This window comes from Triticum urartu, chromosome 3, assembly GCF_003073215.2.
Source record: "Triticum urartu cultivar G1812 chromosome 3, Tu2.1, whole genome shotgun sequence".
Taxonomy (NCBI): Eukaryota; Viridiplantae; Streptophyta; class Magnoliopsida; order Poales; family Poaceae; genus Triticum; species Triticum urartu.
In genome coordinates, this window is record NC_053024.1 from 706,232,325 (window position 1) to 706,304,413 (window position 72,089).

Below are 72,089 nucleotides of genomic sequence, written 5' to 3' on the forward strand. Positions count from 1 at the left end.
CATACCTGGCAGGCGTCCTGGTTGGGACCTCAGGTCTTAGATGTTAGGTTTGGCTGTGAGGTCCGTTTGTTATTAGGCCCAGACTATCAGCATCCCTACATCAACTAGATAGGAGTAGCGACAGATGTTGCCTAGACGGTGACTTTAGTCTTACTGTTGTATGATTCTGTAAGGTCTTATGTGAATAATTAATAAACTGGATGCATGCATCGTCCAGATGCAGAGGTCGGGGGTCCTCCTCCATTTCTAAAAAAAATAAAAAAATTCAAGTGGTGGTAGTCTTATCTAGCTCTAGGACGTACGTCTTTCTACACGACTCTTCCGTCTCAACATACCACAAAGGCTATGTATTACCTTTCTCCAGTTGGCTTGTCCCACTCCAAACATTACCAGTATTCAGAGTAAGTAGGGCACAAGGGCACGAGGCAAGGCAGTTGAGATACCTAAACTGGCTTTAAGGGAAACTGAGTATATATGATGTCATAAATGTTAAAAGCAGAGAGGAAGATCTTGAATTCAATTCAGGTTTTGGGTTTCTATGTTACGACTTGTGGTTGGGTTGACAAATAGTTCAATTTTATAGATAGATTTTAGATTTATTATGATGAAGTAGTGACTTGATGGTAAGTTTTTTTATGAATTTCAAGAAGTTTGACATAAAGTTCTACTGTTGACCTTTGGGGGGAGGGCGTTTGGGCTTCCAAATTGAATTGAAAATAAAATTTTGCTCCTAAATCGGGAAATGCATGTGATGATTCTAACAAATTAAACATACAAATTTGACACAATGGCCTGTTTTGTGGACTAGGCTCAAATCGTAGCTACATGGAACATGTTGAAATGTTTGGTTGTCAAAGGAGATTTTGAATTTGAATTGTTTCATTTTTTATTCAAAAAATAGCAGACATAAAAAAGTGAAACTTTAGTGTATATCATCCTCGAAGAACAAAGTCTACAAAGTCAACGCTCTCTGCAGTACGAATAGAAAATATCAAATTTATGTGTCTAATAGGAGATATGTTTCTCACATAAGGACTTTGTACCTGCCCAAACCCTCTCATTAGAAACACGTCCATCATCGTAAGTATGAGAATTTCATTTGCGAGGACAAACCCAAGCAATTATCCATGATCAACTAAAATATTAGAGTGTGTCCCTCAAATTTTGTATTCATGTTATTTTTTTCATATGCTCATTGCCTTGATGGGATTGATGAACTACTCACCACATTAAAAACTTGAATGTATGTGAACCCCCAATAATTATGTAAATGTCCAACTCGAGAAGTATATTGAAAATTTATTGTAGTTTGTAGAGTACATGCTCAGACTAAATTACCGGGTCCACCATAGTACATATGTATACCATGATTATCAACTACATAACCATCAATACTATATTTCGTTTTATCACTAGTTCCAAGAAGGTCTTTGTGTCTATTTGGAGTGACAAGCTTGTTGTTGATGTCAACAATCTGGATGTTTCTCATAAAAGCTGCTTTTCCATACCCTTCAGAGGCAAAATGCCCACTACCCATTTGTGGGGAGTCGGATGAGGCTGTTGGGCCCTGAACAAAACCGCCCCAGTATGAGAAAGTTCCTTTATCTTTAATGTGAGAGAAGAGTGAACTTGGCCAATATCCAATCGGTGTCTTTTCTTCACCATACATCAGCCACCAATTCGCCGTTTTGGGGTCCTAAGGAAAATCAAAATGCATGAAAGATTACTGAACACATACAACGACATAGAATCCTCAATGCTATTGAGCTAAATATCTAGTGTGCTTGCAATTGTTTTTGTTCCTCTGAAGATATATAGGATGCATTCTTCTCGTAATATTTTCCCTTACTTGGTGATGTACATCAAGACAATGTGTATGGGAACCATTGAAGATCAAATGGTCTCCATGTTTGGAAGTGCTTGTTGAATATCTGTTATTTTAATGGTAAGGTGACTGGTAATTTTATTTTAGCCCCTGTCCTTGATAATTTGTCAAATGACAGTATGTGGGTATTGGAACTCTACAAATAAAACAAATGTAGGCATTCCAAAATTACGTAGTTGATATCATATCAACTAATTCATGTAAGTACAAATTTCCACATGCACCCCCCTGTAAATTATATGTAGAAAACCATAAATTGCATTGAGAAAGAGAGTACCTTGAAAATGAAAATGTCTATCACATATTGTGGTCCATTGTAGACTGAAACCGGGAGTAATCTTCCTCCAAGACCAACACGGTCACTAACTTGCACAAAACCAGGACATACGTGATCGTAGCAGGGCTTGTGTAGTTTGCCATCATGCTATTATCCAAGTTCGTTCAAAGATAGAAACAAAGTATATCAATTTATATTTACAACTTCATGTTATAAATTTTTTGTACTTGATAATATAATGTGTATGATAGTAAATATTATTAATTACCCAAACAACATGAAACCTCACAAAGCTATCACCAGTGAAGCTTGGAGCTACCGAATAACAAGCACCTACACCTTCTTCTTGGCCCTTTGGTCCATTATCAATTAGTACCGCTGATTGACTAATATCCTTGCTATCTTTCTTCACCTTTGGCTCATACACATTTATTGTAGCTCGTACCCTATACAGATCATCTGAATATCTAATTCCTGCCATCTACAAAAACATGTTCATCAATGTCATAACTATATTAACCAGATCATTATAAGTCCAATACCATATAACATCAACCTTATCTTATATTTACTAATTGGAGGCACCATTAGAGGCTCTACAGTAATCCACATCATTAAAATTAAATTAGCCATTGGATATTAAATTTGATGGTCAAGATCTATTAATAGAACACGCTGCCTAAAAATTAACAAAAGAAACACCACGTACGTACGTACTTGAATAGGATTCATCCACAGGTACAAAAAGAAGTTCTGGACCCTCCACGTTAAAGTTAGTTGCAAGGAAAAAAAACCACGTCTAGGTTCTGAAATTATAATATAAAAAACTTATCTTCTTTCTTTTAAATTTGGTGGTTAAGATCAATTAGAAGATGCTGACTCATTAAAAAAAGAAATACAACGTACTGTACATGAATAGATTAATCCAACATGTATAAAAAAATCTCCAAGGCCACGTCTAAGTTTATCTCAAAAAGAGGCCACCTTTAAATTATTTCCAAAGTAAAAACGGCAACACTACGTTCTAAAAAAATACTAAAACAACATGGCTTCTTTTCTTAAAAAAAGACATGCAAAGAAGTCTTCAAACCCCACGTCCCAACAGTGTCCACATCTGAGACCGAAAAAACAAAATCAAGGCACGTACATAAAAAGAGACCTCAAGCCTCACGTCCAAGAAAAGGGAGTCTGTGAGTGATTTTTTTAAGATCTATATCTCGGTAGCTTTGTTTAGAGTCATGAAATATTACGATCTATTTCAAGCAAAAGAAGAAGAAAATCTGCAGCCTCCTCACGGCAGCTTCTCCCTTGCCCTTAATCTGTCCCTGCCTCCCAGTGTCATACTCCATGCGCTTCCAATGGTGAAGAGGATGGGAGATCGGTTCCAATGACCAGGAAGACATTGGCACCTCCCAAACCCTCCTTCTGTTCTTATATCTGGCAAAGCAAAATTCAGGCGGATGGCTTGCAGCAGCAATGCGATGGATGGATCGGCTACAGTGGAAGTGCGGGCATCACATGATCGCATACCAGAGCCCTTGGTTCTATCACGTGCCTCACTTCTCCTCTCCTCAGCATATTTCATGCCTTCGTGGACGACCTAAATTAGAACTGTTCCTTAATATATTTGCAAACTCTCGCCAGGTTCTTTCTCGCCCTGCTGTACAGTCCTTAGAAGTACTGCATGAGATTTCCGGACAAAGCATGTGCGAACCAGATTAGTGATTGGAGCATTGGTTGTTTTTCTACAGTGATTGCAGCCGGAATGAAAATTCTAGACGGAGCTGAGAGGCGAGTCAGCAACATGGAGGAGCATGGATTGTACGTGATACTGAGGGTGACCCGTCGTTAGAGCACCCTGCAGCACAACAAGTCCCCATGCGAATCAAGGAGGATGTAGGGGCCAAGAGGTACAGGATACGAAGCAAAGAAGGTGCCCATGTGAGAGAAGGAGATGTTGTGGCAAGCGCATTTATCCAACGGTCATACAGATCATCTAGCAAATCAGACAAAAAATTATACTACTTTTTTAATGAATTTTGCTTTATTTTCTATGATTACTGTGGAGGCATGCAATCGTGATCCAGTGCCGGAGAGTTTCTCCAAGGCCTTTGACGCAAGGGTCAGGCTACATACGATGTCTCCTGATGTTGTGCACCAGCTATCGTCCAATGTCTAACATAGTTTGGTCTAAATTAGTATGAAAACAGATAGAATAACCTACTGTTATCATGCAATCGCACGTATATGGTACACAATTTCTCCTAAATTTACTACCTTTTTTTGCATGATTCTCGCCGGTATGAGATATAGAGTTCATACTTACCTACACATATAGTTTATATACATGTCTAGATTTCTTTATTAACATCAGGTTTAGAAGTTATTTTGTGTGTAAGTGCGAAATAATAATATCCACGACAGCCTTCCCTACTGCATCGGTTAGCTTGCCGTCGGATTCCAATGCAATCGTTTAGATTCCAGTATGGCTAGCCCCAGCCACAAACCTAATGTATTATATGTAATTTCCTTTTTTCTCTGTTTTTATAATAAAAAATAATTGAAAAATATACTATACTTCAATGGAAGAAATCAGAATATGTGCATGGAACAAAATTTTCAAATATCATGCCCGTTTTCTTATTTCGGAGGGATGGAATAATGATCCAACAAGCTGTATGAACATAAACCCCAAATATATGTTTCTATACTGTTCATAGAATTTTGGTTCTTTAATTCGAAACTAAATTGCATGTCTTAACTTCTTATCTTCTTTTCAGAGAGTGGTTCCGTACTTTCCCTTTCAGGTTATACTATGGTTTGTTGACGGCGCACATATTGTGTCTCCTCTAAGCTTTGCGTTCAATGCATCCAATATTAATTAATGTATCTTCCTCTACAGGTTTGCCAGTGTGGCTCCCCTGGCAATGGTTTCATGATACAATGTTGCACCTGGGATCATGTTCTAAATAGCTTCGTGTTGGGTAAAATTAATATGTAAACATCTACTTCCACATGAGATGGCAGTCTTTTTCTGTTGCGATGTCGATTGCAGGTTAGAATGGTCTTCATTCATACCAACCCTGAAATTTCCAATGGTAACATCATGAAGATCAGGTACGTCCATGTGCCATTATATTGATGCTGAAGCAGCACTTTTCTTATTAAGTGTATCCATTTAGCACTTTTTGCAAGCTCAGTTCAGCGTTGGCTCATTATAACAAACAGCAAATTTGGAAACTTCAAAGCTCAGGTGGGTCAATAGTAGAGTATTTGTTTTCACTAAATACACTAATCCGAGAGACATTAATAATATCAGTGTGTAACATTTATCCTATGGGCTACCGTTCGGTTTTGCAGGTTGACCATACTTATTCATCACCTGACAAACATGAGAATTTCAAGATAGTAATACTATAAAAATTATATTGGAAATTCTCTTTATTTTAGTGTCATTTGTGCTTTTCCAGTTATTATATTCAGTGTGATTCGTACCTTCTAATACATTGTTGAAATTACTGAGGTTTTGTATGTATATGATATTGCTACCTGAAGATATTGGTACTTCTGCATTCCTCACTTTCGGTGTAATATCTGTTGGGATTAATTAGCTAATTATTATCGAGGTATATCTATTGCATTTGACATAGATTGTATCATATCGCTTTTATAACCCCAAGTACCATAAATATCGCTTCAAATGTAAAAATATATACTAATTTAAAAAATAAATGTTTGAAAAAAAGGAATCATTTTCAAATAAAGTTGAACTCATATTTTGAAGCATATATACATGTTTGTTTCATTTCACAACAATGGTAAAAGAAAAAATATCCCTAGCCCGTGCAGGTGCACGGGTTGATGACTAGTAACATAAAAGGCAAATGTGGTTGCACTGGTCAGCTCGATATGGTGGAATGCATATCAGCCAACAGTTAAGAAAGTCTTGGACTAACATGGTGAAATTGAATGCAATTACTACACATACAATTGAAAGAACATTGATGCAACTACAATGCATGAGCATGATATCAACATATCATGGAGGTGCAAATTAATCATCGAGCATAACCACAATGAAACATTAACCAAATGAGCATGTCAAACTGACGAGCATAACATTACACATGAGCATATCATGAACACTAGCATCATAATTTATTTTATTTATTGTTTTTTCGCCAAGTTCAACATGAACTCAATTGCTAATTTGCAAAATAGATTTCATTCATATATAAGAGGGTGGAAAATGAGTCACACGACGACTTCATACATATAGGATATTAATAACTAATTAAGGGGCACTTTTTCGTATTAGGGCACACTGATGTACCATTGGCATGGGAGCAGAAGAGAGAGGAACAAGTAACTGAACCCCCCCCCTCGCAATGGCTGGGTTTGGAGTGACGCATATGGCAACTTTCCTACTCTCCATTTGAATTATCTTTGAGAAATATATTTGGTTATTTTCCATGACTGTATTCAACTATATTGTACATTTTCTAGGCAAACAACAAGTTGTTGTTAGTTGTGCCATTACTATGTTAACTATATCATTATGACAAGCAAAAAAAATGAACACTCACCTCTAGCTGTTCATCCTTGTTAATCACTTGCTCGGTAATATATGATGCTATATGTCCCATTCTATTATTACGTAGAATTGGAACCATCCCCGTTGGGCAATCAACAATAGGCAGTTGTGCTAGTAAAACGCCATTTGGGGAGGGAGATTTTATACTTTCTTCAACCGGTACCAAACTTGGTTCCATCTGTTTCATAGTAACACTTTATTACCAACACAAAATCACATATACAAAACAACTTGTACTTTAATTCACTTCTAATGGGGCACGCATATCATAAATTTTATTCATTTCACTCTAATGTCCATTGTTTGAAGAAATATACATAAATAATAGATAAACATTATTATTTGAATCTAAAGGGAGTAAAATAAACTATGCTATGAAATTCATGAATATGTGGGAACTAACTATTCATTATTTATTTAGTCATGAATCGACGTCCATTTTAGCCACATAATGTTTGTAACTCATGTCTTGATGAATGTAATTTACCTGAATTTCGTGATGTTTCAACAATGGGTGGTCCAAAGTCGGTTGGACACTCACATTGATGCAATCATATACATCTCCACCTTCCATCTAGTTTTATGTTCATCTGCTTGTTAGCCACTGAAACTGATGCTATATATATATATAATATAATATGATGAGGAATTGTTCTTACCATGATGGTTTTGTTAACCTTTCGATGGGCAAGGATCTCTCTGTTGGTCTCCCTTTGCATTATAGCTACATCTATTCCTCTGGTTACTAGAACAAGATATGAGAGTAGAAGAAGCACTCTAATAGCTTGCCTTTCTTCCATTTTAGAAACCTGGAATGGTCAATTTTCATACCGCATATCAACTATATTTATAGGCTTTCTGGCACTAGTTTAATGGGTGTCATTCATTGAATTAATGCCCCAAAGATCAGATTTTTTGTATATGTATGTACAACCATATTATTAATGTCATGGGATAAAGATATGTATCTCAGTATATCATTCACATTTATTTCATAAATCTCAAATTGTTAATGCCATACAAACAATATGAAGTATTTAATGTAGATAAATATCCATAACTATCCATTGTATTTAATACAATATGAAAATGTGATCCATCTAGCTCTCAAACCCTCAACACTTCTTTGATGCAATCAAGCGTGACGTAGGGATGGCAAAGTGGCGAGTTTGGAAGATATGGCCATATGTCCGTGAGCCTATCCATTACCCACCCTTGAAAGTATCCATGGGCCAAAGCCGATGTTCACACCTACACCACTAGATATCCAGATGTACATGGATAATCATATCCGTGTAAAAGCAATAACAATTGTACATGTAACAAATAATGATGGTAATAAAAAGGTCACGTGGCATCATAGACTATAGAAATAAACACCTTTGCACACCAGCACAACTACTAATGTCGGACCAAAATACGGTTAATATACATAGTGGTCGATACGGAGTTAGCACATGTTATATGACCCATGTCAATCTGTGTCCCACTATTCAGATTGGCATCCATCGGGTACCCATGGATGAAGATATGAATTCATGACCAACCCATCATTCACACCTATCCACCCTTGAAGATCATGTTTAGAAGAGGTCCTCCAAATTTGGATATGTATCCATGGATAATATTTCCATCCCTAAATGTCATGCATGATTCTCGTTGTAGGATTTCTCTACATTTCTAAAATTTCTTGTGACTGGGCCTGATGTCCTATATGCAACATTGTCGATGGAAAACCGGCCTACTCTAGTCGACTAGGCCATGTGCACCCGCGAGTGTACAGTCTATTGTTGAAACAAGGTGACCCATTGCGCCAATTAGCGCAGAGAGCAACTCCAACCTGCAAGTTAAGTGAGCTATATGAAACTTAAAAGGAAGTCAAGTGAATTATTTGAAGAGATCAGGAAGAGAAGTAACTTATACAACCAAAAATTTAGGTGAAATTATTTATTGATGTTTGTATCTACATTGCCCATGCTTTCCTCTTATGTAAAATTAGATGACTCGTTGTGCAATCGGCACATAGACCTACTGTAACATGCAAGTGATACGTATCCAACGTATCTATAATTTTTTATTGTTCCATGCTATATTATATTATGTTTTGGACGTTTATTGGGCTTTATTATACACTTTTATATTATTTTTGGGACTAACCTATTAACCGGAGGCCCAGCGCAAATTGCTGTTTTTTGGCTATTTCAGTGTTTCGAAGGAAAAGGATATCAAACGGAGTCCAAACGGAATGAAACCTTTGGGAACATGATTTTCAGAACAAACGTGATCCAAAGGACTTGGAGTCTACGTAAAGCAATCAACGAGGAGAGCACGAGGCAGGGGGGCGTGCCTACCCCCCTGGGCGCGCCCTCCACCCTCGTGGGCCCCTTGTTGCTCCACCGACGTACTTCTTCCTCCTATATATACCCATATACCCTGGAAACATCATATACGGAGCCAAAACCCTATTTCCACCGCTGAAACTCTCTGTACCCATGAGATCCCATCTTGGGGCCTTTTCCGGCGCTCCGCCGGAGGGGGCATTGATCATGGAGGGCTTCTACATCAACACCATAGCCTCTCCGATGATGTGTGAGTAGTTTACCTCAGACCTTCGGGTCCATAGTTGTTAGCTAGATGGCTTCTTCTCCCTGTTTGGATCTCAATATAGTTATTAGCTAGATGGCTTCTTCTCTCTGTTTGGATCTCAATACAAGGTTCTCCTCGATCTTCTTGGAGATCTATTCGATGTAGTCTTATTTTGCGGTGTGTTTGTCGAGATCCGATGAATTGTGGGTTTATGATCAAGTTTATATATGAACAATATTTGAATCTCCTCTGAATTCTTTTATGTATGATTGGTTATCTTTGCAAGTCTCTTCGAATTATCAGTTTGGTTTGGCCTACTAGATTGATCTTTCTTGCAATGGGAGAAGTTCTTAGCTTTGGGTTCAATCTTGCGGTGCTCGATCCCAGTGACAGTAGGGGAAACGACACGTATTGTATTGTTGCCATCGAGGATAAAAAGATGGGGTTATATCATATTGCATGAGTTTATACCTCTACATCATGTCATCTTGCTTAAAGCATTACTCTGTTCTTATGAACTTAATACTCTAGATGCATGCTGGATAGAGGTCGATGTGTGGAGTAATAGTAGTAGATGTAGAATCGTTTCGGTCTACTTGTCGCAGACGTGATGCCTATATACATGATCATACCTAGATATTCTCATAACTATGCTCAATTCTATCAATTGCTCGACATTAATTCGTTTACCCACCGTAATACTTATGCTCTTGAGAGAAGCCACTAGTGAAACCTATGGCCCCCAGTCTATTTTCCATCATATTAATCTTCCAACACTTAGTTATTTCTATTACCGTTTATTTTACTTTGCATCTTTATTTCTCTTTATTATAAAAATACCAAAAATATTATCCTATCATATCTATCAGATCTCAGTCTCGTAAGTGACCGTGAAGGGATTGACAACCCCTTTATCGCGTTGGTTGCGAGGTTCTTATTTGTTTGTGTAAGTGCGTGGGACTGGCGCGTGGTCTCCTACTGGATTGATACCTTGGTTCTCAAAAACTGAGGGAAATACTTACGCTACTTTACTACATCACCCTTTTCTCTTCAAGGGAAAACCAACGTAGTGCTCAGGAGGTAGCAAGAAGGATTTCTGGCGCCGTTGCCGGGGAGGCTCACACCAAGTCAAGTCAAGATTTGATTTCCCGTCAACGAGCCATTTCTGGCGCCGTTGCTGGGGACTCTACGCACAAGTCAAGATGTACCAAGTACCCATCACAAACTTTTATCCCTCACATTATATTATTTGCCATTTGCCTCTCGTTTTCCTCTCCCCCACTTCACCCTTGCCTTGTTATTTGCCCTTCTTCTGTTTGTATTTTTCATTTGCTTTGATGTCTTACTTGGCTCGTTTGCTTGTTTGGTTGGAATAGTTGTTTATTTATTGCTAAACAGAGAACCTAAGACCTATGGATCCTTATCCGCTTGCTAATCTTTTTAAGAGATCCAATTATGATGAACCAATTTCTAGGGAGTTTTGTGCGCTAGATTATCTTTATGAAGTTTTGCTTGAAATTCGTGAATATGAAAATTATGATGAAGAAATTTATGAAGAGATTCATGATAGCTCCTTGAATAAAAAGCATGATTGCAATGATTTTACTATAAATTCTCTTGATGTCAATTGTGCTAATAATATGCAAAACCCTAAGCTTGGGGATGCTATTTTTGCTATGTCTACTACTTGTTGCAATGATCATGATTGGGATGATTCTTCTTATGATCTTGAAAATTTATTTAAGTCCCATGATGAATATGAGATTGATAATAGTGTTTGCAATAATATTGAAAGTGGGTTTGGAAGAGTGTCAACTTTAGATCCCACATATTTGGAGAATGTTCAATCTTATGGTATTTTTGGTAAAAGTGGGTTTGGAGAGGTCATGACTTTAGTTAATGATAATCCCACTATTTTGGAAGAGTGTCAACTTTGCATGCATGTGGATCATGTTGAGAATATATTATGTGATAGCTATTTTGTTGAATTTTCCTATGATCCTACATGTAATTATTATGAGAGAGGAAAATATGGTTGTAGAAATTTTTATCTTACTAAATTACCTCTCGTCATGTTGAGATTGCTATCGTCTCTTTCTTCTTCCTTGCATATGCTAATTTTTGCTTGCTATGATAATTTGTTTGTTTATAAAATGCATATGCATAGGAAGTATGTTAGACTTAGATGTGTTTGTCACGTGTTTTACGATGCTCTTTTTGCACTTCAATTCTTATCTTTTATGTGAGCATCATTGAATTCTCAATGCCTAGCTAGGGGCGTTAAACGATAGCGCTTGTTGGGAGACAACCCAATATTTTTACGTTCTGTTATTCAATAAATAATTAATATAGCCTCTGGTTAGATTTGTTTTTATATTTTAATTAGTGTTTGTGCCAAGTGAAACCTATAGGATCTTCTTGAATGATAGTTATTTGATCTTGCTGAAAATTCCAGAAACTTTCTATTCACGAAAATAATTGTTAAAAATCACCAGAACGTGATAAAATACTGATTACAATTGCAGTAGATCAATAAACAAATTTTCTAGGTCTTCCTATTTTGGTAGAATTATTTGAGTTCCAGAAGTTTGCGTTAGTTACATATTACTACAGACTGTTCTTTTTTGACAGATTCTGTTTTTCGCGTGTTGTTTGCTTATTTTGATGAATCTATGGCTAGTAAAATAGTTTATAAACCATAGAGAAGTTGTAATACAGTAGTTTTAACACCAATATAAATAAATAATGAGTTCATTACAGTACCTGGAAGTGGTGTTTTGTTTTCTTTCGCTAACGGAGCTCATGATATTTTCTGTTAAGTTTTGTGTTGTGAAGTTTTCAAGTTTTGGGTAAAGATTAGATGGATTATGGAACAAGGAGTGCCAAGATCCTAAGCTTGGGTATGCCCATGGCACCCCAAGATAATCTAAGGACACCAAAAAGCGAAAGCTTGGGGATGCCCCAGAACGCATCCCCTCTTTCGTCTTCGTCCATCGATAACTTTACTTGGAGCTATATTTTTATTCACCACATGATATGTGTTTTGCTTGGAGCGTCTTGTATGATTTGAGTCTTTGCTTTTTAGTTTACCACAATTATCCTCGCTGAATACACCTTTGAGAGAGACACACATGATTCGGAATTTATTAGAATACTCTATGTGCTTCACTTATATCTTTTGAGCTATATAGTTTTTGCTCTAGTGCTTCACTTATATCTTTCAGAGCACGGTGGTGGATTTATTTTATAGAAATTATTGGTCTCTCATGCTTCACTTATATTATTTTGAGAGTCCTACAAAACAGCATGGTAATTTTCTTTAATTGTGAAATTAGTCCTAATGTGATAGTTATTTAAGATTAGTAAAAATTTCTTATGAGTGTGTTGAATACTAAGAGAAGTTTGATGCTTGATGATTGTTTTGAGATATGGAGGTAGTGATATTTAAGTTGTGCTAGTTGAGTAGTTGTGAATTTGGGAAATACTTTTGTTGCAGTTTGCAAATCCCGTAGCATGCACGTATGGTAAATGTTATGTAACAAATTTGAAACATGAGGTGTTCTTTGATTGTCCTCCTTATGAGTGGTGGTCGGGGATGAGCGATGGTCTTTTCCTACCAATCTATCCCCCTAGGAGCATGCGCGTAGTGCTTGGTTTTTGATGACTTGTAGATTTTTGCAATAAGTATGTGAGTTCTTTATTACTAATGTTGAGTCCATGGATTATACACACTCTTTACCTTCCATCATTGCTAGCCTCTTCGGTACCGTGTATTGCCCTTTCTCACCTTGAGAGTTGGTGCAAACTTCGCCGGTGCATCCAAACCCCGTGATACGATACACTCTATCACACATAAGCCTCCTTATATCTTCCTCAAAACAGCCACCATACCTACCTATTATGGCATTTCCATAGCCATTCCGAGATATATTGCCATGCAACTTCCCACCATTCCGTTTATCATGACACGTTCATCATTGTCATATTGCCTTGCATGATCATGTAGTTGACATCGTATTTGTGGAAAAGCCACCATGCATATTATTTAGTACATGTCACTCTTGATTCATTGCCCATCCCGATACACTGCCGGAGGCATTCATATGGAGTCATACTTTGTTCTAGTATCGAGTTGTAATCATTGAGTTGTAAATGAATAGAAGTGTGATGATCATCATTCATAGAGCATTGTCCCAAAAAAATAGAAAGGTCAAAAAGAAAAAAAAGGGCCCAAGAAAAGAAAAGAAAATAAAAGGGGCAATGCTACTATCTTTTTTTTTTCATACTTGTGCTTCAAAGTAGCACCATGATCTTTATGATAGATAGTCTCTTGTTTTGTCACTTTCATATACTAGTGGGAATTTTTCTTATAGAACTTGGCTAGTATATTCCAACAATGGGCTTCCTCAACTGCCCTAGGTCTTCGTGAGCAAGCAAGTTGGATGCACACCCACTTAGTTTCTTTTGTTGAGCTTTCATACATTTATAGCTCTAGTGCATCTGTTGCATGGCAATCCCTACTCCTCACATTAACATGAATTGATGGGCATCTCCATAGCCCGTTGATTAGCCGCGTTGATGTGAGAATTTCTCCTTTTTTGTCTTCTCCACATAACCCCCAACATTATATTCTATTCCACCTATAGTGCTATATCCATGGCTCACGCTCATGTATTGCGTGAAAGTTGAAAAAAGTTTGAGATTACTAAAGTATGAAACAATTGCTTGGCTTGTCATCGGGGTTGTGCATGATGAGAGCATTATTGTGTGACGAAAATGGAGCATGACCAAACTATATGATTTTGTAGGGATGAACTTTCTTTGGCCATGTTATTTGAGAAGACATAATTGCTTAGTTAGTATGCTTGAAGTATTATTACTTTTATGTCAATATTAAAATTTTATCTTGAATCTTTCGGATCTGAATATTCATACCACAATTAAGAGGGTTACATTGAAAATTATGCCAAGTAGCATTCCACATCAAAAATTCAGTTTTTTATCATTTACCTACTCGAGGACGAGCAGGAATTAAGCTTGGGGATGCTTGATACGTCTCCAACGTATCTATAATTTTTTATTGTTCCATGCTATATTATATTCTATTTTGGATGTTTATTGGGCTTTATTATACACTTTTATATTATTTTTGGGACTGACCTATTAACCGGAGGCCCAGCCAAAATTGCTGTTTTTTTTGCCTATTTCAGTGTTTTGAAGGAAAAGGGTATCAAACGGAGTCCAAACGGGATGAAACGTTCGGGAACGTGATTTTCGGAACAAACGTGATCCATAGGACTTGGAGTCTACGTAAATCAATCAACAAGGAGAGCACGAGGCAGGGGGGCGCGCCTACCCCCCTGGGCGCACCCTCCACCCTCGTGGGCCCCTCGTTGCTCCACCGACGTACTTCTTGCTCCTATATATACCCATATAGCCTGGAAATATCATATACGGAGTCAAAACCCTATTTCCACCGCCGCAACTCTCTGTACCCGTGAGATCCCATCTTGGGGCCTTTTCCGGCGCTCCGCCGGAGGGGGCATCGATCACGGAGGGCTTCTACATCAACACCATAGCCTCTCCGATGATGTGTGAGTAGTTTACCTCAGACCTTCGGGTCCATAGTTATTAGCAAGATGGCTTCTTCTCTCTCTTTGGATCTCAATACAAAGTTCTCCTCGATCTTCTTGGAGATCTATTCGATGTAATCTTCTTTTGCGGTGTGTTTGTCGAGATCCGATGAATTGTGGGTTTATGATCAAGTTTATCTATGAACAATATTTGAATCTCCTCTGAATTCTTTTTATGTATGATTGGTTATCTTTGCGAGTCTCTTCGAATTATCAGTTTGGTTTGGCCTACTAGATTGATCTTTCTTGCAATGGGAGAAGTGCTTAGCTTTGGGTTCAATCTTGCGGTGCTCGATCCCAGTGACAGTAGGGGAAATGACACGTATTGTATTGTTGCCATCGAGGATAAAAAGATGGGGTTTATATCATATTGCATGAGTTTATCCCTCTACATCATGTCATCTTGCTTAAAGCGTTACTCTGTTCTTATGAACTTAATACTCTAGATGCATGCTGGATAGCGGTCGATGAGTGGAGTAATAGTAGTAGATGCAGAATTGTTTCGGTCTACTTGTCACGGACGTGATGCCTATATACATGATCATACCTAGATATTCTCATAACTATGCTCAATTCTATCAATTGCTCGACAGTAATTTGTTTACCCACCGTAATACTTATGCTCTTGAGAGAAGCCACTAGTGAAACCTATGGCCCCCGGGTCTATTTTCCATCATATTAATCTTCCAACACTTACTTATTTCTATTACCATTTATTTTACTATCATATCTATCAGATCTCACTCTCGTAAGTGACCGTGAAGGGATTGACAACCCCTTTATCGCGTTGGTTGTGAGGTTCTTATTTGTTTGTGTAGGTGTGTGGGACTCGCGCGTGGTCTCCTACTGGATTGATACCTTGGTTCTCAAAAACTGAAGGAAATACTTACGCTACTTTACTGCATCACCCTTTCCTCTTCAAGGGAAAACCAATGCAGTGCTCAAGAGGTAGCAGCAAGTTATGCGACCTATATGAAATATAAATGGAATTCAATTGAACTATTTGAAAAGACCAATGTCGGTGTCAAAACCGGCGGATCTCGGGTATGGTGTCCCGAACTGTGCGTCTAGGGAGACGGGGGACACGATGTTTTCACCCAGGTTCGGGCCCTCTCGATGGAGGTAAAACCCTACTCCTGCTTGATTGATCTTGATCATATGAGTATTACAAGAGTTGATCTACCACGAGATCGAAGAGGCTAAATCCTAGAAGCTAGCCTATGGTATGCTTGTTGTTGTTCCTACGGACTAAACCCTCCGGTTTATATAGACACCGGAGGGGGCTAGGGTTACACAGAGTCGGTTACAAGGAAGGAGATCTACATATCCGTGTTGCCAAGCTTGCCTTCCACGCTAAGGAGAGTCCCATCCGGACACGGGATGATGTCTTCAATCTTGTATCTTCATAGTCCAACAGTCCAGCTGTCCGGATACCCCCTAATCCAAGACTCCCTCAGTAGCCCCTGAACTAGGCTTCAATGACGATGAGTCCGACGCGTAGATTGTCTTCGGCATTGCAAGGCGGGTTCCTCCTCTGAATACTTCATAGAAGATTTTGAACACAAGGATCGTGTCCGGCTCTGCAAAACAAGTTCCACATATAACCGTAGAGAGAATAATATTTCCACAAATCTAATCTGCTAACGTATTTCGCAGTGTGACATTACACCATAGCCAGGTCACCATTCGAATCGTTTTTCACAACCAATCCCAGCGTGTTTCGCGAGGCAGTTTCCTTGGCACGTCTTGTCGAAGCAGAGATCGTGTCCCCTTTATTACGGGATTCTCATCAACACAGACGTGGGTAACCCAACCGCGCCCGTTGGTATGACCCCTCGATTGAAGGCAAGTCCCAAACGGTCACGAGGAGGGCACTTGGTATCCAACCTCTTTATAAAGAGACCAAGGCCTAGTCTTTTTCCTTTCGATCTTAATCGAATCCACCTCCCGCCTCGAGTTCCAACACCCAAAGCTCAGGGTTAGGCCCTTTGGACCTCCGATTATGTCCGGATCCAACCTTCAAGGTCGGTGGATGCCTTCCTCCGTCATGGAGTAAGACGTAAAAAAGCTAAGGGAGGCCAGATACTTGACCGGCGAAATCCCGCATAGGCTGCCTGCCCAAGGGCAGGTTATTCCCACTCCCAAGCCCAATGAGAGCGTCGTGTTCGTATCTCACTTCCTCCGAGGGCTAGGCTTCGCGCCAGATCCCTTCGTGAGGGGGCTGATGTTATATTATGGGCTGGATTTTCACGATTTGGCCCCGGAGTCTATCCTCCACATCTCATCGTTCATCGTCGTGTGCGAAGCTTTCCTCCGTATTACCTGTCGGTGTACTAGAGTAGGGGTACCCTAGTATCCCGAACTTGTGCACGGGCAGTCGCAGCATCCCGCGGCAAGGCTTGCCGGGTGACCGCCAAGGTCCTCCATGGTTCCTTTGGAGCCATTCAAGAACAAAGTATCCAAGCCAAGGAGACAAGACCCCGGCAAGAGGAGCTTGCCGGGAAGGCCAACCAAGGCATCTCAAGACCCCGGCAAGAGGAGCTTGCCGGGAAGGCCAACCAAGGCATCTCAAGACCCCGGCAAGAGGAGCTTGCCGGGAAGGCCACCCAAGGCATCTCAAGGAACTTGCCGCGACGCGCCGCGCGTCCCGGCAAGGCCCGGTGAGCGACAAGATCCCGGACGTGACAAGACAACGACCGCGGCAAGGCGCTTGTCGCGACAAGCCACCATTCTGTGCCCGCGCTCCAGCACATCCACCAACGTGTCGCTCTGGGACCCTTCCAGGCGTGCGTGGCGGGAGGCTGTGCAGCCAGCGGTGCGCGGTGGCAAGTGGCGCTGACAAGTTTGCCATTGTGGCGAGCGGTGGCGTCCCTGACGGTCCCTTTTGCACTGTTTAGGCGACACAGACGGGCATTTAATGCCCTTGTCCCCTGCCGTCAGGGTTAGGTATGATACACTGTAGCAGGTAGCTGTACCTACCGCAGCACCTTTCCATTTTTACCCTTGTCTACGTTGCCACCTGTCAGTGACCCCTTGAGCATATAAAAGGAGGCCCATGCGCAACGTAGAGGGGGTTAGCTAGTTCAGAGAACACTCACGCTCGGTCTTGTTAGCTGCTGGTGTGTACTCTAGCACTCCGCGCTCCCGAGCAAGAACTCAATACAAACCACAAAGCAGGAGTAGGCTTTTACGCATCCGTGCGGCCCGAACCTGGGTAAATCGCTCGTGTGCTTCGCCTCGATCCGCTCTTCGTGCGACCTCCGCCCCCACCGAACCGAAAGGGACCCGGTCCGCCGGTCCCATAGGTGCTCGTGGATCAGTACCCCGGCATCTTTGGCGCGCCAGGTAGGGGGCGTCGAGGTTGTGTGAACCAGATCTGGCGTTCACGCGAGCTAGATCTTCATCATCTTCATCGACATGCCACCGAAGAAGAAGGCTTCGGAGGCGGCTGCCCCGTCCGCCCCGCTACCACCGGAGCAAACGGCTGATGGGGCGGACGCCGATGGAAGAACGGGCGTCGACGAGGGAGCTCACGGTGCTGCCAGGTCCAAGGACAAGGCTGCACTGCCCATCAGAGGCGTAGCCGGCTCCCACAACGACCGGGCGCACTCCAAGACCTCGGCGTCCGTACATGCACCGCGCCCATCTCAGGAGGCGCGGGACCGGCAGCGTCATGGTACTCACGGTACCATGCGTTTGCTGGACCAAGATGGAGCTGGTGGATCTCGGATTGCTCAAGACCAGCATGCACGCCAACATGCTGGCACGAGCGAGGCACGGTCGCTTGGACGGGATACTGCTCCTTCTAACATAGTTAGAAGTCCGAGCATATCCCGCTCCTCGCATCGTTCTCCACCACCACCCGCCACTGCAGAAGAAGCTTTGGCGCGAGCTCAACTGCTCCTGGACTACCCTCCAACGGCAGACAAGATCGACGACTGGAGGGCCACCATTCAGAGTCTCATCGGCTTCGCCAACGGCGACACTCAACGGCAGCCGAGCACGTCGCAGCCGCGGCAAGTCAGCCAGGCACAAGCCGGTGGCGACAAGACCGGTGGGGGTGCAACTTCTGTGCACTCTCCACCCCGAAGGCCAAGATCGCCGACTCACCGGATCCACCTCGACAGCGACTCCACCGCGTCATCAGATCCACGAGCTCGCCGCAATCAGCGCCAAGTTCTTCACGAACGACAGCAAGAAGACACTCGTACTCGCATCGAGCGCCGAAGAGAAGCGCGACGTCAATCAGACCAGCGCGCTGGGCCCTCTGTCGACATGCATGCGCCAGGGGAACCAGGCGACTTTCCGTACATGGTAGGTTGCCCTGCGTTTACCCATGATCTGCAGCAAGTCCAGTGGCCCAGCATGAAGAATTTCAAGCCAGACGTACCAGAGAAGTACGACGGCAAGTCGCATCCGTCGGAGTTCCTCAGCATCTACACCATCGCGGTGCAGGCTGCCGGGGGGCGGGACGACAAGATCCTTGCCAACTACTTCTCGCTGGTGCTCAAGCCCAACGTCAAGTCCTGGCTCATGCACTTGCTGGACAACTCCATATCCTCCTGGGCAGACCTATGCCATCAGTTTGTCGGTGCCTTTACAGGTGGCCACAAACCTCATGGCCAAGAGAGTGACCTTCATCTGCTCGCCCAGAAGGAAGGAGAGCCCCTGCGCAAGTACATTCAGAGATTCAGCCGTGTACAGCACAACATCCCAGATGTCCACCCCGACGCGGTCATCAGCACGTTCCATCAGAACATGCGTAACCGCAGGATGAGGGAGGAGATGGCGATGTGCAAGATCAGAGACGTCAGTGAGCTGTATGCCCTGGCCGACAAATGTGCACGTGCTGAGGAAGGGAGGAAACTCCCTGGAGAGAATACGGGAGCAGAAGGATCTGACAGTGAGGATGCTGCCCCGGCAAAGAAAAACCGGTGGCGGAACAGGAAGAAGAAAGGCAAAGATGTGCTAGTCGTTGAGCAGTCCGGCAACGAGGGTGGCGCCAAGAAAGCCAAGGCTGGTAGCTCCGGCAAGGAGATTGCCGCATGCACCAACTGCCAGGCTGTGGCGGTGGCCGACAAGCAGGACGGCACCGACAAGCAGTACTGCAAGATCCACCGCACCAAGGGCCATGACCTCCAGAGCTGCAAGAAGGTCGAGCAGCTTGTCCAGCAACAAAAAGCTGAGTACGAGCGACGCGACAAGGAGAGGGCCCAAGGAGGCACTGGAGAATCTGGCAAGAAGCGCGCCGGCCGGGGAGGACGCCGCGGCAAGGCCAAGCAGCGGCAAGGCGACAGACCTCCCCGCGGCCGCGACAAGGATGAAGATGACGATGACGACGAAGACATGGATGATGTCGAGACCAGTGAGCAGGAGTTCCAGAAAGCCACAGAGGTCTTGTGCGTTGACGGCGGTGCTTCTCTGCATACTTCGCACCGCCAACTCAAGCAGTGGGTGCGGGAAGTCAATGCGGCGGAACCACCTATCGAGTCACGCAAGCTTCTAAAATGGTCCAGCACGCCTATCATCTTTGATATTGAGGACCACCCTGATCGCACAACTGCGGTTGGGTGCTTGCCGATGTTGGTTTCACCAACTATCCGCAACCTCAAGGTCACTAAGATGCTAGTTGACGGCGGGGCCGGCTTGAACCTGATCTCCTCCGCTGTACTCTAGAAACTCCAGATCCCTGACAGCGAGCTTGAAGAGACTGGCACATTCCAAGGAATCAACCCGAGAAGGAGCAAGCCGAAGGGGAAGGTCACGTTGCCAGTAACATTTGGCAGCGAGTTGAACTTCAGGACTGAGAGGGTCACTTTTGACGTTGCCGATATTCCATTGCCTTACAATGGGATACTTGGCCGTCCAGCACTCGCCAAGTTCATGTCAGCCTCTCACTACGCATACAACATGCTGAAGATGCCAGGCCTGATAAGTGTCATCTCTGTCCCTGGCGACAAGAAGGATGCTCTTATCTGCGCCGACAAGATCTACCGGGAAGCGGCAGCCGCAGCAGATCGCAAGTCACTTGCCATTGAAGCTCCCGGGGGGAAGAAGACCAAGACCGGCAAGAGCTCTGATGCCCACTCCGGCAAGCGCACCTCTTCGAAGTGCTGCGCTGCCATCGAGGACGCACCATCGAACTCCACCGGCAAGTGTAAGAAGACAATGGCAGCTCCGCCAGAGACGAAGAAGGTGTCCGCCAAGGAGGACGGCACTGGTGGTACCTTCACCATCAGTGCCACTCTCGACCCTAAATAGGAAAGCGCGCTCATTGCTTTCCTGCGGGCGAATGTTGACGTGTTTGTGTGGCAACCGTCTGACATCCCCGGTGTTCCCAGGAAAGTAATTGAGCACCACCTTGCCGTTTGTCCTCATGCGCGGCCCGTCAAGCAGAAGGTCAGGAAGCAAGCAGTAGAGCGCCAAGAATTCATTGCAGAAGAGATCAAGAAGTTGGAAGCAGCAGGCCTTGTCAGAGGAGTGCTCCATCCTACGTGGTTGGCCAATCCTGTAGTCGTGCGCAAGGTGAACGGGAAATGGAGACTTTGTATCGACTTTACCGATGTTAACAAAGCTTGTCCCAAAGACCCATTTCCTTTGCCGCGCATTGACCAGATTGTTGACTCCACAGCTGGATGTGATTTGCTTTCATTTCTTGACGCATACTCAGGATACCATCAGATCTTCATGGCAGAAGAGGATGAGGAGAAGACCGCATTTATTACTCCATGTGGCACATACTGTTTCATACGGATGCCTTTCGGGTTAAAAAATGCTAGTTCAACATTTGCAAGAGTAGTCCATGTCGCTCTCGAGCCACAAATACACAGAAATGTGGAAGCCTACATGGATGACATAGTGGTCAAGAGCAAGGACAAGGCAACTCTGATTCAAGATTTAGACGAGACCTTTGCAAATCTGCACAAAAAATCAGCCTCAAGCTCAACCCAGAGAAGTGTGTGTTTGGAGTCCCCTCCGGCAAGCTTCTCAGGTTCTTCGTGTCTCAGCGGGGAATTGAAGCCAATCCCGACAAGATCAAGGCCATTGAGCAGATTGAAGCACCAAAGCGCGTCAAGGATGTACAAAGACTTGCCGGTTGCGTGGCTGCTCTCAGCAGGTTTATCTCTAGGTCTGCTGAGCACGCCCTGCCGTTTTTCAAATTATTGAAGAAGGCAGGTCCAATGAAATGGACTCCGGAAGCGGAGGCTGCGCTGCAAGACTTGAAGAGATACCTGTCCTCCCCTCCAATACTTGTCGCACCTAACCCACAAGAGAAGTTGCTGCTGTATATAGCAGCAACGAATCAAGTGGTTAGTGTTGCGTTAGTGGCAGAGAGGGAGGCAGATGACGAGCCAGCAACCACGGTAGGCGCATCCAGCGACAAGCAGGGGGCTTCCCCGGCAAGCTCTGGTCCCGACAAAGATGGATCTGCGCAGACGCGCGAAGAGATACAGAAGAAAATGGTGCAACGCCCAGTTTACTTTGTCAGTTCCCTTCTGCAGGGGGCTAGGTCAAGGTACTCTGGCGTGCAGAAATTGCTTTTCGGCCTTCTCATAGCCTCAAGAAAGCTGCGCCATTACTTCCAAGCACATGAGATCACAGTTGTCACTCGCTTTCCGCTGAAGAGGATACTACAAAATCCAGAAGCGACAGGCAGGATTGTTGAGTGGGCACTGGAACTGTCAAGCTTTGGCCTCATGTTTGAGAGTACTTCAACTATCCAGAGCAGAGCATTGGCAGAATTTATAGTAGAATGGACGCCAACACCAGATGAAGAAATTCCAGAAACGAGCATCCCCGTCGAGGAAGCAAGCAAAGAGTGGCTGATGTACTTTCATGGTGCCTTTTCGCTGCAAGGCGCCGGCGCTGGTGTGCTGCTTGTTGCACCCACCGGAGAGCACCTCAAGTACGTAGTCCAGATGCACTTTCCCAAGGAGCAAGCAACAAACAATACTGCAGAGTACGAAGGCTTGCTTGCCGGTCTCAGGATCGCGGCAGACCTTGGGATCAAGAAGCTCATCGTCAGGGGTGACTCGCAGCTTGTCATCCGCCAAGTAAACAAGAGCTACCAGAGTCCGTTGATGGAAGCTTATGTCGACGAAGTGATTAAGCTAGAAGAGCACTTTGACGGCCTACAAATGGAGCATGTTCCAAGAGCTCAGAACGCCATTGCCGATGGCCTGTCAAAGTGCGCCGCACTTAAGTTACGTGTGGAACCAGGGATCTTTGTGCTCAAGCTGACTCAACCGTCTCTAACGCCATCAACTGGACAGAGCAAGAAGAGGAAGTTGATTTCTGGTGACTATTTGCTGGCAGAGCTTCCCGAAGCCGCCGCCAAGAAGGTCCCCAAGATCAACGCCAAGAGCGCTGAGGAGCAATATGCTCCGGCAAGCCCCAGGGTTTGTTCCGTTGAAGCAGAAGCTCCCGACAAGTTTTGCTCCAGCAAGCTTGTCGGGGAATGTCAAGCTCCGGCAGAGCCGCAGGTTCTTGCCGTAGAAGCGGATGTTCCCGCAGCAGCAGATTTTCCTTTAGTCCTTGTTGTCGAGCCACAAGCTCCAGCGTGGGCACAGCAGATTGTCTATTTCCTTTAGACAGGAGAACTTCCCGAAGAGCAAGAAGAAGCGGAAAGAATAGCCCGGCAGTCAAGTATGTACCAGTTTGTCGACGAGACACTGTACAGAAGAAGACTCAACGGTGTGAAATTGAAGTGTATTCACCGGGAAGACGGACAAAAGCTGTTGGCAGAGATACATGGAGGCATATGTGGTCACCACATTGGCGCAAGAGCACTTGTCGGCAAAGCATTCCGGCAAGGTTTCTTTTGGCCGACAGCCCTCCAGGATGCAACTGCACAAGTAACCAAGTGTGAAGCGTGCCAGTTCCATTCCAAGCAGATACACCAACCAGCTCAAGCTCTCCAGACGATCCCTTTATCCTGGCCATTTTCGGTCTGGGGGCTCGACATCCTCGGCCCCTTTCCCCGAGCAGTCTGGGGCTTTGAGTACTTGTACGTAGCAATCGACAAGTTCACAAAGTGGCCGGAAGTGGAACCAGTGAGGAAGGTGACAACACAGTCAGCAGTCAAGTTCTTCAGGTCAATTGTTTGCCGCTTCGGGATCCCTAATAGGATAATCACCGACAACAGTACACAATTCACGAGCCGCACCTTCATGCAGTACGTCCAAGACCTTGGCGCCAAGGTCTGCTTCGCTTCTGTTGCCCACCCGAGAAGCAACGGTCAAGCAGAGAGGGCAAATGCTGAAGTACTGCACGGGCTCAAGACCAGGACTTTCGACAGGCTGCACAAGTGCGGAAGAAACTAGATCGAGGAGCTGCCGGTGGTTCTTTGGTCGATCAGGACGACGCCAAATCGAGCCACTGGCCAGACACCTTTCGCTCTAGTCTATGGAGCAGAGGCAATTCTCCCCACGGAACTCATATACGGGTCACCTCGAGTGCTCGCTTATGATGAGCTTGAGCAAGAGCAGCTGCGACAAGATGACGCGCTGCTCCTTGAGGAAGACCGTCTTCAGGCTGCTGTGCGAGCTGCTCGCTATCAGCAAGCTTTGTGCCGCTACCATAGCCGCAAAGTTAACGCCAGAAGTCTCGAGGAAGGCGACCATGTTCTTCGGCGTGTTCAGTCCGCCAAGAATTCCAACAAGTTGACACCGAAGTGGGAAGGCCCTTACCGGGTGAAACGAGTCACTAGGCCTGGCGCTGTCTGCCTTGAGACCGAAGATGCCATTCCGGTGAGCAACTCCTGGAACATTGAGCATCTTCGTAAGTTTTACCCGTAAGGCGCGGTTGCCGGAACCTGTTCCGGCAACCACCTTTTGTACAAGTCTTGCCGCTGTTGCATGTAATCCTTTGTACAAAGCCGGGCGCAGACCCCGTGCATAAGTAAAGCTCATGTGCTCCGCACATCTTGTCAATTTCATGCATTCTATTTTTTGCATATGTGATCTGACACTTTGTGCAGCACCTACTCCCCGGTAAGCAATAACGAGCCGTAAGGCTCCATATCTTTATTTTCTCTTCTTTCTTTTTTCTCAAGAAAAGGAAGGTTCCCCTCGCCCACAAGTTTGCCGGGGGGGAAAGAAGAAGATAATGGTATGGACCAGGCGTCGTTCAAGAAAGTTTCGCCTTGCCGGGAAGCCAACAATAGAAAAGCTATGTTGCCAAAGTTTGAACAATCAGATTTTTAAAATTTTTCAAGTTATCTCCCTTGAACGACCGCACTTTGTATGGAAAACCTATGTGCGGAGGAACCAACTCGTAGCTAGTTGCGCCCTTACTTTGTTTCGAGTCCGCTCAACAACTTAAGTGAGCTGCAACTAGTTGCGACAAGGTTTCTTGTCGGTAGCGGCACCGCCAGCAGGCTGCTGACGTCCCGCACTCAGCGCTCGCGGCTCAGGTGCCTGCACCGGCAAGTTCCCTAAAAGCGTAGGGTAAAAAGACATATAAAGGGAGGAATCAAGTAAAGGGAATAACATTGCAATCATTACATAGAATAAAGTTATATTACAAAGATAGCTTGTCGCAGCTCTAACAGATTGTTTTCATAACATAACAAACAGCGACAAGAAAAGAAGAAAACGGGCAGCCTAGTCTACGCGACCGCCCTCGATCCTCTTGATCCCGCTCACCTTGTCCACAATGGGTGCGACAAGGGTCTTGAGCGCCTCCAGATCAGCATCCGGCGGCAGGGTCTTGAGGACGTTGGTGAGGTTGAGGCCCGGATTGTGGAAGGCCACCTTCACCAACACTTTCTGAAGAGCTCCCGCGCAGATCTTGCGTGACTCGTCGGCCAGCTGCTTTGGGATCTTCTCCCGGAGTCGCTGGAGAGCTGTCGCCACGCCTTTGAAGAACAAGACGAGCTTGGCGCTGGGTTGGAGGTTCTCGTCGGAGGGATACCCGAGATCTTTCATCCCCGGCTGCGCCAGCTCCCTGTCAATATCTGTGGCAGCAATCACAAGACTCTCCGTCCAGTGCTCCACAGTCTCCCTGAAAGCATTCTGGGTGGCGGCAGCACTCTCCAGCAGTGCCTTGTCGGCCTTGATCTCGTCCTTCAAGGCCGCTTCCTGCTCCTTGGCGCCGTCCAGAGTCTTGGTCAAAGTGGTCAGCTTCAACTCAAGATCCACGTTGGAGACCTTGGCGGCGCTGAGCTCTTTGCCCTTCTCGACGAGATCCGCCTCCAGCTGCGCCACCTTCGTCTCCAGCTCCTTCCTGGCAGCCTCGGCGGCTGCGGCAGCATCCTCCGCTTGCTTGAGGGCTCCGCCAAATTTTTCCTCGCACGCGGCAAGCTCCTCCTCGTGGGCGTCAAGATTGACCTTCCGCTGCGCCAGCTCGCCCTCCTCCGCGGATAGCTTCACAGCGGCAAGCCGCTGCTGCTCTTCGACTTCGGCCTTCTTGAGGAGGAAGGCCTTCTGCGCTTCGTCGAGTTGCTCCCGCTCCTCTGCCAAGGACCGACGAGCTTCATGGTGGAAGCCCCGAAGCTGCTCCGCGCGCTTCTCGATGTCTGCTCCCGCCTTCGTGACAAGCGCCTCGCGGGCTTCCAGCTTGGCTTGCCGCGCGCGGTAGAGCGACAATAGCTTCCGCAGTAGCCGCTCCTCCTCAGGCTCGTTGCTGCTGCTGCTCGGCGCGTCAACCAGCGTCAGCCCCGCGGAGGCGAGCACCTCCCCGTCAAAGATCTCCCCCTCGACCGGCGCCCTGGAGCTTGACGCCCAGGGGAGGTTGATGAAGACGTCATCGCCGGCCTTCAAGTAGATGCCTGGCTGGGGCTCTTCGGAGCCTGGCGCTGCGGCAGCGGCGGACGGGTCGGCGGTCGGTGTAGCGCCTGGCGCTCCTGCGGCCTCAGGGCCGTCAGTGCGATCGCCAGACCCCTCGCCAGTTGCTGCGGAAGCAGCCTTGGCGGCCTCTGCGCCGGCGGGATCGCCAGCACCGGCTGCTTCTTCGGCGGCAACCTCGGTCTCCATCGGCTCCGTAGCAGACGGGTCTGACAGCCGGAAAGGGGAGAGGAGTCAAGCAAAAATCCAACAAAAAGAAGATCAAGAGAATAAGAACCCAAGGGAAATCTTGTAGCGAAAGGATTACCTGTACCGGGTTCTGCAGTTGTGGTCTCCGCCGTCGGGGGGCCTCTGGTGCTGTCCCTTGCTGGAGAACCCTCCCTTGCCGGAGACTTCTCCCTTACCGGGAAGCCCTCCCTTGCCGGAGAGTTCTCCCTTGTCGGGGGATTCTCCCTTGGCTCCTGGTGGGGCTGCTCTGCTCCTACACAAATCAGCAATCAAATATCAGCAAAGACAGAGTATACATGCGCACCTCACAAGCGGAAAGCAAACCATATACTTACGCTGGGGGCTGCTCTGGAGAAAAGTTGCCGGGTCCGGCAAGGTTGTCTCGGGCGCACCTCCTGCTGTCGCAGTAGGTTCGTCCTCGATGACAATCACCGGGACCTTGGCCCTCTTTGCTGCTCTCTGGGCCAGAGTCCTAAAGAGGAACAATTTCAGAGAAAAGAAAATGAGATACAAGATAAAACAGCAAGGATTGAAGAACTACAAGTACGACAAGGGAATCTTACTCTTCTTCTTCTTCCTCGCCGGAGCTGAACGCGGAGAAGTCGAAGTCTGGCTCACGTCCAGCGCGAGGAGGCAGAGGAGTAGCTCCCCTTGGCCTCTTGGCGGGAGCAGTGGCGGTGGTCTGAGACGACCCCACTCCGGCTGGAGTAGAAGCGGTGGTCCGGGAGGGCCCCGCTCCAGTTGCCGTTGCAGCGTGAGATGCTCCCGCGGCAATGGTGCTTGCCGCGGTGGAGCGTGTCGCGCGGCGCGGCGGCTGTTCACTCGCCTGCCGCTCCGTTATGTCACCGACCTTGCGGAGACGCCTTCTTGGTGGGGATGGAGGCTCTGCTTGCGGCGAGCTGTCTGAAGATGAGGAGGAAGACGAGTTGATCTCCAGCGAGCCGCTCGTATCCTTGGCGGGCTCGCTCGACTCGACGTTCTGCCCGGCAAGCTCTTTCTCGCCGGCAGGCTCCCTTCGCTTGGTACGGCTTGCCGCCTCTGCTGCATCCGCCTCCTCCATGGTGAATCCAAATTCGCCCGCGGCTGCGGCTGCCGCCGCCTCTTCCAGCCTAGTGGCGATGAGTGCCATCTCCGCATCCATGGTGTCGCGGGTGAGGCTATCCTTCTCGTCGGAGCGGATCGGCACTTCTACCAAGCCATCGAAGAACTGCTGCACGACGTCGTCTGTAGGCTCCTGCCAAGTTGGCACAATTCCATGCGAGTCGCACAGCGGCATCATTGCACGGATGCGGTCGAGCGCGGAATTGTTGCACAACGGAACGACACCCCCCGGCAACCTGAACACTTCAGGATGTTGGGGGTCATACTTGAAGAGCTCCTGAAGCATCGCGTTGAGCTCCAGAACAGTGAAGTTGAAGTTGAGGCCCGGCCGCAGCCTCATGATATCCGCCGCATTCTTCAACTCCCAAGTGGGTCTCCCCCGTTCCTGCAGGGGGGCGATGCGGCGGCGAAGAAAGTCTGCGCCAACAGCGCCTACAGTGAGCCCGGCAAGCCTGAGGCGCAGGATCCGGGTGACAACAATCTTCAGCCTGTCGTCTTCCGGGGCCACGTCACTCCAATCGCTGCCGCGTGCTACTGGGGTTTGGCGTCGGGTGGTGAATGGCTGCGGGTTCTCCTCGTCAATCCAGCACCAGTCTGCTCTCCACTCCTCCCACTTGCCGCGGAATTCTCCCTCCAGATAAGTTTCCTTCTTGCCGGCCCTCGAGATCCAGGCGATTCCGCCGGATAAAGGCTCTCCTCTCTCTACTCGGGGTATGAAGAAGTGGCGAAAGAGGGCTATGTTGGGATGGACTCCGACAAAGTTTTCGCAGAGATGTGCGAAAACTGCCATGGTCAGAACGGCATTGGGGGTGAAGTCAAGGAGGTGGAATCCGTAGGTATTCATGACGTCGCAGAAGAATTCAGAGAAAGGCGGACAGAGCCCGCAGTAGAAGAACAAAGCGAAGAAAGGGTATCCGTTTGGAGCCTTCTTCCAAGCGGCGGCGGGGAGTACCTTCGTGCGCGGATGCGCTCGTGTCTCCGTCGACCAGAAGAGGTAGTAGTTCTCCCTCAGCTCCCTCGCGGCAAGCTTGGGGGGGAAGACTGCTCGCTCCTTCCGCAGCGCCGCAAGCCGCCGCGCCTCGGTCGACTTCACGACCTTCCCCTTGTCGGCTTTTGGAGCCATGGCGGAAGTGGTGGAGGAGGTCGATGGCGTTCATGGTGCTGGTGGCGATGGGGGGCGGAGCGCTGCTCTCTTTTGACTTTGGGAAGACGAGGGAGCGGCGGAGATTTCTGAGATTGGAGCAGCAGCGGGCGAATGGGCGAACTGCCCCTGTTTCCCCTTCTTATAAAGAGGGAGGGGGCGGACGTTCCGCATTTCCGAATAAAGAAACCACCCACGATCTCTCCCACGATGCCGCATTCAACGCGTGTTGTTCGGGGAGGGCGCGGTGGATACGGAGAGAGATACGGCGTGACCTAGGCCGCGCGCGCCCGTGCCCTGTTTTGGGCCTGGCCCAACAGCGCTCGGCACCGTGTATGGCCCAGGCCCGGGGGCTCCTGTCGGTGTACTAGAGTAGGGGTACCCTAGTATCCCGAACTTGTGCACGGGCAGTCGCAGCATCCCGCGGCAAGGCTTGCCGGGTGACCGCCAAGGTCCTCCGTGGTTCCTTTGGAGCCATTCAAGAACAAAGTATCCAAGCCAAGGAGACAAGACCCCGGCAAGAGGAGCTTGCCGGGAAGGCCAACCAAGGCATCTCAAGACCCCGGCAAGAGGAGCTTGCCGGGAAGGCCACCCAAGGCATCTCAAGGAACTTGCCGTGACACGCCGCGCGTCCCGGCAAGGCCCGGTGAGCGAAAAGCTCCCGGACGCGACAAGACAACGACCGCGGCAAGGCGCTTGCCGCGACAAGTCACCATTCTATGCCCGCGCTCCAGCACATCCACCAACGTGTCGCTCTGGGACCCTTCCAGGCGTGCGTGGCGGGAGGCTGTGCAGCCAGCGGTGCGCGGTGGCAAGCGGCGCTGACAAGTTTGCCATCGTGGCGAGCGGTGGCGTCCCTGATAGTCCCTTTTGCACTGTTTAGGCGACACAGACGGGCATTTAATGCCCTTGTCCCCTGCCGTCAGGGTTAGGTATGATACACTGTAGCAGGTAGCTGTACCTACCGCAGCACCTTTCCATTTTTACCCTTGTCTACGTTGCCACCTGTCGGTGACCCCTTGAGCATATAAAAGGAGGCCCATGCGCAACGTAGAGGGGGTTAGCTAGTTCAGAGAACACTCACGCTCGGTCTTGTTAGCTGCTGGTGTGTACTGTAGCACTCCGCTCCCGAGCAAGAACTCAATACAAACCACAAAGCAGGAGTAGGGTTTTACGCATCCGTGCGGCCCGAACCTGGGTAAATCGCTCGTGTGCTTCGCCTCGATCCGCTCTTCGTGCGACCTCCGCCCCCGCCGAACCGAAAGGGACCCGGTCCGCCGGTCCCATAGGTGCTCGTGGATCAGTACCCCGGCATTACCCCTCACTTCGGACTGTGGCTCAAGACCTTCAAAGTGGAGCCGAAGATGATCGAGGGGCAGCACGCAGAGTGCGGAGGCGCCGTAATAAGCAAAAACGCCGACGCCCCATGGCCCGAGGGCTCTTTCCAGGAGGTGTCCAGCTTATGGCAACAAGAGTGGTTTTATATCACAGCTCCTAGGGGTACCAAGTGGGTGGCTCCCTCTGCCTTTCGCTCAGGTTCCCCACCACGACTAACATCACGGGTCAACAAGGGGCTGGACTGGGGACCAGTAAAGGATGTGCCCACATTGCAGGGCCGCATCCGAGATCTCCTTGAGAGAGATATCGGTCTGGTCATGGTAATGCAAGTCATGTTAATTCACCGAGTCCCGCCCTGCAAACGTCGTCCCCTCCGCATGTGGGAGTTCAACCCACAGGGACCGCGAGCTACTCAACACTTCCTTGGCATGATGCCCGATGAGATGTACAAATTATTCTTTGGACTACAAATAATGTGTCCGGACACCAGTGAGGATGCAGGTCTGAGCTGCAATCGCCCGGATACCCAAGTAAGTAGCCTCGCATCCGAACACACTGTCCGTTTATTTATCACAACGTCGCCCTAAAAAGCCGCTCTTTGACCAGGACTGGATAGCGAAGGCGAAGTTGATCAGGTGTCCGGCCCCCCTCCCTGAGACCTCACCAAATCCCGTGCTAATCAGGATGCTGGAGATCGCGCCTTATCAAGCGCCCTCAATAGAAGATAAAGGGGGGAACAAGGAGGCTAGCGCCTCCGCGAAGGAGGTTAACCGGGGAGGAGGAACTGAAACTTCCTCTCCCTAGGAAAGGAAGAGGATCGCCTCCGAGGACCCGGAGACAATGGTCTCCAAACGGGGGAAGAAATCTTCGCCGGAGGGTCCTGCCCCGGGGGATACCCCGGCGTACTATGCCCTCAAGGGGATCAGCCCTCCACCGAGCTGTAAGAAGAAGGTTACTTAACAATGAAAATATCTCGCTTTACTTCTAAGGAGAATAACCGAAGCATTTATCTTGCAGTTCAGATCTTAGCCCTTCTCAGCAAAGCTCGTCTTCAGGGGATCTTCTTCCGGAGATGATGGAGAGCGAAACACCTCCCCCTGCCATACCGCCTCATGAGGCGGGCGACCCCGAGGTGTCGTCGCGAAGGGTTTCTCCTGATCCGGCAAGGCCAGAAGTTAATCCTATGGCCACCCGAAGTCCTCAGTACCCGGCTCTTGAAGGGAGCAATCGAAAGAGTCCGGCACCTTCTAGTGTGCGGTCGGGCGTACTGAGGGATCTGCTAGAGCAAGCGGCTATCTCAGAAGAGCACCGCACGTTGATGGGTACGGTGATTGAAAAGATTTCATCCGCCGAAAGCGGGTTGCATGAAGCCTTTATGAGTCTACTAACAGGTTTTGAGGTACGCGAAATGATGTACATTTTTGGTGGTACCGCGCATTTTTAGATGTGCCCTGTGTAGATAGTAGCCCCTGAGACTATGGGTGTTGTCGAAGATGACGGCGCACAGAGGATCATAGTCCTAGGAATAATCGTGCCACCTTAATATGCAGGTAGCGGAGGGTCCGGTGGCCAGCTGGACTAATGAGTTTGCCGAGCTAAAGCGGCAGCTTGATGTGGCAGATGCCGACATCGTACTTGTCAACAAGCAGCTTGACGAGGCATAAGGTATGTCATTCCTCCGGTGACACGTGGGAAGAGGAGCATGATGCCAGTATCTATAACATGCGTGTGAATGCAGATGGAGCTGCGGCCGTGGAGAACCTTTGGGCGTAACTTGCCCGAGCCAAAGAACAAGCCAGGAAAAGCGATGCGGCTGCCCGAAAGGCAATCGAGGAGCTAAAAGCCGAACGGGCTGCTCACTGTCAAAGCAAGGAGGAAATAACCAGGATGGCTGTGGAATTGAAGAATGCCGCTGGCCGTTACGAGCTTCTTGAAAAGGAAGATCGAGCGAAGAGGACAGACCTGGAGAAGGCCACGATGGCGGCCAAAGACACCCGCTCTGCAATGAGAGCGATGAAGGAGGAGCTGCGTCAGGCCGGGTATATCATGGCTGGGAAGCCCTTTATGCTGCAGATGAAGTTCGGAGATCCTAAGTACGCCCCTTTGGACCGCTGTGGAGTTCTGCGGACGCATATCTGGACTTAGCGGCGAGTGCTGTCGATGCGGCCGAATACTTCCAAGATCAAAAAGATCGCGAAGTGGAAAAGCTATTCTGGTCACAATTTAACGTTCCAGAGCATCTGCTTCCATTGACTGATCGGTTGGCCGAATGGGCCGAGCTAAATAGATTGGCCGGACTCGCCATGAGGTCTGTCGTGGATCATCTGTGGCCGGAGAGGCCAAAGCCGAACAGTTATTTTAGTTTGGTGCAACAGTTCCTTGGTGCAGTGTCGCGCATCAACGCGATGAAGAGGTCGGTGTGCGTAGAGGGTGCGCGGATGGCCCTTGCCCGTGTGAAGGCATACTGGGCGGAGATGGAGGCCACCGCCATTGTAGCCCATGATTCGGACGAGAGCCGAGTACCTGCCGAGCACTACTTTCGAGAAGTTCTTGAGGGCGCTCGTTCAATAGAAGCGCAGTAATCAAAGAATATTATGTTCTAATGACATGTATTCCCATTGAAAAACAATGTTTTACTGAATTGTAAAGGCTATTTTATACTTTTTGCCTAAAAGAATTATAGTACCTCCTGTGTGGCCGTTTATGTATATATGTTTAGAACCTGAAAGATGGCAGTCGTCGGCTTCAGCTCCTATGCATATAATGCGGGGGTGCTCGCAGAAGACGCATGTTCAGACTTGATCCAACGTCTTGGTCCATGAAGGAGGTGATAGCACAGCGAACTAGGCAATCGGACTATGATGCTTTAACACTTTCACTTAGCCAGAGGAGTTTGATAGTGAGGCTACGATATAGCCCCTGGTGGCTCCGCGCTCATCCGAATTCGGGGCGCGTACATGCCTGGCCGGGAAACGGCCCTTCGTTAAGGCGGAGGAATCCCGAAGATTCCGCTAGGTCATCGAGTGGTTGACCAGTCTCACGCTATATCATGACAGTCAGTTTTCGGCTTTCTCTACTGAGGTGCTTGTCCGGACCAGGGCACAATCGCAGTAGTTCTCCTGGTGCCGCCTTAGCCGATAGAGTAGAACGTAAGGAAGCAAAACACAGGAGCCGGGAAAACCCAACATTTGACCAAAGACATGATTCAGAGCTGATGCATATAAGGCCAAACTCGGGACGCCGAACACTCCCTAAGGTATTCGGTCTTTATGATGTAAACCGGGCTAAACAGTTCCCTTTGTAATAAGCCCCTGGTGTCCAGGTACGTGCAATATTCTGACGTGGCCACATGCCAATACGTCAGCATCCTTCTCAGTTGTACTGAGAATCCAGGGGATGTGTATCAACAAGAGGCAGTAAAAAAGGTTTACGCAGGGTCTTAATCTAAAAAGAATCCTTGGAACGGGTCCCTGCTGCACATCTGCGCATGTGTCTCCATTGTGCCGTATCCTGGACGGGCGTAGCACGATGGTCATATGTAAAAGAGAGGAACTTAGTTGAAAAGTTGTCGTGCAAAAGGTATGTTATACTAAATAAACAATGTACAGTTCAGGATGAGTAAAGTTGAGCCTAATTGTCACTTGTTTACACGCGTTGAGCCCCTTGTATTGTTATAGGGGTATAGCCATCAAACCTGTATCAATTATATATAGCTACGCCGCACTCGTCTAAACCGTGTCCGTGGTCTTAACGACCTGTCAGATGCTCTAGTTGGTGAGGCCGTTTAGTGTGCGGCTGCCAAGGCAGCTATGGTCTTCCGTGCGCAAGGAGCGCTCAATATTTCCATTTACTGTAATGATGCCACGTGGACCGGGCATCTTAAGCATGAGAGAAGCGTAATGCGGTATTGCGTTAAAGCGAGTGAAAGCTTCGCGTCCGAGTAGTTCTTGATAGCCACTTTGGAACGGAGCGACGTGGAAGGTTAACTTTTCCTTCGGAAGTTATCGGGAAAGCCGAATATAACCTCTAGTAGCAGGGAGCCCGTGCAATGGGCTTCTGGGCCTGGCGTTACTCCTTTAAAGGTAGTGTTGCTATGGCTAATTTTTATTGGGTCTATCCCCATTTTGCAGACTGTGTCATGATATATCAGGTTTAAACTACTGCCGCCGTCCATCAGGACTCGTGTGAAGTGGTATCCGTCAATTATCGGGTCTAACACCAAGGCAGCCCATCCTGCATGCCGGATACTTGCCGAGTAATCCTGATGGTCAAAGGTGATCAGTTGGGACGACCAGTGGCAGAACTCTGCGGTGATAGGCCCTGGGGCATGTGTCTCTAGGAGTGCCGCTTTGTTTCTCCCCTGCATCACGTGTAACACGTTTACGGTTTTGACTTCTGGTGGGAATTTCTTCTGTTCCCCAGTGCTTTGCTGGCGAGGCTCGTCCTCATCTTTGCTTGGTGTATCCTGTCCCTTGTGTTCGGCGTTGAGCTTGCCGGACTGCTTGAAGACCCAACATTCTCTATGGGTATGATCTACAGGTTTATCGGGGTTGCTGTGGATCTGACATTGTTTGTCCAAAATCTTGTTTAGGCTGGTCAGTTCGTCTCTGTTGCCTTTGGAGGGCAGCTTTTGCTGACCTGGCCGAGAGCTTCTGAATCCGTCATTTACCGCCGTGCTCTTCGGGCTGTCTTCTTTATTCCGGCGCTTGTTTTTGCTGCGTTGTGGCTTCCCGTTTCCGTCCCTAACTTCGGATGTACTTGGGTCGCTGGTGCTACATTGGGCTAACCAGCTGTCCTCGTCCGCGCAAAAGCTGGTCATGAGGCTTGTTAATGCTGCCATTGTTCTCGGCTTTTCTTGCCCGAGGTGTGTGGCAAGCCATTCGTCTCGGACGCTGTGCTTGAAAGCTGCTAAGGCTTCGGCGTCCGGACAGTCGACTATTTGGTTCTTTTTAGTGAGAAACATGTTCCAAAGCTTTCGGACTGACTCTCCAGGCTGTTGAATTATATGACTTAAATCGTCTGCATCCAGTGGTCGGACATAGGTCCCTTGAAAATTTGCCCAAAAAGCGTCCTCGAGCTCTTCCCAACTTCCAATGGAGTTTTCGGGGAGGCTTTTAAGCCAGTGCCGAGCTGGCCCTTTGAGCTTGAGGGGTAAGTACTTGATGGCATGGAGATCGTCTCCTCGAGCCATGTGGATATGGAGGATGTAGTCCTTGATCCAGACCCCAGGGTCTGTCGTTCCGTCGTACGCCTCTATGTTTACGGGTTTGAATCCCTCTGGAAATCCATGGTCCAGCACCTCATCGGTGAAACATAGGGGGTGTGCGGCGCCCCTGTATTTGGGTGTACCGTGGTGTTCGGATTATTGTTGTGTTGCATTGCATGGTGGAGAGCGCTTTCTTGGCCCGTAGATGGATCTGGTTGCGCCATCCTTTTGATGCGAGTCCTCACGTGGATCGCGTACTGGCTTGTGTGCGGCGTCGTTTGCCGCTCTATGTTGGCCATGAGGTCGTCTATCCGACCGGGTGGACGTTTTGTTTTTTGATTGCGGGGGCTCTAAGGCCTTATCATCGAATTCAGGTAGTAGCTTTCGCTTCGGGTAGCTCTTTGTGTGGCGACTGCCCCCGTACTTTTATGCGCTGTTGAGTACTTTACTCCATCTAATTCTGAGTTTATCTTGCGCAGCCTTGAGGTTTCGCTTCTGCTTTTTCAGACTCCTCGCAGTGGCGACAAGCCTTTGATGGTGATTCTGTTGCTCCAGGTGCCTGTCCGGTGTGATGTCATCCGGACTGTTATCTTCGCCGGAGACGGGTTGTTCGGTTTAATTCTCTGTGTTGCCGTGGTCGGATGGTGGTTCAATGTCGTGTTCGTCATCCGCTGGCTCACCCTGCTCTATCGCTAGGTCTATATGGTCGCTGTTTCTGCCGAGGCGGGATTTGGAGCGGCGCTTATGCCGCCGCTTCGACTGCTTCTTGAGGGAACGATCCTTCGCTGGGTCCTTCCGTTCCTTGTCATCGTTTTCTTTGGGTGTGTCCACCATGTATATATCATATGATGAGGTGGCTGTCCAGTGCCCTATGGGCGGTGGTTCCTGTTCGTCTCATGCATCGTCGTCCATACCGTCGATGTCTTCGGAGTCGAAATCGAGCATGTCGGTCGAATCGTCGACAGTGGCTACTAAGTGGGTGGTGGGTGGGCGGCGAATTTCTTCGTCATCCGCATCCCAATCCTGTCCGACATAGTTCGGCCAGGACTCTCCTGACAAGGAGAGAGACCTTAATGAGTTCAGTATGTCACCGAAGGGCGAGTGTTGAAAGATATCCGCGGAGGTGAACTCCATGATCGGCGCCCAGTCGATAGGCCCGAGCGCAGGCGGTTCGGAGTCCATGGTCGGGGAAGAATCCGGCTATTTGGCGTCACAGCTCTCGTGAAGGGTAAGGTCGGTATTTGGCTCGATCACCGCTGAGCATGCGGCCTCCGTGGAGGGGTCTAGCCACCCGTCCACGGATGGCGCGATTGCCTCCGAATTGAGGGTCGGTGCGGTTGCCGGTGCGATCTCCTGAACACTGTCCGATGGCAGAGCTAAATCATGCTCATCGTGACCGTGCGGCGCACTCAGCAGGGGCTCGAATCCGTTCGAAGACCAAGTCCCCGCGGATGTCGGCCGTGTAGTTTAAGCTTCCAAACCTGACCTGGTGGCCAGTGGCGTAACTCTCAATCTGCTCCAGATGGCCAAGCGAGTTGGCCCGCAGTGCAAAGCCGCCGAATACAAAAATCTATCCGGGGAGAAAAGTCTCACCCTGGACTGCATCGCTATCGATGATCGAAGGAGCCATCAAGCCTAACGACGACGACACAGAGGAACTCTCAATGAAAGCACCAATGTCGGTGTCAAAACCGGCGGATCTCGGGTAGGGGGTCCCGAACTGTGCGTCTAGGCGGATGGTACCAGGAGACGGGGGACACGATGTTTTTACCCAGGTTCGGGCCCTCTCGATGGAGGTAAAACCCTACTCCTAATTGATTGATCTTGCTGATATGAGTATTACAAGAGTTGATCTACCACGAGATCGAAGAGGCTAAACCCTAGAAGCTAGCCTATGGTATGATTGTTCTTGTTCCTACGGACTAAACCCTCCGGTTTATATAGACATCGGAGCAGGCTAGGGTTACACAGAGTCGGTTACAAGGAAGGAGATCTACATATACGTATTGCCAAGTGTCGGTGTCAAAACCGGCGGATCTCGGGTAGGGGGTCTCGAACTATGCGTCTAGGCCGGATGGTAACAGGAGGCAAGGGACACGAAGTTTTACCCAGGTTCGGGCCCTCTTGATGGAGGTAAAACCCTACGTCCTGCTTGATTAATATTGATGATATGGGTAGTACAAGAGTAGATCTACCACGTGATCGGAGAGGCTAAACCCTAGAAGCTAGCCTATGGTATGATTGTTGTTCTGTATGTTGTCCTACGGACTAAAACCCTCCGGTTTATATAGACACCGGAGAGGGTTAGGGTTACACAAAGTCGGTTACAATGGTAGGAGATCTATATATCCGTATCGCCAAGCTTGCCTTCCACGCCAAGGAAAGTCCCTTCCAGACACGGGACGAAGTCTTCAATCTTGTATCTTCATAGTCCAGGAGTCCGGCTGAAGGTATAGTCCGGCCATCCGGACACCCCCTAATCCAGGACTCCCTCAGTAGCCCCTGAACCAGGCTTCAATGACAACGAGTCCGGCGCGCAGATTGTCTTCGGCATTGCAAGGTGGGTTCCTCCTCCAAGTACTTCATAGAAGATTTTGAACACAAAGATAGTGTCCGGCTCTACAAAATAAGTTTCCACATATTGCCATAGAGAGAATAATATTTACACTAATCTAATCTGCTAACGTATTCCGTAGTGTGACATCACACCACGGCCAAGCCTTTATTCGAATCGTTTTATTGTCCCACCTCAGCGTGTCATGCGAGGCGGTTTCCTTGGCACGTCTCGTCGAAGCAGAGATCGTGTCACCTTATTCCGGGATTCTCATCAATATAGGCGTGGGTAACCCAACCGTGCCATTGATTACGGCGCTTGGAGATAAGCGAGTTTTACCAGGCTGGTGGGGACACGCAGTTGCGTCCACCCATATAATGGGATAAGGATCCACCTTTTCACCTACGCCTTCTTCCTCCTTTGCCTATCCATTTTCGCGCACTCGAGCTCCAGCGCCCAAGTCCGCACTCCCCACCTCAACCTTTTCCAGCCATGTCCGGAGCGGGAGGCAAGTGGATGGTCTCCTCCGTAACAGAGGGACACATCAAAAAACTGAGGAAGGCCGGATACTTGTCTAACGACATCGCATACCGGCTTCCTGAAGAGGGGCAGCTCCTCCCCACCCCAAGGCCCCATGAGAGGGTAGTGTTCCTTCCCCACTTCCTCCGCGGACTGGGCTTTCCTATCCACCCGTTCGTCCGGGGACTCATGTTCTACTACGCCCTGGATTTCCATGATCTGGCCCCGAACTTCATCCTCAACATCTCGGCGTTTATCGTCGTGTGCGAGGCTTTCCTCCGCATCCGCCCCCATTTCAGCCTATGGCTCAAGACTTTCAATGTCAAGCCGAAGGTGGTGCGTGGCAATCAGGCGGAGTGCGGAGGCGCCATGGTGGGCAAGATGCCCAACGTCTTATGGCTCGAGGGCTCCTTTGTGGAGACCCTGAAGGGGTGGCAATCGGGGTGGTTTTACATCACCGAGCCGCGCGACCCTGAGTGGGTCGCAGCCCCCGAGTTCCGATCCGGACCCCCAACGCAGCTCACGTCCTGGAAAGAGATGGGCATGTCGTGGGGCAGCAAAGAAGAGGTGACTGGACTGCAAACATGCATCCAAACCCTGGTGAACAAGAAGCTCAAGCTTGTCAACGTAGTCCAGGTTATGCTCATACGCCGGATCCTCCCATGTCAACAACGGGCCTTCAATCTGTGGGAGTTCAACCCGGCGCAGCACCGAACTCTGAGCAGGCTCTTCGATACGACGTACGAAGATGCCTGGAAGGTGCTTTTCAAGGGCGCCGAGGCTCCCGCATCCGCTACCGAGGATCGCGGATTCAGCGCGCAGCGTCACGCTAGCGCGGTAGGTTGTTTGTACCTTTTACAGGGTATTAGTTTTTCATAGTTTAACTCTATGCGGGATCTAAGCTCCCTTACCTTTGACAGGATTGGCAGGCGAAGTCCGGACAGATCGACTGTCCGTCTCCTTTGCCCGAAGACCCAGCCGATGCCCGCTTGGCTAAGCTGCTGGTTCCGGCACCCTATGTGGTGCCGGAGAAGAAGGCCACGGGGACTTGAAAAGGTGCCCAGCACCAGGAGGTGTCGGGTTCATCATCCGACGGCTCCAAGGCGCATTCCTCCCATGAAGACGAGGAGGAGGAAGAAGAGACCTCTCCCCCTCCAGCGGGAGGAGAGAAGAAAAGGAAGGCCACCCTCACTGGGGAGGCCGAAGGGTCCAATAAGGGGAAAACCCTTCCTCCGGACTACTCCACCGACGCCGACGACGGTGGAGAGGAGTGGCCGCTCAGGGCCAAGCCCCTAGTGAAATCGTAAGTATCCGGATACCACAGTAATTCATAGTATTCCTTTATTGCACAGCTTTCCCTTAGGTCGAATATGATTGTGCAGCCCACCCAAAGACCGGCTCGACGCGTCGTCGGATGTGAATTCGCTTCCGACGGCTACCTCCCCTGCCCTACGGACGACGCCGAAGTGTTGTCCCAACAGGTTCCAAGCCAGGAGGAGGTGGTCCTGGAGGTGCCGCAAGGCAACCTCCCGGACTCCAGGAGAAAAGGGGATAAAACCCCCCAGGGCTCCAAGTCCGGCTCTAGGTCGGACACCGCTCCGGAACCTTCAAAGGTTCCAGAGTCCGGCGGGCGACCTCCTTCCAAGAGGGGCAAGCCCACCATGCCAGTGACCCCCGTCCAACCGGAGGCGCCGGACAATCTGTTGGAGGTGCTCAAAGGCGCCTCCATCGATAAGGAGCACCGCACCATTATGAGTGCGGTGGTCCAGAAGGTTCAGTCCGCCAAGAGTGGACTGACTGAAGCTTGTGCTAGCCTTTTAACAGGCTTTGAGGTAAGTAAAGAATGTGTAAATAATATTAGCGCATAGATAGTAGCCCCTGATGCTCTGTTTGGCGTTCGGGAAGAAAAGCCGAATAGAGGATCAAATAAAATTCGTAGGAGTCTAACAAAAAGGAGTCAATATGCGTATGTAGGCTTCTCTGCTGGCGTCCGCCGCACTGACTGCGGAAGTGGACATGCTAAAGCAGAACCTCGAGCAGTCCGAGCAAGAGCTCGGGCGTGCCAAGAAGCAGCTCGAGGACAAGGAAGGTAAGAAATACCTTGTTTAAATATGTATATAAAAGGTGTAATTGCAAAAAATGACAGGATTATCGTGGCTATCGTAGGGGCCACGTCTGAGGTGGCGACCCTTAAGCAAGCGCTGCTCGAGGCCGAGAAGAGGGCGGCCACGGAGCGCACCAAGCGGGAGAAGTATGAGGCCCAGGTAGGCAAGGTGCGGCAAGAGCTCCAGGCTCTCATGAAAAAACATGAGAGTTTGGAGCTTGACTCAAAGACGCGAGTGTCCGAGCTCATGGTGGCTATTAAAAATGCCAAGTCTGCCAAGGCCGAATCCGAGAAGACCCTCCAGGAGTTGGATGCGGTGAAAAAGATAGCGGCGGGTAAGGCATTCTTTATGCAAAGCAAACACATAAACGTGAGTTACTTGTTACTTACCCGAATCCGGAGCTCTCCAGGAGCGTTCGCAGATCTTCCTCGTAGCGTGTCCGATGCCGCCGCATTCTATCGAGCCGAGGAGGGCAGCTCGACAGAGAAGGTGTTCTGGTCTCAGTATGCTGAGGCCGGACACCCCGTGCCCCTGAGCGACTAGCTGAAGCAACTGGTCGAGCTCCACAAGGCGGCCGAACAGGCCATGAAGGGCCTCATAGTTCGGTTGTGGCCTGGAGAGGCTCTGCCTGGGAGCTATTTTGGGCTGGTGCGGCGGCTTGTGGGGGCCTGTCCAAGGCTCGAAGTCATCAAGCGCTCCGTCTGCATTGAAGGTGCCCGTAGGGCCCTTGCCCGTGCTAAGGTGCACTGGGCAAGCTGGATGCTGAGAAGCTTGTGAAGGACGGGCCACCGCCGGGGAAAGAGCATCGCAAGCCCGAGAATTATTATAAGGATGTTCTGAAGGGTGCCTGCCTTATGGTGGATGAATGTTCCAGGGATGTAATTTTTGAGTAAAACTCGCTCGTTTTGTCCTGTGCGCTGAAAACTTGTTCATATGTGCTAAGCAATGCTGTTGGAATTTAAAATATTACCTTCTGTGCGGCTGTTTATCAATTCTGAGAGATGGCGAGTCGTCGGCTTCTGCCCCCGTGCCGCTAGTGCTGGGGTGTTCGGGGATAAACCTGAGCGCTCTTTTTCCCATGTTTGTGTCCTTCGAGGGAGGCGCTCAACACAACAAACAAGGCAATCAGACTATAATGCATGAACACTCTCACTTAGCCATAGAATTCTATAATTTTAAATTTCGACGAAGCCTCTGGTATTCGGAAGACCGAGTTCGGGGCGCTATCCACGCCTTGGCCGGACAAAGCCGACTCCTCACTCTAAGCGGCATAAGTCTTTAGGGACTCGAAAAACCTCTCGAACAGCGACCGGCTCTCACTTCATCATGACAGTCAGTTTTAGCTTTCTCTACTGAGGTGCTCGACCCAGCTCAACTGGGTCACAATCACAGTAGTTCTCCTAGTGCTACCTTAGCCGACATAGCGGAACGTAAGGCACCAAAACATAGGAGCTGGGCAAACCCAACTATTGACCCAAGACATGATTCAGAGCCGATGCATATAATGCTATAAGTTCAGGGTGCCGCACTTGTTAAAGTGTTCGGACTTCTCACACCATATTGAGGGGTACTAAAGCCCCTGGTGTATTTTGGCCATACCAAAGTGTACGGGTGCAACATGTCGTTAAGGAACATATATTTGTAAAAAAAAGAGTAATGCAAAAATAGACAAAAGCTATGCATTGTTTATTAAAAAGGGCTGCGATCAAAGCAGAATGATACAAATAATGCGATAAGCAAAAGGTTGGACTATTTAACATCTCCGTTCCAGGGGCAGGCTGCGGAATGGTATGTGAAACAGGTAAACTGCTCGTGATAGAGACCACCTGGGAGTTCCGTAATGCGGCATGGCTTGTCTGCTTCCCTGGTTCTTGCATCGTTTGTGCGGCAATTGAACTGCCGAACATGCCTTCCGAAGAATGGAGTCCTGAAAGTAAGAGAAAATAAAAAAATCGGCAGCCCCTGGTGCGGTTTAAGCCGTGTTTCGGGCGTGCCGTGATGGTGCCCCTCCCCCTGTACCCATGGTATTTCTAGAGCGTAGTTATGTACGCGAAGCACTGGCGTCGCATTTTTGCGAGGGTTGGGGTTGGGGCCGCATTGTACGCCTGCTCGGAACGTGCCAGGCGGTCTTGTTGTAGGTTACTCCGGGCGCGCTTGACGGTGTCCGCACGTTTAATGGCCGGACTGGAGAACTGCCTGGAGAGGCTGCTTTGTACTTTCGCTGCAAGGGCCGCCGTGTGCTCCTCCATTCGGAGGGAGCGTTCGGTGTTTCCATTGACCATAATTACTCCTCGAGGGCCTGGCATCTTGAGCTTAAGGTATGCGTAGTGAGGTACCGCGTTGAGCTTGGCGAATGTGGTTCGCCCGAGCAGTGCGTGATAGCCACTGCGGAATGGGACTATGTCGAAGATTAATTCCTCGCTTCGGAAATTATCCGAAGACCACTTCAAGTGTGACTGAGCCTGTACAGTTGGCCTCTACACCAGGTATTACGCCGTTAAAGGTCATTTTGGTGGGCTTAATCCTCGAGGGATCTATGCCCATTTTCCGCACTGTATCCTGGTAAAGCAGGTTCGGGCTGCTGCCGCCGTCCATAAGGACTCTAGTGAGATGAAATCCGTCAATAATTGGTTGTAGAACCAATGCGGCGAATCTGCCATGACGGGTGCTAGTGGGATGGTCCCTTCGATCAAAGGTGACCGGGTAGGAGGACCATGGGTTGAACTTTGGGGCGACTGGCTCTACCGCGTATACGTCCCTTAACGCGCGCTTCCGCTCCCTCTTGGGGATGTGGGTTGCGTATATCATGTTCACCGTCCGCACTTGTGGGGGAGAACCCTTCTGTCCACTGTTGTTCGGCGGCCGGGGCTCTTCATTGTCATCGCTATGCAGCCCCTTGTCGGTTTTTTCGGCATTTAACTTACCTACCTGCTTGAACACCCAACAATCCCTGTTGGTGTGATTGGCCGGCTTTTCGAGGGTGCCATGTATCTGGCACAAGCGGTCGAGTATTCGGTCCAAACTGGACGGGCCCCTAGGATATCTTTTGAATGGCTTTTTTGCTGACCGGATTTATAGCCTCTGAATCCGGCATTAACTGCCGTATACTCAGCATTGTCGCCGATAATGCGGCGCTTCTGCTTGTTGCGACGCGACCTGCCACTACTGTCCCTGGTATCTGAATTACCAGCGTTCTTGGTCTTATTGTTGCTACGAGCAAGCCAGCTGTCTTCTCCCGCGTAAAAGCGGGTCATGAGTGTCGTGAGTGCTGCCATAGATTTTGGCTTTTCCTGTCCAAGGTGCCGGGCAAGACACTCGTCACGGATATTGTGCTTGAAGGCTGCTAGGGCCTCTGCGTCCGGACAATCGACTATTTGATTTTTCTTTGTTAGGAACCGTGTCCAGAATTGCCTGGACGATTCCTCTGGCTGCTGAATTACGTGGCTTAGGTCATCGGCGTCTAGTGGTCGCACATAAGTGCCCTGGAAATTGTCGAGGAATGCGGCTTCCAGGTCCTCCCAACAACTGATTGATCCTGCTGGCAAGCTGTTAAGCCAATGCCGAGCTGGTCCTTTAAGCTTGAGTGGGAGGTATTTGATGGCGTGGAGATCATCGCCGCGGGCCATGTGGATATGAAGGAGATAATCCACGATCCATGCCACAAGATCTGTTGTGCCATCATATGATTCGATGTTTACGGGTTTGAAACCCTTGGGGATTTGATGATCCATTACTTTGTCTGTTAAGCATAGTGGGTGTGCGGCGCCTCTGTACTGGGCTATATCACGACGTAGGTCCAATGAGCTTTGTCTACCGTGTTCGGCCCTACTGGATTTTTGTCCGGCGTGACGGTTACCGTCTCGAGTCGTGGGGCGCCCACGCGATACGTAGATCGATCTTGTTTGCCTTGCCTTGTCCTCCAACATGTCTCGCAGGTCAGGCGCATTTTCCCGTGCCTTGGTACGGGGTGCGGCTTGATTGGAGGGCCGAGAGGCCTCTCTGTCGCGGCCACGAGGTGGCCGGTCGGCTGTATCAAGTGCTGGTGATGTAGGTTTAAGTGCGTCATCCTCTAATCGGGGTAGCAACCTGCGCTTTGGGTAGCTCTTGGAGGGGCGATCGAGTTTATGCTCTTCGGCCGCAAGGACTTCAGTCCATCTATCCACTAGCAAATCTTGATCAGCTCTAAGTTGTTGCTGTTTTTTCTTGAGGCTTCTTCCCGTGGCCATAAGCCTGCGTTGAAAACGCTCTTGCTCAACGGGATCCTCTGGAACGACGAATTCGTCGTCATCGAGGCTTGCCTCGTCTTCGGAGGGAGGCATATAATTATCGTCCTCGACCTCTCTGTCTGCCACTCTCTCATGAGGGCTGGCTTCTCCATCCTCCTGTGCTGAATCTTGCTGGAGGGGGTTTTCTTCGACACTCTCCGGAGTATTATTATCTCCCGTGCTGGAATCACCGTATTTGCTCTGGTGGGATTTTGAGTGGCGCCGCTGATGCCGGCGCTTAGGCTGTTTCTTGGAGGGGTCATCCTCCGCTGTTCCATCGCCATCTCCTTCTTTTGGGGTGTCCACCACGTATATGTCATATGACGAGGTGGCTTTCCAGGGCCCAATAGGCGCTGGTTCTTCATCGTCTCCTGCATCGGCGTCCATACCGTCGATGTCTTTGGAGTCGAAGTTGAGCATGTTGGTTAAATCATCGACAGTGGCTACAAAGTGGGTGGTGGGTGGGCTTTGAATTTCTTCATCGTCCGTATCCCAACCTTGCTGACCGTAGTCCGGCCAGGGCTCTCCTGATAAAGAGAGAGACTTTAGTGTCTTCAAAATATCGCCGAAAGGCGAGTGCTGAAAGATGTCCGCGGCAGTAAACTCCATGATCGACCCCCAATCGGATTCCATCGGCAGGGGCGCGGAGGGTTCGGAGTCCAGAGAGGAGTCCGGCTCCTTGGAGTCATGAGTCTCGCGGAGTGCGGGGCTGGTGTTCGGCTCGATCGCCGTTGGGATCGCAGCCCCCGAGGCGGCGTCCAACCACCCATCCTCGATCGACGTAGTTGGCTCCGAATTAAGGGTCGAAGCCGATGAGGGTGCGGCCTCTAGGGCACTGTTCGGCGGCAGAGGTAGATCATGCTCGTCGTGACAGTGCGGCGCACTCGGCAGTGGCTCGAATCCGTCGAAGATCAAGTCCCCGCGGATGTCAGCCGTGTAGTTTAAACTTCCAAATCTGACCTGACGGCCAGGGGCATAGCTTTCGATCTGCTCCAGATGGCCAAGTGAATTGGCCCGTAGTGCGAAGCCGCCGAAGACGAAGATCTGTCCGGGGAGGAAGGTCTCACCCTGGACAGCGGCGGATCTCGGGTAGGGGGTCCCGAACTGTGCATCTAGGCCGGATGGTAACAGGAGGCAAGGGACACGAAGTTTTACCCAGGTTCGGGCCCTCTTGATGGAGGTAAAACCCTACGTCCTGCTTGATTAATATTGATGATATGGGTAGTACAAGAGTAGATCTACCACGAGATCGGAGAGGCTAAACCCTAGAAGCTAGCCTATGGTATGATTGTTGTCCTGTATGTTGTCCTACGGACTAAAACCCTCCGGTTTATATAGACACCGGAGAGGGTTAGGGTTGCACAAAGTCGGTTACAATGGTAGGAGATCTATATATCCGTATCGCCAAGCTTGCCTTCCAAGCCAAGGAAAGTCCCTTCCGGACACGGGACGAAGTCTTCAATCTTGTATCTTCATAGTCCAGGAGTCCGGCTGAAGGTATAGTCCGGCCATCCGGACACCCCCTAATCCAGGACTCCCTCACCAAGCTTGCCTTCCACGCCAAGGAGAGTCCCATCCGAATACGGGACGAAGTCTTCAATCTTGTATCTTCATAGTCCAACAGTCCGGCTGTCTGCATACCCCCTAATCCAGGACTCCCTCAACCAACTCTCGATCCAGCACTCGCTCGCCTAGCCGCCTCCTCTCCCGCGCTGGTTCCCCTACTGAATCTCTTTAATGCCGTCGCTACCCATATCCGCCCGCACTTCCCATCGCCGAGCTCAAGTTGCAGAGATGCATCGGTGCTCAACCCGAGCAACATGCTCCATTGTTCGTGCCAGAGCTCCGCATCCCTCCTCGTCGGCCCTCAGACAAGGATCAGCGCTGCTGCAAATTCATCTCGCTGCTTGCGCTCCGCCACCTCACTACTTGTGCTCCACTTTCCCTCCTCGATGCTCAACAAGGAGAGCACAGGCCGCCACTCGGCGCCGTGGCGGGTTGTTCCTCCACCTCGCAAATAACCAAAGGAGCTGGGGTCACAAGCACACCACACGATGGTTCTCCACCCCTGCTGCATTCATCGATCCATAGGTATGTGTCTATTTTGTTCCATTCTTGGTCATTGGTCATGCTAATCTTTGATTTTCCTTGGTTTATCATGCAGATTGGTGCATTGTTACTAGATTCTTATCGGTTACACTATAAAAATAGCACTTCTGTGATGATACGTGTTTGTCACAATAGGTCAGGTTTTCTGTCATGCATGTACATCCATGACAATTTTCTGACAGAATCAAGATAGTCATACCTGTGCTGTCGTAGAAGTGTTCCATGACAATACTCAAATTATCATCACGGAAGTGTCCACTTCCATGACGATAAATAGCGTGTCATGGAAGTGCTTTCGCAAAGGGTAACCGACACGTGGCATCCACCGTAACGGGTCGCCGTTATGCTATCGGGTCCTGTTTTGGATCCATAACCCGTTAACATCCTGCATTGCTTTAGGTGAAATTACGACCCATATTAGATCTGGCCCGTTAACGACATGTCGTGTTTTGGGCCAAATGATGGCCCACATCAGATACGGCCCATTAAAAGCCTGCAATGTTATGGGCCAGTTTACAGCCCATATCAGATCAGGCCTGTTCATAGCCTGCAATAGTTTGGGACAAATGTCGGCCCATCACAGATACGGCTCGTTAACTGCTACTGTGCCTTTGGGCCCATTGGGGGCCTGATTTTCTATTAGGCCTCTTAATGGCATGTTTAACAGTTCGACCAGATATTAGTTTCGGCCGGCCTGTGTACATATGGGTCGCTTTCACCATTTAAAGGCCCGAGCTGCATCTAGGCCTAATTTTTGTTTGTAGTGACTTCCGGCCTCTCAATGGCCCGTAGTCTTCCTGGATACATTTTATCCCAAACTGCCTATCGGCACGTTAAAGGCCCTAATTTTTGCCCGCTATGCGTCCGGCCTACTTTCAACCCATCATGTGATTGGCCAACCAACGCCCAACTACGTTTCAGCGTGTTAATGGCCCATCATACCTCTGGGCCAATAATGGGCCGATGTATATTCCAGCCTGCTGTCGACCCGTGATTTATTTGGCACAATTCATACTCAATCTACAACTCAGGGTGTTAAAAGCCCATTTTATTTTTTGGCCCAATTAAGGCAAGCATTTTACTTGGCCCGAAACTAATGTGGGCCAAATTAAGTCAAGGCCTGCTAATGGCCCAAGATAAGCCCACGGTTCGGCCGATTTATAGCGATTGGCGGCTGGCCAGTTCTAGTACCGATTTTTTTATATAAGCCTATCGTATTGGCTTATTGCGCCCCGATCGAAGCTTATGACCATTTCATAGAGCGACAACAGCATATACAACAAATAAATTACAGCATCGTGACAAAGAATAAACCTAGCACTACTAGGGAAAACCCTAGTAGTAGCGCTTGAAATATACATAGCAGTAGCGTTGGGTCCAGCGCTACTACCACGCTACACCTAATTTGTAGCAGTAGCGCTGGTATGGGCGGCGCTATGATACGTCTCCAATGTATCTATACTTTTTTTATTGTTCCACGCTATTATATTATCATTCTTGGATGTTTTATAATCATTTTATATCATTTTTTGGTACTAACCTATTGACATAGTGCCAAGTGCGAGTTGCTATTTTTTGCATGTTTTTTAAATCACAGGAAATCAATATCAAACGGAGTCCAAACACCGCAAAACTTTTTGTGGATTTTTTATGGACCAGAAGACCAACAATGGGCCAGAGCAGCACCTGGGGGTGCCCCGAGGGGGGCACAACCCACCAGGGCACGCCTGGGGGCCCAGGCGCGCCCAAGTGGGTTGTGCCCACCTCGGTGGTCTCCCGCACCCCCTCTTTACCCTATAAATTCACAAATAGTCCGAAAACCCTCGGGGTGAACCTAGATCAAAAGTTCCGCCGCAGCAAGCCTCTGTAGCCACCAAAAACCAATCTACACCCCGTTCCGGCACCCTATCGGAGGAGGAAATCATCACCGGTGGCCATCTTCATCATCCCCGCGGCCACCATGATAAGGAGGGAGTAGTCCACCCTCGGGGCTGAGGGTTTGTACTAGTAGCTATGTGTTTAATCTCTCTGTCTCTCTCTCTCTATGTCTCTCTCTCTCTCTCTCGTGTTCTTGAGATGTCACGATCTTGGTGTATCGCGGGCCTTATCAATATAATCGGATCATATGGTGTTTTCCCTTCTCCATCTTGTTGTGAATTGAGTTTTCTCTTTGAGATTTCATTTTATTGAATTGAATATTTTTATGGATTTGCGAGCACTTGATATATGTCTTGCATATGAATACTCGTGGTGACAATGGGGTATCATATTGATTCACTTGATATGTGTTTGGCACTCAGCTTGCCGGTTCCCGCAGTGACATTGGGGTAATCTATGCATAGAGGTTGATGCATGTTCTCGTCTTTTGTTTCTCCGGTAGAGATCTTGGGGCACTCTTTGAGGTTCCTTGTGTTTGATTGAGTATTATGAATATGAAATTATTTGGTGTCATTTTAGTACGAACTCTTGGATAGATCGATCGGAAAGAATAGCTTCAAGGTGGTTTCGTACCCTACAAACGATTTCTTCTTATGTTCTCTGCTACATAGGAACTTTGGAGTGATTCTTCATCGCACTTTGATGGGTGGTTATATGATCCAATTATATTAGCATTGTTAAGAGATTGCACTAGTGAAAGTACGGACCCTAGGCCTCATTTTCAAGCATTGCAATACCGTTTTTGCGCCCATTTACTATTTGCTACCTTGCTGTTTTTATTTATTCAGATTATAAAAATATATTTCTACCATCAATATTACACCTTTATCACCATCTCTTCGCCGAAATAGTGTAGCTATACAAATTACCATTGTATTTGGTGTGTTGGGGACACAAGAGACTTTTTATTATTTTGTTGCAGGGTTGTTTGAGAGAGACCATCTTCATCCTACACCTCCCATAGATTGATAAACCTTAGGTCATGCACTTGAGGGAAAATTGCTACTGTCCTACAAAACTCTGCTCTTGGAGGCCCAACACGTGTCTACAAGAATAAAGTTGCGTAGTAGACATCAAGCTTTTTTCTGGCGCCGTTGCTGGGGAGGTGAGTGCTTGAAGGTATATCTTTAGATCTTGCATTTGAATCTTTTAGTTTCTTGTTTTATCACTAGTTTAGTTTATAAAAGAAAACTACATAAAAAATGGAATTGAGGTTGCATCATATTATTGATCATCTTTATAATATCTTTATTGAAAATGATGCATCGGAAAATTGTTCTCAATTGTTAGAAGAAGACAATAAAATGTTTGGCACAAAATATTTGAATGATGAGCATGATTGCAATGTTGTTAGTATTAATTCTTTGAATATCCATGATGCTAATCTTTACCTAATAATAAAGCGAATTGGGTTTCTGGTCGTCCGTCATGGCATTTTTCAGAAAAGTCCTTCTATTTCAGAGAATTCAACCCGCAGACCTGTTTTAAGTTAAAACGAATTGTTTTTTCGTATTTTACACAAAAGTCCCAGTGTTTTCCTGAAATCAACCCGCCGTCCGGATTTAAGTCACACCCGAACCGTTATTTTACATTTTTCGACCGCCCTTGATGTTTTAGGTAATTCATCCGCGGATCATATTTAAGTCAAACAAATGCTTTTTAAATCATCCATATCTTTTAAACCGTAACTCTGATTTGAACATGTTATATATGAAATTTGATTAGAAAAATATGGATAATATGAATAATATATTATTTTTACCTGTTAAGTATTTTTAAATATTATTTTGGAATATATTTAAATCAAACAAATGATTTTCTAAATTATCCGTGTCTTTTAAACTGTAACTTCGATTTTAACATATTATATATGAATTTTTATTAGAAAAATGTGTGGAATCTAAATATGATGTTAATTTTACCTGTTAAATATTTTGTAAATATTTTTTTGGTAGCAAACTTATAATTTATAGCGCAAGATCCAATTATCTTTTGTATCGGCGGCAATCCGGATTGCAAATAAACACCCCACTATAACCATATAGGGAAAAGAAAACATCGATAACTACACACACATACCTATGAAAAATGTCGCAGGGGAAAACAACAGATTTCTCATCGAGAGAGAGAGAGAGAGGGAGGGAGGAGAGAGGGGGAGAGAGATGCCTTAGGATTAACCATATTTAAACACGTTTTTTGTTGTTTTGCATGAACACCGAGGCCATCGCCGGTGAGGGTGAGAAGGAGGATAAGCGGCAACACAAATATGATGCCTCGCAAAAATAAAGGAGATGGACCTGTTGTGTTCTTGAGTGATGGTTGTTGGGTTAAGAGCATGTGTTATGTTTTCTCTCCCGTTGCAATGCATGGGCTCTTTTGCTAGTGATATGCAAAGCCATAAGCTTAGGGATGCTATGTTTGATGAAGATGATATTTTTAGTCCCCCAAGATTTGATGTGCAAATTTGTTATAATGATTGCATGACTCCTATTTATGATGATTATAATGATGAAAGTGGATTTGGAGAGTTCATGACTTTATTTAGTGATGAATCCGCTATTTTGGAAGAGGTTGGAATTGACTATGACAACAAAGTTGCTATCTATGATGATTATGGTGATCACATGTATGCTATAAAGAATAATGATAACCATGAAACTTGTCATCATGATTTTAATTTTCACTCTCATGATAGTTATTTTGTTGAGTTTGCTCCCACTACTATTCATGTGAATAAATTTGCTTATGTGGAGAGTAATAAAATTTCTATTCTTGTGGATCATGAAAAGAATGCTTTATGTGAGAACGATAGTTTGCTTGTTTCTAGTTTCTATGGCTTATATTGCTCAATATAAATTGTGGACATGATGAGGTAAAGTAGGCATTGTGTGAGAAGAATTATGAATCTTTTCTTTGACAGTACCAAAGTGAATGGTTTGTCTTTATCATACTAACCCATCTGACGAAGTTCCGTTAAGTTTTGTGTGATTGAAGTGTCAAGTTTTGGGTGAGATATCGATATGATGAGACTAAGGAGTGACAAGACCCTAAGATTGGGGAAGCCCAAGGAACCCCTAGTTAATATCCAATGAATACCCAAGCAACTAAGCTTGGGGATGCCCCGGAAGGCATCCCTCTTTCGTCTCCATCATTATCGGTAACCTCACTTGGAGCTATATTTTCATTCGTCAGATGATATGTGTTTCGCTTGGAGAATCATTTTATTTTTTTTAGGATTTTCTTTCTATTATTTAGAATAATGTTTTGCATCTTTTATTTCAATAAAAGTGGCATTGATAGCCTTTACTATGCTTATTTTACAAGTCTACATGTTGCTGTTTGAAAACAGAAAATTTACCGCTGTTGCACAAATTCCCTAGAAAAGTCAGAATGTGATAAAATGTTGAAACTTTTTGCAAAATAAGCTATGATAAATCTTCTACTGTTTGGTAAACTTTTCATAATTTTTGGACTTGAATAAGTATTGATACTCTTGCATTCTTTACAGACTGTACTGTTTTGGCAGATTGCTGTTATGTTTGCATTGTTTGCATATGTTTGCTTGTTTAATGATTCTATTTGAGGATAGGAGTACTAAATATGCAGAGGAATTTAGTATGCAATGTTGAATAATAATTTTAGTGATTTTCTACAGTAGAGAGTGATAAGGTTTTTGCATTGGTTTATACTAACTTATCTCACGAGTCCTTGTTGAGTTTTGTGTGGATGAAGTTTCTAAGATTTAGGGAAACCGTGATATAAAAGAAATTAAGGAGACACAAAAGCTCAAGCTTGGGGATGCCCAAGGAATCCCAAGATAATATTTCAAGAAGTCTCAAGCATTTAAGCTTGTGGATGCCCCGGTAGGCATCCCACCTTTCTTCTTCAACAATTATCAGTTAGTATCGGTTGAGCCTAAGTTTTTGCTTCTTCACATGATGTGTGTTATCCTTGGAATGTCATTTTTTTGTTTTGGTTGCTGTTTTAGTAAAGTACTTAGATCTGAAAGTTATTAAATAAAATAGAGTCCTCAAATAGTTGCCAGGGAGGCTAGGTAAGCGGCACACACATCCCGTCAACGAAGCTCTTTTCTATGGAATTGCTCTAGTGCTTCACTTATATCTTTTTGAGCATGGTGTGCTTTAGTGTATTGGGAGAAATTCACTCTTGCTGAACTTAAATTAATTTGAGATAAAGAAATATTATGCTCATGATCTTCACTTATATTTGTTTGATCTTATCAAAAGCTACACATGGAAATTAGTTCCAAAGTGATAGATATCCAAGAAGGATATAATAAAAACTTTCATGAAGATCATTGGACAAAATAAACTTGATTCCTCGTAATAGTTTTGAGATATGATGATGTGATATGTGAGTCATGTTGATGAGTAATTATGCTTTAGTAAGAATATTGGTGTTAAGGTTTGTGATTCCCTATGCAAGAACGAAAGCCAATAGTTGTGCGATGAAATTACATCCTACTTGTGGTGCATTATTCGGTGTTAATTATGCTCAATGCTCGCTTATGAGATTATTCGTTTCTTGGTTGGTCACTTCTCAATCTTTTGCTAGCCTTCATTTTGCACTAAGTATGATCACTACTTGTGCATCCAAAATCCTTTAAACCAGTTTTGCCACATGAGTCCACCATACCTACCTATATACCGGTATTCTTTTGCCGTTCTAAGCAAATTTGTATGTGCCATCTCTAATTTTCAAAATAAATTTCTCTTTTGTGTGCTCGTACCGCTCGCGAGGCGGTGAGGGGTGGCCAATATTTTACATGCTAGATATGTTATTCTCACGATGAGTGTTTATTCACTTGTCATTGCACGAGAGTAAGGAAAAGGTATTAGGGATGCCCAGTCCCGAAATGGAAAATGAATTTACTTTATGTTGTCAAATAATAAATTCCTTGGAAAGTGTTGGTATGGACGGCACCCGTGGATACGGTTAGCCATGGAAAGTGAAAGTTTGGGGGAAAAGGGAATAAATTTTATTTTCTGTTTGGGAACCGCCTATGATATATCTAGCATGGAAAGTGTTGGGAACTCTAAGTTGTTTCCGTTGGTGGGAAAAGTATGCCTCTCAAAATGTTTTTATCTATCAATTTTCTCTTTGAGCTCTGGTACCTCTACAAATCCCTACTTCCCTCTGCGAAGGGCCTTTCTTTTACTTTAGGCAATTTTTATTTTTAATTTGAGTCTCCATCTTCTCTTATAAAGCACCAAATAGGAGGCACTATGATTGTACTTGAGCATTAGGTGTAGCTAATATGCGAATGTGTTTCATGAATGGATCAATGATTGAGCATGATGGGCTAGGGATAACTTATTTTAGCATTGATATTTTGAAAGACATGGTTGCTTGTTGGTTTGCTTGAGTATTTAAGTCCTCATGTCAAAACTAGACTATTGCTTTGAATCATATAGAAGTCCAAATGTCCATGCTATGAAGAAAATAATATAAGATGACATGTTAGGTAGCATTCCACATCAAAATTTCTATTTTTATCATTTACCTTCTCAAGGATGAGCAGGAATTCAGCTTGGGGATGCTGATATGTCTCCAACGTATCTATAATTTTTGTGTTCCATCCTGTCATATTATCATTCTTGGATGTTTTATAATCATTTTATAGTCATTTTATATCATTTTTTGGTACTATCCTATTGACATAGTGCCAAGTACGAGTTGTTGTTTTTTTGCATGTTTTTTTACATCGCAGGAGATCAATATCAAACGGAGTCCAAACACCGCAAAACCATTTGTGGATTTTTTTATGGACCAGAAGACCACCAATGGGCCAGAGCAACACCTGGGGGTGCCCCGAGGGGGGCACAACCCAGGTGGGTTGTGCCCACCTCGGTGGCCTCCTGCACCCCCTCTTTACCGTATAAATTAACAAATATTTCGAAAACCCTCGGGGTGAACCTAGATCAGAAGTTCCACTGCCGCAAGCCTCTATAGCCACCAAAAACCAATCTAGACCCCGTTCTGGCACCCTGCCGGATGGGGAAATCATCACCGATGGCCATCTTCATCATCCCGGCGGCCACCACGACGAGGAGGGAGTAGTCCACCCTCAGGACTGAGGGTTTGCACTAGTAGCTATGTGTTTAATCTCTCTCTCTCTCTCTCTCGTGTTCTTGAGATGTCACGATCTTGATGTATCGCGGGCTTTGTTAATATAATCGGATCATATGGTGTTTTCCCTTCTCCATCTTGTTGTGAATTGAGTTTTCCCTTTGAGGTTTCGTTTTATCGAATTGAATATTTCTATGGATTTGAGAGCACTTGATATATGTCTTGCATATGAATACTCGTGGTGACAATGGGGTATCATATTGATTCACTTGATATGTGTTTGGCACTCAGCTTGCTGATTCCCGCGGTGACATTGGGGTAATCTATGCATAGAGGTTGATGCATGTTCTCATCTTTTGTTTCTCCGGTAGAAATCTTGGGGCACTCTTTGAGGTTCCTTGTGTTTGATTGAGTATTATGAATATGAAATTATTTGGTGTTATTTTAGTACGAACTCTTGGATAGATTGATCGGAAAGAATAGCTTCGAGGTGGTTTCGTACCATACAAACGATTTCTTCTTATGTTCTCTACTAGATAGGAACTTTGGAGTGATTCTTCATCGCACTTTGATGGGTGGTTATATGATCCAATTATATTAGCATTGTTGAGAGATTGCACTAGTGAAAGTACGGGACGCTAGGCCTCAGTTTCAAGCATTGCAATACTGTTTTTGTGCCCGTTTACTATTTGCTACCTTGCTGTTTTTATTTATTCAGATTATAAAAATATACTTCTATCATCAATATTACACTTTTATCACCATCTCTTCGCCGAACTAGTGCACCTACACAAATTACCATTGTATTTGGTGTGTTGGGGACACAAGAGACTTTTTATTATTTGGTTGCAGGGTTATTTGAGAGAGACCACCTTCATCCTACTACTCCCATGGATTGATAAACCTTAGGTCATCCACTGGAGGTAAAATTGCTACTGTCCTACAAAACTCTGCGCTTGGAGGTCCAACATGTATCTACAAGAATAAAGTTGCGTAGTAGACATCACGCTACTAGTAAGTATTGTTAGTAGTAGTGCTTCCCTAACAAGCACTACTGGTAAGTAACTGTAGCGCTTGTGCAAATGAAGCGTTGCTGCTAATCAAGCGCTACTAGTAGACGCTTTCAAGCGCTACTGCTAGTATTCCCGCTTTCACAGATTTACACCCCCTCTACGTCTTTGTGATGTATTTATACAGAATCTATACAGTAGTTTCATCAGATTATACTAAACATACACTATTCTCATCATTTCATAGACATACTGTACTCTCGTCATACCATCGTCATCATCATCATCAACATCATCATTCAAGAGAAATATCATCACATCTCGAAAAAATAGCGATACACAAGAGTGATCATGTCATGTCTCGAATAAGTGCAACTGCATGGTCATGGCAGACACACAAGTTTCATCATCTCTATCTAAACCATGATGTAGAAGAGAAGAGCGATCAACATGAGCAAGAGCGCGACTATGTAGTACTTGAGGCACCGGCGGTCCCGCCCCCGCTCATGCGGGAGTGTCCACCTCAAGTAACCACTTTCCGCTTCGGTTCTACTATTGAACCCTCTGTGGCTAGCACCTGGGTACCTGTCCACCTAGGTCTGAGCGTCTGGCCGGTGGTCGTAGACTCCTGGAACCCTCCCAACGAACACGGCATAGTAGTCCCTCGCCATCTCTGATCTATGTACCTGCATCGTCAGTTGATGAATTCAACGATAATATGCAACATAATGTACTTAAGAAAACAAAGAGGCATAATTAGCAAAATACAAGGAACCAATAGTAAACATAAATGACGAAGTTCCTCATACCCAAACTAATTAACTAGAGCGATCTACACTAGTTCAAGACCACGGGGTTTAATTACATCACATAGTTTCACCATGCATAAATTCAAAGTTTTGCGAGAGAAAGATAGTAGTGACACATTGTCATCGACAATTAGTCCTCCATGTTGGCGGTCCAATCTTCATAGTCAGGGAGGAAGCACCCGAGCTTCTTGAAAGGCTTTAGGTCCAGACGTTGAGCGAGTAGTAGTGCTCGGACATCAGCCCACGTGATTGGCGGATGGTAGAACATCCCCGTTAGTTCAAGGATCTGCTTCATCATCACTTGGGCAAGTTCACACTGTACGTGATAAAACTCAGCTCGGATTCGATGATCCGGTGTTTGTCCTATGCTTGAGGCCCAGCTGATAATCTTGGCATCTTCGGTAGTAGCTGACATGCAAAGGCGTTGATTATCCCTTCTGTACTCGAGCAAGTCATGCATGAGGTAGAATCCATCAGCCTTACTGGTGTGCGGTTGCTGGATGCAGCAGAAGTTGGTCTTATGGCAGAAAACCAGCCCGTTCTTCCTATGCCTTTTCACCTTGATATATCCACCAGACAAGCTGAAGGTTAACAGGGCACTATCGAGAACACTCTTTACGTGCGTCTAATCCTTTTTCTTAAGGTTCTTCGATGAGGCCAAGTACATAGCATGGGAGTATTTCGGGTACAGAATGATGAGCACGGCGCTGCCCCCCGCTGCGCAAATTAAGTACACCACAAATTAGCCTCCATGCTTGCAAAGGAATGATTAACACTTACGAAAGGATATGCGCGGATGACTTACGTGGGATGATAAGGCAAGAGAATCGCTTCCTTGTCCATATTAGCGATCATGAATTCGGCGAGGTACTTGCTCGCATAGTCATGATGCTCTTTGCAAAATGCCAAGAAGCTCTCGTGCATATAGTACGGGTCCGTGACGTAGATATATTTTATGTTCTCGATCTTGATGAAGTAGTTGAGATACAGCGCATACATGCAGATGAACTGGAAATCCAGCTTGGTCATGTGGAACATGTCGTAGATGTAGTCAAATCGCAGGATGAACTGATTCGCGGTCCAGGTCTCAACGTACAACTCCCCACCCGGCACCTGAGCTACGTAAAGCGGGTATCCTGGTTCTTCCGCAATCAGAAGGCTTTTCTCTCTGGCCAGCACATCTTCATGGAGTCTGTTTAGATCATTGTTCAGTATGTGCTTTAGCGCTTTGGCAGGTAGGATCGGCTCGCCGGCGACATGGAAACGCTTCGCACCTTCGATAGGTATTCTGTCTACCACCCGGGGCTTCAGAGGCGGCTAACTACTTGAAGAAGCTCTAGTGCCTTTAGGGCCTTTCCTGTTCGGTCTCCTCCTTTGCTTCTTCGCGGGTGGCGGTAGTGAGCCCGCCATACCTTCCCTAACCACCACCCCCAGTGTCGTCGGGATAATTAGTGGACGGGCCTCGGGGGGTTCCTGGGAAGAGGCGGCATCTGGAGGCGTCTCCTGCGAGGATCGCTTGAAGAGAGACTTTTTGCATTCCGCCTTAGGACGTTCCGGCTCCGGCAAATCAGGCGGCATCAAGTCATCATCTCCATGCTCATAGCTTGAGTCTTCGTCGTCCTGAGCCATCAAAGTTCCATCATCATAGGCGGTATTGAAATACTTTTCTGGGTCATCATCATCATCATCCATGTCATCATCAACATTTGCTTCTTCGATAGCGGGGGCGACATGATCTGGCACTAATGGAGGCTCTCCCTCGTGTCGTCCGCTATCACCCACCACGACAGGTGTAGGTAATTTGGTAGGTGGGGTGGTGTTCATACCTTCTTGAGAAGGTGGCGTTGGTGTGATACTAGGTGCCTCAAGACAAAGAAGAGACTTCGGCCAAGGCAAGAGACTTCGACTGGTACCGGAGGAGGCAAATCCTCGAAGCCCGCTAAGACACTGGCCACGTTAACCTTGAAGACGCCATCGGGCATCTCTCGGTTGTGGAACATGCTTTCCTTCGGCTTCACGATCGTCGTCTTTCCCACGGCCACCTTCTGGCCCTTGATGTCATACAGTAGGGTACATGGGGTTATCGTTGGCCTACGAAGAAGACATGTCTGCGACGTCAAACATCCAAAAGGCAACTGAAACGAAAGACTATAGACATGCTAATGAAAAGGGTATGACGCGTAATTACCGTGAGGGCGTCGAGCTCAGCAAGCGATGAAGGCCCGCCAAGCATGCCAGAGACGGAGGTCGGGCTGCTATGAACAGGAGCGGGACCTTTTGCGGTTGCTTGAGCAGGTGCTGGTGCTGTGGTGTTTGCCGAATTGCTCCCGAAAAAGCTGGGAAGGGGAAAGTCCTCTGGCCGTGCATTTGGATTGTTCTTCGACCAATCGAAAATTGCCAGAATCAAGCACTGCACCACGTCAGTAACCGCTACATTGACTAGCCCGACCAACTCTTCTTTGGTCTCGTCTTTGGTCTTATTGACTGCAATCACGACCTTCTCATCGATGGTCTACTGAGTGACGACCAACCGCCTCTTCCTTCTTTCCTCTGGCTCCTCGCGGCAGCACGTCTTCCACGAGGCGCCATCTCCAACGCCGTGCACATGTCCCTGGGTTGGCGGCTTGTCCACCAGAACCTTTTTAAGTATGTTCAGGGCCCGGTTGAATGGGGTGTCCCACTTGGGCCTCGCCGACGACTCTAACAACTCGTCGCTTTCGGCTGCCTTTTGGTGCTGCTCTTTCTGCAAAAGGAACGTGGATGGTTTACTAATGTGACAAAACTTGTAGTCGAATTGATTGGAAGATAATATGATAATGTGGTAATATAACAATTACCAGAAGTCTCATGAACTCCCTCGTGTTAGGATCCGTGTAAAAGATCTTTTTGACTTTGTCCCACTTGTACTGAGCCCTGATCCAGTCATGCTCTAGCGGGTCGGTGAACTCCGCCAAGGGGTCTGGGATTCCGTGACTTTCACGTTCGGCGTGTGTTGGGGATATGACTATCAGATATGACCCGCCCAGGAGGGGCCGGGTCATCCCTATGGCGGTTCATCTCAATGAAGCCCAAGAGTATATTAAGATGGCGGTTCATAGACAGGCCTGTTAGAGGCCCCAAACCCAAACGCGGCTTAAGGCCCATGAGTATAAACCGCCATGTATATGTGAACTTGTATTGTAAGGCATGTAAGATAAGTCACCGAGCCGGACACGTTGTATGAGCCGGCCGGGACTCTGTAGGCCGTAGGGTGTCAACCCGTGTATACAAGGGGACGACCCGACAGCGGCTTAGGGCAGGGAAACAACAGATCGAGAGCCAGGCAAAGCATATTCGCTCCATGGTCATCGAAACCCTAGCAATACCACCCCAAACTGGATTAGTCCTTTACCTTCACCGCAAGGGGCTGAACCAGTATAAACTCCTCGTGTCCTTTGTCCCATTTTAACCCCTTTAAGCTAATTCCGTTGCAATGGATCCACAACTAAGTCCTTCCATGAGGACATCTGCTGTGACACTTCCACGATAGTTGGCGCCCACCATGGGGCCAGCGCACGGTGGTTTTGAGTTCTTGAAGGGAAGCTTCGAAGGGCTCAAGGGATACGATGTGGGCCAGATGACCAAGAGTCGTCATGGCAAGCTCTACATCGACGATGCAGGCTGGGGCCCCGAGGCCGGCTCAATCGAGTACGGGTACCGGGTCCCCTTCGGCGGAATCCGTGTTTTCATCGGCAAGATCGGCGAACTGGGCCCTGAGCCGGACACCTGCACCGACATCATTGAGACGGCTCAGCATGCACGACCCGCCCAGATTCAGCCTGCCGTGAAGCGTGCTTTCGTTGGATGGATCCACGAGGCCGAATTGGAAAGCTCCGTGTCTGGCGGTGAGACGGACATCTACTCTAATGGTGAATCGTCCACGGGCGAGACCAACTCCATGTACCAGTTACAAGATGGACGGCTTGGGGGTTGTTCCGATGGCGACAGTATTCCAGCCCCCCATGAGCTGCCGAATAGGGTGGCGATCTTCATGGCCGGTACCCAGCCGGTTCTCAGTTCAACAACTATCGCGGCCATGACTTCCAGCGCAGCGGCGGTGACGGCAATAGGTGTTAGCGGTTCAACTCGCCCGCCGGCTCAAGTTTTAATAGATCTATTGGATTACCTAGCAACTCCGATGGGGGTGGAGGTAACCCTGGACAACGCGGAAAAACATAAGGCGGATATTGCTAAGCTACGTGAGGAGATAGCACAGGCTAAGGAAGACCTGGCGGCTGAGAACGCTAGGATGAATGCAGAACGGGCCGTCTTAAACGCCCAAGCACATCGGATTCAAGAGGACTCATACCGGCTTTCGGTGGATCAAAACGCTGCGAATGAAGTCTTGAGGTGTCGGAGTAATGGGCCACAGGAAGGCTAACCCGAGTCCTTGAACCTTCCAAGACATCGGGGCTGGCTGCGCCCCTCAAGGCATCAAGACGAAGTGTCACCTTCTGGTGGCCGGTTGGAGGAATAGCCGGCTGCGCATAGACGACCAAGTTTCAGAAGCCGGCATCAAGACAAGCTGACTCCTAGTGGGCGGCTTCTAGAGAAGCCGGCCCCTAGCAGTCGGCCCGTAGCGCCCACAAAGTCTGCACCCTCATCAAGAAAGACAAGACAAGGAGTGGCTACAGTGTAGCCCATCCCTCCCAAATCCAGGGCCGGGCGTGGCCACAGTGCCCCATACATGCGGAGATCTCCGCACGGCGCGGCACTGTTGCCACTCCCCCCTTGACGTCACTCCTGACGGACGGAGCCTGTTCCCACGACGGCCTGTCGGTACGGCTCGCAGGCAGCGGGCCCTCCCAGGCAGTGAGAGCTGTGAAGGCGGAGGAAGCCGGACTAGCCGGACCGGAGGGAAGCCGGGTTCCAGCAGGCGGCCCATTCCTCCCTCGAGGCCTGTGCGCCATTAACCAGACAGTGATCGCCCGCCAGGCGGCGGGACTGTGGCCATGCTTCCCCGACCAAGCCTGCGTCATTAGCATCACAGCTACAGTGATTAGCAGCCGGCCAGACCCGCAAGCCGCGGGAGCGGCCTGTCGGCTCCGTACCAGACCAGTCGGTGTGGCCCACCAGGCGGCGGGCCCCAGCAGCCAGCGGAGAAGCCGGAGACCAGAGACACTAGCAGTCGGGCCCTACACCCGACGAGATTACCAATGTACCCTTGGGGGGTAGGCCTATAAAAACCCCCCAGGGCACCCATGCAAAGGGTTCCCAAACTGTTAGAACTAGACTCACCCATAGAGAAAGGAGAGAGCTAGACTTGCTTTCTTCCACCTCTAGCAAACAGCTCAAGGAGCCCCATTGTATCCTAGTGCCTTAGTGATCATGCGGAGACCCCGCAGAGCAGGACCAGGGGTGTTATCTCCACGGAGAGCCCCAAACTTGGGTAAAATTCGCCGGCATACGTGTCTACGCCTTATCCCGCTTTCAGGCACCGGCGACGTTCTACTCGCTCCCACCATGATAAGCCATCCATTGGCATATGTCGCACCCAACCCCCGACATTTGGCGCGCACCGTGGGGCGACGTGCACCGTTGTCCGGAGACCTATTCTGGACGGGAACCCTTTTCCTCCATGGCAAGCGCGGCCAGCCCGACACGCCAGATGGAGTCTGCGCCGACGCGCTGCATGGCGCGGAAGTCGCCTGCGCGGCAAGCTGCCTCGTCGATCTCGTTGGCGAGATTCGCCTCTCCGATGAGCCCGCGTCTGATGCGGGCACGGAAGACCCCGAGAACCGCCTCGTCAGCCTCCTCGATCAGCTCCACGTCGCCAGCGAGCCTACTGTAGACTTGGAGTCCGTCGGCTCCACCAACCTGATGCTTGTCGACTCCGACACTGCATCGCTTGACGTGTTCCCCACCAACGTGGTGGTCTACGACGAGCCGCTTCCTCGCGCGGAGAGCGGAGGAAGCACCGTATCGGAGGTGTTGGTCATCGGCCATAGCCAGCACTCCGACGGAGGTGCTCATGACCCGCTCAATGCGGCGCTGCAAGACCTGACGGCGCCCATTCCAGAAGACGCTGACGCTGAGATGCTGGAAGCATGCGGTGCCCAGCTCGTCGAGAGCACCAAGAAGCTAGCCAGCATGAGGCGCCTATCGGAGGCCTACCAGCACGAGATGGACCGAGCTGTGGGTGGCACAGCGGCTCCTGGCGGGCCTAGCCGCATCGGCACGGTCCAGCAACGCGACGTGGCCATCGCCAGCTTGTTCGGGGAAGATCGCCCCGTCTACGCCACGCCCGCGGAGAACATACGAGCTGCCCAGGCGGCAGCAAAAGAGTTGGACAAGTTCGAGGGCGAGGAGCGTCGCCAGATGGCGGAATGTGTCCAGCGACTCCTCGATGCGGCTGCTGAGCAGCACGAGGCCAGATGCCGCACTGAGGCGCCCAACCGGCAAAATGACGATCCACCTCCCCGCCGAGACCAAGGCGCGACATCCCGGACGCCGACTGGTGGCGTCCGCAGAAGAAGAGACAAGGAGCCGGCTGCCAGCCGCAGCCGGACTCGCATCACTATCAAGCGCGACCAAGACGGCCGCCCAAGAGCAGTGGAACGACGGGATGACTGTCCGCCTCCTCCCCCCCCCACGCAGGGAGAGGCATGTCTCCCCGCCGCCTGTTGAGTACCCGACAATCGGCGACCTCCTTGGCTGCCGAGAAGGAGTCGGAGAGAACAATGCCCGCCACCGGATAGACCGTCTCAACCGATCCCTGGCGCTAGAAGAAGAAGATGAGCTGGGTCCGCCTTGTTTTGGCCCCCGCATTCGAGATGAGCCCTTCCCCAAAGGGTTCACGTCCCGAGAGATACGCCCAAATACACCGGCTCTGTGAAGCCGGAGGACTGGCTAGTCGACTATTCCACAGCTGTCAACATCCCAAACGGCAACAAGCGCGTTGCCGTGAAGTACGTTCCGCTCATGCTCCAGGGCACGGCCCGGACATGGCTGAACAGACTGAAGCCCCGCAGCATCAACAGCTGGATCGACTTCACCGAAGCCTTCATCCGCAACTTCACCATCACGTACAAGCGGCCGCCCAAGCCTCGCCAGCTCTCCTTGTGCGTCCAAGGCCCCAAAGAGTCGACTCGTCACTACCTCACGCGCTGGGCCGAGCTCCGCAACTCTTGCGAAGGCGTGCACGAGGTGCAGGCCATTGAGTACTTCACCGCCGGGTGCTGAGAGGGCACCCTTCTCAAGCACAGGCTTCTCTGCGACGAGCCGTCTACCCTCGACGAGCTGCTGATCATAGCAGATAAATACGCCATGGCCGACTCCTCCATGAAGGCAGAGATCCGAGTTGATGCATCTGGCAAAGTGGCTCCTCCAGCTCCTCGGGCCTCGGCTGGTGACACCAGTCGGCGTCAGCAACCCAATGACAACAAATGCAAGGCCACGCAGCCGGCTTCTACAAGCCGGCAGGTGAAGACAGTCGAAGACCAGCAGCCGGAAGGGCAGCCTCCATCCAAGCGCCAGAAGGGCGGCAAGCCCAATTGGTTGCCCGCTTTCTCGTATGAGCAGACTCTTGATGCACCCTGCAAATTTCACAGTGGCGCGAAGCCGTCCATCCACACCACTTGGAAGTGCCATTGGCTCACCAGGATCGCCAAGGGTGATGGCCTTCTGCCTCCTCCGCCTGCTGGGCAGCCACCTCCTCCTCCACCCCAGCAGCCGGCAGTTCGATCGGTCGGAGCCATACAAGACGAGTATCCTGAAGAGCACAAAGCTCATGTCGTGTTCACCAGCGTGGCCGACGACAAGCACATCAGACGGCAACGACAGCAAGAAGTAAATGAAGTGGCATCAGAGACCCCCGAGTTCATGCATTGGTCTGAGAAGCCCATCAGCTGGAGCAGAGCCGACCACCCGGAAGTAATGCCCAATCTCGGGTCCTATGCCCTGGTTTTGGATGCCACCTTTGCCACAGAGAGGCGAGTTGCTCATATTTCCCGAGTTCTGAGAGATGGCGGCAGCAGCATCAACATCCTGTACAAAGATACTATGGAGAAGTTAGGAATCAAACGAAGGCAGCTTCAGCCCTGCCGGACTGTATTCCATGGCGTAGTTCCTGGCCTTTCCTGCTCACCAATCGGCAAGACACAGATAGACGTCCTCTCTGGGGACAAAGATCACTTCCGCCGACAGCCAGTCTGGTTTGAGGTGGTGGACCTTGAGAGCCCATACCATGCACTACTTGGTCGGCCTGCTCTGGCCAAGTTCATGGCGGTCCCCCACTATGCTTACCTCAAGATGAAGATGCCGAGTTCCAAGGGAATTCTGACCATAGCAGGGGATTACAAGAAGTCGTCCGCCTACGTGGTAGATAGCAGTCGGCTGGCCGAGTCCCTTGTGATCGCGGCTGAGAAGCGGCTCCTTGACCGGGTAGTAGCGATGGAAGGCAAGAAACCGGAAATGTCACCCAACCCCAAGGAGTCAGAAGCCGAGGGCTCGTTCAAGCCTGCGAAAGAGACAAAGAAGATACCCTTGGACCCGGAGCACCCGGAGAGGCACGCTGTCATAGGAGCAAACCTTGACCTCAAATAGGAAGGCGAGCTCGTTGATTTCCTCTGTGAGAATCGGGATATCTTTGCATGGTCTCCCAAAGACATGCCGGGTGTTCCGACGGATTTCACCGAGCACAAATTGCATGTCTGGTCTGATGCCAAGCCAGTCAGGCAGCCCTTGCGCCGCTTGTCGGAGGAGAAGAGAAGAGTCGTTGGAGAAGAGATAGCCCGGCTCCTAGCAGCCGGCTTCATCATGGAAGTGTTCTTTCCAGAATAGCTAGCCAACCCGGTCTTGGTGCTGAAGAAGAAAAAACAGTGGCGCATGTGTATTGACTATACCGGCCTCAACAAAGCATGCCCCAAAGACCCATTTGCTTTGCCAAGAATTGACCAAGTGATTGGCTCCACAGCCGGATGTGAGCTGTTGAGCTTTTTGGATGCATACTCAGGGTATCATCAGATCAAGCTAAACCCGGCCGACAGGCTGAAGACCGCCTTCATCACACCCTTTGGAGCCTTCTGCTACTTGACCATGATGTTTGACTTGAGGAATACCGGTGCCATGTTTCAACATTGCATGCAGAAGTGCCTCCTCAAGCAACTCAGCAGGAACGCCCACGTTTATGTGGATGATGTTGTGGTGAAGACGGAGAAGCGTGGAACGCTGTTGGAAGACCTCAAGGAGACCTTTGAGAACTTGCGCCGATTTCAAATCAAGCTCAACGCGGAGAAGTGTGTCTTTGGAGTCCCAGCCGGCCAGCTTCTTGGCTTCCTGGTCTCAGAGCGCGGCATAGAATGCAACCCCATGAAAATCAAGGCCATCGAGAGGATGGAAGTGCCCACCCGACTGCTGAACATGCAGAAATTCACCGGTTGCTTGGCATCCATCAGCCGCTTCATCAGTCGGTTGGGCAAGAAGGCTCTTCCCCTGTACCAGCTCATGAAGAAGAGCACTTTTTTCGAGTGGAACGACAAGGAGGACGAAGCTTTTCTCTAGCTCAAGAAGATGCTGATCACTCCGCCTGTCCTGGCGGCTCTGACTCCTAAGGAACCCATGCTCCTCTACATCGCCGCCACCAGCCAGGTGGTCAGCACTGTCATAGTTGTTGAGTGCAAGGAGGAAGGCAAAGCACTACCAGTTCAGAGGCCAGTGTATTACCTGAGTGAAGTGTTGTCCGCCTCCAAGAAAAACTACCCCCACTATCAGAAGATGTGCTACGGCGTGCACTTTGCCGCCAAGAAATTGAAGCCATATTTTCAAGAGCACCCAATCACTATGGTCAGCTCCGCTTGCCGAGATCATTGGAAGCCGAGATGCTTCGGGCCGAGTGGCCAAATGGGCCATAGATTTGCCCCCCTACACCATCTACTACCAGCCTCGCACCGCCATCAAGTCCCAAGCACCGGCCGACTTCCTCATCGACTGGGCCGAGACCCAGTACCTACCGCCAGCACCAGACTCCACCCATTGGCGAATTCATTTTGATGGTTCCAAGATGCGCACCGGTTTGGGAGCCGGCATCGTCCTTACCTCTCCCAAAGGCGACAAGCTCAGATATGTGCTGCAAATCCATTTTGCCGCCTCCAACAACATCGTTGAATACGAGGCACTCATTCACGGGCTCCAGCTTGCCAAGGAACTCGGCATTCGCCGGATCCTGTGCTATGGTGACTCCGACTTGGTGGTCCAGCAGTCGTCAGGCGACTGGGACGCTAAGGATGTAAACATGGTGAGCTACCGCTTCCTCGTACAACAACTCAGTGGATACTTTGAAGGGTGCGAGTTTCTCCATGTGCTAAGGAACGATAATGAGCAAGCAGATGCCTTGGCACGAATCGGCTCCACCCGGCAAGCAATACCAACCGGCGTAGCCCTACAACGCCTCCTTAAGCCATCTGTCAAGCCATCGCCAGAGTCAGATTCCATCTTTGTGCCGGCTCCTCCTGAAGCAGTCAGATCCGACTTGAGGACCCCAGCAGCCGGCGCAAGGAATTCGGCAGGCGACTTGGGGACTGCAGCAGCCGCACCCGGCCCGGGGACTTCAGAGCCCGGCTCGGGGACTGCAGCAGTCGGCCCGGGGACTTCATCGACTCAGCAAGCGGCAGCTGACTCCAACCCACCGCCTCCCGGCCCAACCGCCCTCGTACAAGTTGTAGTCCTAGCAGTTGAAGAAATTACAGCACCTTCCTAGTCTCAGCCCATCCTCAACTTTCTGGTGAACAAAGTGCTGCCGGCTGACGAGATCTCGGCCCGACAAGTGCAACGCCGAGCTGCAGCATACACCATTGTCGGTGTACTAGAGTAGGGGTACCCTAGTATCCCGAACTTGTGCACGGGCAGTCGCAGCATCCCGCGGCAAGGCTTGCCGGGTGACCGCCAAGATCCTCCGTGGTTCCTTTGGAGCCATTCAAGAACAAAGTGTCCAAGTCAAGAAGACAAGACCCCGGCAAGAGGAGCTTGCCGGGAAGGCCACTCAAGGCATTTCAAGGAACTTGCCGCGGCGCACCACGCGTTCCGGCAAGACCCGGTGAGCGACAAGCTCCCGGACGCGACAAGACAACGACCGCGGCAAGGCGCTTGCCGCGGCAAGCCACCTCTCCGCGCCCGCGCTCCAGCACATCCACCAACGTGTCGCTCTGGGGCCCTTCCAGGCGTACGTGGCGGAAGGCTGTGCAGCTAGGGACGTGCGGTGGCAAGCGGCGCTGACAAGATCGCCATCGTGGCGAACGGTGGCGTCCCTGGCGGTCCCTTTTCGCACTGTTTAGGCGACACAGACGGGCATTTAAGACCCTTGTCCCCTGCCGTCAGGGTTAGGTATGATACACTGTAGCAGGTAGCTGTGCCTACCACAACACCTTTCCATTTTTGCCCTTTACCTCCGTTGCCACCTGTCGGTAGCCCCTTGAGCATATAAAAGGAGGCCCGTGTGCAACGTAGGGGGGGAGGAGCCAGTTCGAACACTCACGCTCGGTCTTGCTAGCCGCTGGTGTGTACTGTAGCACTCCGCGCTCCCGAGCTAGAAATCAATACAAAACCACAAAGCAGGAGTAGGGTTTTACGCATCCGTGCGGCCCGAACCTGGGTAAATCGCTCGCGTGCTTCGCCTCGATTTGCTCTTTGCACGATCTCCGCCCCCGCCGAACCGAAAGGGACCCGGCCCGCCGGTCCCATAGGTGCCCGTGGATCAGCACCCCGGCATCTTTAGCGCGCCAGGTAGGGGGCGTCGAAGTTGTGTGAACCAGATCCGGCGTTCTCGCGAGCTAGATCTTCATCATCTTCATCAACATGCCGCCGAAGAAGAAAGTTTCGGAGGCAGCTGCTCCGTCCGCGCCGAGCCAACCACCGCCGGAGCAAACGGTTGGTGGGGCAGGCACCGGCGGAAGGACACGCATCGACGAGGGAACTCACGGTGCTGCCAGGTCCCAGGACAAGGCTGCGCTGCCCATCAGCGGCGTAGCCGGCTCCCACAATGACCGGGCGCACTCCAAGACCTCGGTGTCCGTGCATGCACCGCGCCCATCTCAGGAGGCGCGGGACCGGCAGCGTCATGGTACTCACGGTACCATGCGTTCGCTAGATCAAGATCGAGCTGGTGGATCTCGGAGCGCTCAAGACCACCACGCACGTCAACCGGCTGGCGCGAGCGAGACACGGTCGCCTGGACAGGATACTGCTCCTTCTAACATAGTTAGAAGTCCGAGCATATCCCGCTCCTCGCACCGTTCGCCACCGCCACCCGCCACTGCAGCAGAAGCTTTGGCGCGAGCGCAGCTGCTCCTAGATTACCCTCCAGCGGCGGACAAGATTGACGATTGGAGGGCCACCATCCAAAGTCTCATTGGCTTCGCCAACGGCGACACTCCACGGCAGCCGGGCACGTCTCAGCCGCGGCAAGCCAGCCAGGCACGAGCCAGAGACGACAAGACTGGTGGGGGTGCAACTACTGTGCACTCTCCACCCCGAAGGCCAAGATCACCGACTCGCCGGGTCCACCTCGACAGCGACTCCACCGCGTCTTCAGATCTGCGAGCTCGTCACGATCAGCGCCAAGTTCTTCAAGAACGACAACAAGAAGACGCTCGTACTCGCATCGAGCGTCGGAGAGAAGCACGGCGTCAATCAGACCAGCGCGCTGGGCCCTCTGTTGACATGCATGCGCCAGGGGAACCAGGCGACTTGCTGTACGCGGTAGGTTGCCCTGCGTTCACTCGTGAGCTGCGGCAAGTCCAGTGGCCCAGTACGAAGAATTTCAAACCAGATGTACCAGAGAAGTACGACGGCAAGTCGCATCCGTCGGAGTTCCTCAGCATCTACACCATCACGGTGCAGGCTGCTGGGGGGCGGGACGACAAGATCCTTGCCAACTACTTCCCATTGGTGCTCAAGCCCAACGTCAGGTCCTGGCTCATGCACTTGCCGGACAACTCCATATCCTCCTGGGCTGATCTATGCCATCAGTTTTTCGGCGCCTTTACAGGCGGCCACAAACCTCATGGCCAAGAGAGTGATCTTCATCTTCTCGTCCAGAAGGAAGGAGAGCCCCTGCGCAAGTATATTCAGAGGTTCAGCCGTGTACAGTACAACATCCTAGACGTCCACCCAGCCGCGGTCATCAGCGCGTTTCATCAGAACGTGCGTAACCGCAGGATGCGGGAGGAGATGGCGATGTGCAGGATTAGAGACGTCAGTGAGCTATATGCCCTGGCCGACAAGTGTGCACACGCTGAGGAAGGGAGGAGACTCCCCGGAGAGAAGACGGGAGCAGAAGGATCTGACAGTGAGGATATTGCCCCGGCAAAGAAAAACCGGCGGCGGAACAGGAAGAAGAAAGGCAAAGAGGTGCTAGTCGTTGAGCAGCCCGGCAACGAAGGTGGCGCCAAGAAGACCAAAGTTGGTAGCTCCGGCAAGGAGATTGCCGCGTGCGCCAACTGCCAAGCTGTGGCAGCCACCGACAAGCAGGACGGCTCCGACAAGCAATACTGCAAGATTCACCGCACCAAGGGCCATGACCTCCAGAGCTGCAAAAAGGTCGAGCAGCTTGTCCAGCAGCAAAAGGCTGAGTACAAGCGGCGAGACAAGGAGAGGGCCCAAGGTGGCGCTACAGAATCTGGCAAGAAGCGCGCCAGCCGAGGAGGACGCCGCGGTAAGACCAAGTCCGGCAAGAGTTCTGATGCCCACTCTGGCAAGCGCACCTCTTCGGAGTGCTGCGCTGCCGTCGAGGACGCACCATCGAGCTCCACCGGCAAGTGCAAGAAGACGATGGCAGCTCCGCCAGAGACGAAGAAGGTATCCGCCAAGGAGGACGGCACTGGTGGTACCTTCACCATCAGTGCCACGCTCGACCCTAAATAGGAAAGCGCACTCATTGCTTTCCTGCGGGCAAATGTCGACGTGTTTGCATGGCAGCCGTCTGACATCCCCGGTGTTCCCAGGAAAGTGATTGAGCACCACCTTGCCGTTTGTCCCCATGCGCGGCCCGTCAAGCAGAAAGTCAGGAAGCAGGCAGTGGAGCGCCAAGAATTCATTGCAGAAGAGATCAAGAAACTGGAAGCAGCAGGCCTTGTCAGAGGAGTGCTCCATCCCACGTGGTTGGCCAATCCTGTAGTCGTGCGCAAGGCAAACGGGAAATGGAGACTTTGTATCGATTTTACCGATGTTAACAAAGCTTGTCCCAAACACCCATTTCCTTTGCCGCGCATTGACCAGATTGTTGACTCCACAGCCGGATGTGATTTGCTTTCATTTCTTGACGCATACTCAGGATATCATCAGATCTTCATGGCAGAAGAGGATGAGGAGAAGACCGCATTTATTACTCCATGTGGCACGTACTGTTTCGTACGGATGCCTTTCGGATTAAAAAATGCTGGTTCGACATTTGCAAGAGTAGTCCATGTTGCTCTTGAGCCACAAATACATAGAAATGTGGAAGCCTACATGGATGATATAGTGGTCAAGAGCAAGGACAGAACAACCCTGATTCAAGATTTAGACGAGACCTTTGCAAATCTGCGCAAGATCAGCCTCAAGCTCAACCCAGAGAAGTGTATGTTTGGAGTTCCCTCCGGCAAGCTTCTCAGGTTCTTCGTGTCTCAGCGGGGAATTGAAGCCAATCCCGACAAGATCAAGGCCATTGAGCAGATTGAAGCACCAAAGCGCGTCAAGGATGTACAGAAACTTGCCGGTTGCGTGGCTGCTCTCAGCAGGTTTATCTCTTGGTCTGCTGAGCGCGCCCTGCCATTTTTCAAATTATTGAAAAAGGCAGGTCCAATGAAATGGACTCCGGAAGCGGAGGCCACGCTGCAAGACCTGAAGAGATACCTATCCTCCCCTCCAATACTTGTCGCACCTAAGCCACAAGAGAAGTTGCT

General features: G+C 49.1%; 1 protein-coding gene across 1 annotated transcript; it reads right to left on the minus strand.

Annotated features, from left to right (window-relative positions):
• Positions 1-1,194: 1,194 nt before the first annotated feature.
• On the minus strand, positions 1,195-7,556 carry LOC125547248. Its single transcript, XM_048711200.1, has 6 exons — positions 7,416-7,556; positions 7,244-7,330; positions 6,749-6,934; positions 2,431-2,643; positions 2,163-2,309; positions 1,195-1,696 (listed from the first exon to the last, which is right to left on the minus strand). Exons 1-6 carry the CDS (start codon positions 7,554-7,556, stop codon positions 1,325-1,327), a joined length of 1,146 nt encoding a protein of 381 aa, XP_048567157.1. The 3' UTR covers positions 1,195-1,324.
• Between the last annotated feature and the right edge of the window lie 64,533 nt (positions 7,557-72,089).

Coding starts and splice junctions, on each gene's coding strand:
- LOC125547248 (XM_048711200.1), bottom strand. CDS start 7,556: ATGGAAGAAAGGCAAGCTATTAGAGTGCTTCTTCTACTCTCATATCTT. Junction 6,935..7,243: donor TGAAACATCACGAAATTCAG/GTAAATTACATT, acceptor ACTATGAAACAG/ATGGAACCAAGTTTGGTACC. Junction 1,697..2,162: donor TAGACATTTTCATTTTCAAG/GTACTCTCTTTC, acceptor GATTTTCCTTAG/GACCCCAAAACGGCGAATTG.